Source organism: Podarcis tiliguerta (assembly GCF_965153285.1).
Source record: "Podarcis tiliguerta genome assembly, chromosome: 11".
Taxonomy (NCBI): domain Eukaryota; kingdom Metazoa; phylum Chordata; class Lepidosauria; order Squamata; family Lacertidae; genus Podarcis; species Podarcis tiliguerta.
This window is the reverse complement of record NC_139544.1, coordinates 6,305,797-6,377,885: the sequence shown is the minus strand read 5'-3', so window position 1 is coordinate 6,377,885 and position 72,089 is coordinate 6,305,797. Positions and strand designations below refer to the sequence as shown.

Here is a 72,089-nt window from a genome sequence, read left to right as displayed (position 1 = left end):
TGTGTCATCCCCCCCCCCTGAAGGTACAGCTTTAGCTTTGGAGAGAGATGGATATATTTCCTTTAACTCCTCTCCCCCCCCCCCCCGCCCGTGTGTGTGTGTGTGTTTTTTTAAAAAAAACTCCTGTCCATACAGAATGAAAAGTGAAAGAATTCAAGTAGAATACTGCCATCAAGTGTTTTCTAAGAGTTATTGCTGAGAGAAAATTTTATCAACGTACGCAGCTGATTCAAAATATGGCTGTGCAACTGCTTTCCATTCAGATCTTCCTCCAGTGTGCTCTGATTTTCAGAGATATTTCTAATTAATAGCTACATTTCAGTCTGTGTTTTGGGGTATGATTTGTCTTTTGGGGAGAAGGTGGCGGTTCTGAACACTGCCAGTTTTTATTTCGTGGAATTAGTATTGTGTGATGCCCACAATATTCCTTAGGCTTTCAGATGTGCTTTCAGTCCCCACAAAAATGTTGGGAACCCCTGCCTTAGAGCAAGTGTGCAGTAAATGAGCAGAAAGTAGTTTGGAAATTAAAAACAAATCCTATGTATCCACTTTAGCTGTTGTGGTACAGTTACTTGTTCTGGCACAGCTAAAAGCAGCGCCCTCTACCGAACAAGTGAGGCACAGTCAGAGGCTTCTGCAAAGCCAGATGACTTATTGACATTAATTTTCCTTTATCCATAAAGGCCAAGAGCTGATCAAATGAACTTTAATAGATGCAGCCAAAGCATTGTCAATACTTTGCGAATACTTCTGGTGAAACTGATGAGTAAGATTAATAATAAAGCAGAAAACATCTCCCAATGGTGTGGAGAGGGGTGAGCCTTTACCTCACTCCTTTCCAGTTTTTATTTTCTGTTTAATTATTTTGTTTGTTTTGCATGCATTGCCGCATGCACACCCATGTACAGTGGTACCTCGGGTTACAGACGCTTCAGGTTACAGACGCTTCGGGTTACAGACTCCGCTAACCCAGAAAAAGTACCTCGGGTTAAGAACTTTGCTTCAGGATGAGAACAGAAATCACGCGGTGGCAGCGGGAGGCCCCATTAGCTAAAGTGGTACCTCAGGTTAAGAACAGTTTCAGGTTAAGAACGGACCTCCAGAATGAATTAAGTTCTTAACCCGAGGTACCACTGTACTGAGTCATGAGAAGGCCAGGAATTTAAGGGCTTAAAAACTCAAAACAGCCACCCACTGCAGCCCCCGCTCCTGAGCTTTCCCCACTGCAAGTGGGTGGTGAGCAGGGGCCTGGTAGGCAGCTGTCTGTTTTGGGTCATCGCAGGCAGAGAAGGAGGGATGGGCAGCAATGCCGGCAAGGAGGAACCCACTGGCTTGGCTAGCTGAGGTTCACGCTACAGATTGGCATTACCAGCAGCCAACTAGTGAGGACCCAGTAGGGCCCAGGTCAACCGGCAATGGAGAAGAGGTGAGGAGCATGTGACAGCAGTTGGCCAGTGGGACAGAGTCCAATGAGCGTGTGTGTTCATTTCTCTCTCCTATCTATGTCTGTCTGAAGAAGAGAGAAATATGAAATGGTTGGATGCTTTGTAGATGGATTATTAATAATACCTTTACCTCAGGGGTAGGGAATCTTTTCATTCTGAGAGCCGCATTCCCTTCTGGACAACCTTCTGGGAGCCATAGACCAGTGGTGGTTGGGGCCAGAGGTGAAAGTGTGAAGAGCAATAAATATGACTTTTACTTTTGTGCAGAAGGTAAAGGGACCCCTGACCATTAGGTCCAGTCGTGACCGACTCTGGGGTTGTGGTGCTCATCTTTATTGGCCGAGGGAGCCAATGTACAGCTACTTGCACTTTGATGTGCTTTCGAACTGCTATGTTGGCAGGAACAGGGACCGAGCAATGGGAGCTCACCCCGTCACGGGGATTCGAACCACCGATCTTCTGATCAGCAAGACCTAGGCTCTATGTTTTAACCCACAGCACCACCCGCGTCCCAAACATGCAGAAGGCTAGTGGTTTCTAAACATACTCTTTCATCCCTCTTTATCCTCCATCCAGGTGAGCAAGAGGCGTGAGCAGCGTTCAAGAGCACATTCCAGCCAGGCAAAGCACTCCAGCCGGGGGCAAAGCAGAACCAGCCAAGGATGTGACTGGGGAGGGAGTATGGCTTGGGGACAGTGCCAAGAACCAGGCGGAGAGGCCAGGAGAGCCACACTTGGCTCCACAGGGAGGAGGTTCTCCATTTCTGATTTACCATATGTTGTGTCCTGTGAAACGATGGGCACATTTTGAATTCTGTGACATGCGACTAGCCTTGGTGTCAGTGTTAAAGGTAAAGGGACCCCTGACCATTAGGTCCAGTCGTGACCGACTCTGGGGTTGTGGCGCTCATCTCGCTTTATTGGCTGAGGGAGCCGGCGTACAGCTTCCGGGTCATGTGGCCAGCATGACTGAGCCGCTTCTGGAGAACAAGAGCAGCGCACGGAAACGCCGTTTACCTTCCCGCCGGAGCGGTACCTATTTATCTACTTGCACTTTGACGTGCTTTCGAACTGCTAGGTGGGCAGGAGCAGGGACCGAGCAACGGGAGCTTACCCTGTCGCGGGGATTCGAACCACCGACCTTCTGATCATCAGCAAGTCCTAGGCTCTGTGGTTTAACCCACAGCGCCACCCGCGTCCCCGGTGTCAGTGTTATTCATCTGTAAAATGTGAAAATATGTTTTGAGTTCTATGTCATGGATTGCAATGAGGCCAAAGTAGATGAAAATCGTGAAATAAACACTTGGGTTTGAATTCAGCATTGCGCTGCATCAAATGTTCTGTCCGTGTGCCTCACAGACATCCATTTTTATTGTTTGTCTTGTTATCACAAGCAAATATTCTTTGATGCCTGAGCCAGACACCCAAACTCTGAAGTCTGTGAAGTTGGATGTAATGGAAATGAAAGCACATGTGCAAGAGTTGCTAGGAATAATGAAACAACACAGGTAAGCTTGTGAAGAGACCTTTAGCACAATAACAGAGAATGCGGAGAAGTGGATGTAGGACTTAAAGCATCTAGACCAGAGCTTTCCAAACTGTGTGTCACAACACATTAGTGTGTCGGCTGCAGTGTGTAGGTGTGTTGCACTCCCTGTGCTCCTCCTGGGGCTGGAAAGGGGTTAGTTTATCCTCCGATTTGCTAGTAAAACTGAATTAGGGTAAAGGTAAAGGTACCCCTGCCCGTCCGGGCCAGTCTTGCCAGGCTCTAGGGCTGTGCGCTCATCTCACTCTATAGGCCGGGAGCCAGCGCTGTCCGCAGACACTTCCGGGTCACGTGGCCAGTGTGACAAGCTGCATCTGGCGAGCCAGCACAGCACACAGAACGCCGTTTACCTTCCCGCTGGTAAGCGGCACCTATTTATCTACTTGCACCCGGAGGTGCTTTCGAACTGCTAGGTTGGCAGGCGCTGGGACCGAACGACGGGAGCACACCCCGCCGCAGGGATTCGAACCGCCGACCATGCGATCGGCAAGTCCTAGGCGCTGAGGCTTTAACCCACTGCGCCACCCGCGTCCCTAAAACTGAGTTACTATGTCGCAAAATGGTGCATGCCTAAAAAGTGTGTCACCAACTTGAAAAATTAGGAAAGCTCTGACCTAGGCAAACCAACCAACTTTGGGAACACCCACTCCATACAATAAAAGCACATTCAACACACATTTAAAACACATTAGTTCCCTCAAAGAATCTTAGGAACTGTAGTTTGTAAATCTATGAGGGGGAAACTGCATTCCCAAGAATTCTTTAGGGGAAGTCATGTGCTTAAATGCACTATATAGTGTGGCTCTTCCAGGAAAGCATCATTCCAGCCAATCCACAGAAGGGGTCTACTGGTGGTCCATCTACATGCCCAACTTGGATTTGTTTATTACATCATCTCGAGGACCCGTTTCTATGATGAAAACCAGCCTGTATACAGTTTGTTGGTGTCCCACACTGAAGAAAAAGACTTTCAAGCCCGTGCTAATTCTATTCATTCTGAAAATTTTGGGGATTAATCTGTTACTCGAATTTTTCAGTGCTGTTCTCTGTGCAAACACTAGGTTAAAGTGTGCATAAAATGCACACCAGTGGAAATTATATAGAAAAATGCATTATGTTGTACAGGCAAACCCCAATTTGTGCGGGGGTTGCGTTCTGCGTCATCGTATGCGTCAGCAGAGTTCACATAGGCCCACCCTGCTTTGTTCTGCACCTGCCCCTCCCCCTTCCCACCCTCTTCCAGGTCCAAAAACGGAGCATGCATGCATGGTCTTGTATGCTTTGAACGTGTGCAAAGTATGAAGTATGTTAGGTTTTCTTAATATTAATGTGGTCAATGGTGCTACTCAGAGAGGAGTGTGTGTTTATAATCTTAGCCTGCATGGCAACACACCTGTGAGCTATCGACAATTCAGCATACCTGTGGTGTGTTAGCAATAGCAGGGGGAGTTTAGCTGCTGCACTGAATGCAACGATGTGATAGGATAATTGATTATTTCGAATACTGTATTTAAGTTGACCAAATGCTTTGTATCATATCTTGCTATCTTACTCTCTTATTTTATACTCTCTGTTTGACCAGGGTAGTGTTAAAGAATTTGGAGGAGGGTGTAGTGGTGAGAAGGGGTGTTTTGCAGCTGTTTGATTATTACTTAAAATAAAGCCAAGCAAAGATATTGCGGGCAATTTTTTATGCCATCGTCCCAGCCGCTGCGCAAACTTGGTTGGCAAAGAAAGCCCAGCAGTATGCACAATATGGCATGCAGTTTACTGTATAAAGGTAAGAGTCACATCCATTACTCTGCCTGCTTTTCCCTATGGCCCCACCCACCACAGACATGTGGCCCCTGGAAGGTTGCCCATGAGGGATTGTGGCCCTCAGTCTCCCACCCTTAAAGTGTAAAATAGTAAAAAATATTACTATGATAACTGGCTGCTCCTGCATAAACTGGTGTCTTTTTCTAGACTGCCACAGAGATTGCAAAGCTGCAGTCTGTTACTCTGAAATAAGCTGAAATTACATTCAGATCTCTGCTAGTATAAATATAGAGTGTTCAGCATAATCAGTGAAATTGCCTCACATTTGCACCAGTTTAGGGTAGATGAGACTTTCCTCAAATGACTTTGGGACCATAATCTCATCTCCTCTAAGCCATATAATACTTGCAGTTAGAGTGTAAGGGCGGGGAGCCAAATTCAACCCATAATTCCCTATCAGTCACTATTATGGCCGTAATACGATTCTCATCCATTATAGTTTGATGCTGACAATTAATCTTTTCTGTAGCTGCTTTAGGCAGCTTTGGAAGGTAATTTTCTTTCAGCTTCCATTTGGAATTGTGAAATATATTTTAAGGTACTTAAGTGTAAAGCTGAATAAAATTGATAATCAATCACAAATAATGAGAGCTGCCCCTAAAGGCGTCAGTAAGTCAGAAACAAATAAGCCTTGCTCATTTCTCTAACTTCTTACACTTGCTTAGAACAGGATAAAGAAACCTAAAGTCGTGGTGAAGAACCTCAGGTCCGGGAACAAGACATCTCTAGCTGGCCCTCAAGATTTTTCAATTTTTTTTCTAGTATAACCTATCATGTGATTTCAGGTGGCATAGCATTCAGTATGTGTATTCATTTTTTATGTTGTCATTTATTTTAATATGTCTAGACTGCTTTTCTGGCTATAAACCTTCATAGTAGTTTACAGATAAAAATGGTTACAGGAACTACAAATACATATTGAATCAGCAAGTGTAAAATACTTCGTGCAACACAAAGGATGGTCAAAAATATTTCAACAAACTGCAAAGTTTTAAACCTGACAAGCCTCCTATGAGGGAATTCCACAACAGTAGTGCCAACACTGAAAAGACCCTGCTTCAAGTGCCCATCAATTAACCTCTGTCAAAAACACCAGATAGAACAAGACCTTGTAAATTATCTTGACAGCAAAAAGAAGGGGTGGTTCATATGGAGAAGGCATTGCCAAGAACCTGTGCTTCTACAAAAGATGTTAGACTTCAACTACCATCAACCACAGGCACCATAGCCAGAGATGACAGGACCACTTTCCCTAACCCTTGTCTAAAAACACATTTAAGCAAAACTCAAGTAAGTATTTATTAGGGAATGGAGGAACACCAGAGTTTTTGCAGAAGCCCAGAAACTCCAGGGGAACTGAAGGAAAACCTCTCAAACAACCCAATGAAGATTGAACATGCTCAATAGCCACAGAAGGCTGAGTCCGTGTTGATGGAGGGAAATGGAAAACTGGGGGGGAGGCGGGGAGCAGAAATGACATTCCACACTGCAACATTAACTTGCACTCCCACTTGTAAATAAATGAAGAGACCGCAGTTGCTTGTCGGGAACCAGAGACAAAGGGTCACCAAAAGGGGTGAAAGAAGTGGTTTGGACCATCAAACAAGAATCCCCTGTGCAAGTCCACAAATGCAAGAGCCACAAGCTCAAATTCTTACCTGAATAACAACAGCTTGTAGATACTGTGTATTCCAAGGGAATACATTTTTTTGCATACCTCCAGCTGTACATGGATATACATGTCATGTTCAATGCTATATAAGTCCCTTACATTTATACTCATATTGTACTACTTTGTCTATGTGTTTAATAAAATATTGAATTCTTGCATTGTGAAAAACAAAGATTATGGTGAAAAGTGAAAAACATTAATTGCAAAAAAAACAACAACTAGAGCTTACAGAACAAAACCAACTTCAGATATGAAATCAGCACGTCGAAATTAGGTGAGAACAACTGCAGGTATCAATGCAACAAAAAATTTGTTTCCCAGTGTAATCTTTCCCTTAACCACATTTGTTCTGCTCCATGTGACTCCCTCAATGGATTTTCACAGGCAGAGTTCCAGATCTTTTTGCACCCAACTCACAATCCTAGTGAAGCAGATATCCCACCGCTACCAACAATTGAAGCGGATCCCACTGCTGTGTATATAGGCTATCTTGTGGTTTTACACAAGGTACAGCTTTGACACTTGGAAACTCGGGAAGAAGCTGAACAAATAAAGATTTGTTTTAAAGGACAAAGCTGGTAAAACAGCTGATTTGACAGGAGACAAAGTTTAGGAAACAGTTAACTTATTTACAATTATAATAAATTTAGTGGATGCTACAGCCTTTTAAATGAGTCAACGCACAGCTTCTTTTAAACTTCAGTTGCTTATATTCAGTGAGTACTCTTCAGTTAGATGCTACAGGTTTCCAGACTAGATTGTACATGTTCAGCTTATTTCGAGTTTGGTTACTTCAGTCTCATAAAACTTACTTGTGAAGGTGTCACAGGTTAATATGTTGGTTCTTAAACAAGGTGGTATTTTCTCTGTCAGTTTCCCAACCTTCTTTCAATCACACTCTAGCAGCATAACAGACCCAGGGGATCCCCAAATTCTTCTTAACTGGTTTGGGAGTCTTCTCTATCTAGAAGATCTCTCCCCTCCTGACAGAAATGAGACCCAAGGAGGCTGTCTCCTCACAGCTTCTACTTCTGTTCAGATTCTGCCTTCCTGTTAACTGCTGTTTAAATACTCCCACAAGACCCTAACACTGTCATTCTATCTAAGTTCAGAGACCCTTTTCTCTAGCTGCAGATATTTTCCTCAGAGCGAATGGACCAGAACCAACACCTTCTCTCCCTCTTAAACTATCTGAACCTTCTCTCAGAAACGGCTCCTTTTATTTTCCCTCCCAAAGTGCTGGCTCCACCCCGCTCTGACTTGATAACCAATCAGAGACAGGCTCCAGCCCTTGGGTGGAATTCTGAGGCACTGCACCACCTGTCCATCTGTCTGGCTCAGTTGTCCACACACCAGATGTCATGGAGGACATGGAGGACCACCAGAGGGCAAAGAACGCATGTGGGTGGATGGGAGACCAACGAGCAGGGAGGACTTGACTTCTTCTCCAGCTCACATCAACTTCTAACTTTCCAGGATGAAATGCTTGCCTCACATAGGAGCCAACTCCTAGGGGCCAAGATCCCTTGCCCCCCCAAAAATATTTAAGGAGCCCCCTGCCCAGTTTATGGGCATTGCCATTCAAATGGTGTGCAAATCTTGTGATTGATTATGTGGGGCAGGGTTTACCTTGCCCACCTAATCTTTGATTCAAGTTGGCACCCTGGTTACCTCATAATTGAGGATAATATTACAGGCCACTAATAATATTTCCAAGCCAGAAAATGCAAAAATAGGAAGTGTCACGAATTAAAAGTTCAAAATTCACAATAAGCAAATTTGGAAAATCCTGTTTAATTAAACAGATTGTTTCTTCTTACTGGTTTTTGGATAAGGGAGCATGCTACTATTTTGCTAAAACAAATTCTAGACAGGCAAAGCTTTCCTAGAATCATGGAATTGTAGAGTTGGAAGGTACCCTGAAGGCCATTAAGGCCAACCCCCCCTGCAATGCAGGAATTACAAAATTTACAAAATTTCACACCCAGCTCTTCCTAGAAGGCTCAGGACTCGAACTTCCTGATGGAAGGGAACCATTGCAGCAACTTTCTACAATTAATCATGAACTTTCAACATCTCCTCCACACCCTTTGTGAAGCAGAAGGCTAGGGCTGTGGCTTCTGAAGGTCATTTGACAATTTCTATAAAAACAGAGGCGATAGTGAGCTATGGAGTGAGCTAAGATTGCTTCTGGCTTTATAACTCAAGTGGCCTGTGTACATGCTAGCAAACTGAGCTTTGTTTAGTCTTGTGCCTCCTACATTTAAAAAAGCAAAATGTGCACTTCTGTCTACCCTCTTAATAATTAAAATATTGTTGTTTTTTTCAGGGCAAACATCCTACAGCATTTGAGGACAGATTCTTCATGACATCAACACTAACCAATCCGTGCCATGCACAACCAGTTTTGGTGGGAAACTAAGAGAAATTATCTGTTCAGGCCTGCCTCTGGTGAGAAAAGACAGTGCTGAATTGGAAACAATGGAGGGTGCTTCTTTTGTGATCAAACTGCCCTAAAAATGTGGTATCTCTATCCTAGGTGCCATCTCTGTTGAGCTGAGGCCACCTCAGCTCCCTCAATATTTGTAGGCAGGGGGCCAAGCCCCAATGTTGAGGCCTCCTCCCAATGATGCATGCCTCCGTGGCCTCCTGACGATGTGCGCCTTGCATGCCACCAATGCCACTCCTTGCCTATAAAAGCAGCCAAGAATGCCTCAGACCACCAGAACCATCCATTCACTGTCCACCACCTTGCCTTCACCATTTCTCTGCCACTGTGAGAGCGACTAGGACAAAGCTTCTGCCTCTGCCACAAGGCCTCCATTGAGGCCTCAGCCACAGACATACTTCCAGAGCACAGAGCACAGCATTGTGTGAGCATGATGTCACATCACACATGCAACACTGCCCCCCCCCCAATCTGGGGTGCAAGGTCAGCACCTCTGGTTTCCATTCCTTATTGCTGAGAAACATCCCAGAATCACACAGTGACAATGTGTGATCTAGATCAAGGGAAGTAATAGTGCCACTGTATTCTGCTCTGGTCAGACCTCACCTGGAGTACTGTGTCCAGTTCTGGGCACCACAGTTCAAGAAGGACACTGACAAACTGGAACGTGTCCAGAGGAGGGCAACCAAAATGGTCAAAGGCCTGGAAACAATACCTTATGAGGAACGGCTAAGGGAGCTGGGCATGTTTAGCCTGGAGAAGAGGAGGTTAAGGGGTGATATGATAGCCATGTTCAAAAATATAAAAGGATGTCACATAGAGGAGGGAGAAAGGTTGTTTTCTGCTGCTCCAGAGAAGCGGACACGGAGCAATGGATCCAAACTACAAGAAAGAAGATTCCACCTAAACATTGGGAAGAACTTCCTGACAGTAAGAGCTGTTCGACAGTGGAATTTGCTGCCAAGGAGTGTGGTGGAGTCTCCTTCTTTGGAGGTCTTTAAGCAGAGGCTTGACAACCATATGTCAGGAGTGCTCTGATGGTGTTTCCTGCTTGGCAGGGGGTTGGACTCGATGGCCCTTGTGGTCTCTTCCAACTCTATATGATCTATAGAGGCTTTGACATGGTCTCTTGAAGTTAACTTGTGTTGGAGGATGTGGCAGTTTCTTAAGATGGCTCCTTTTCATCAAGTCTCTCATTGGCTCAAGTTAGAAATAATGACAGCAGGTCCATGACTGGGTCTCCCATGCTTTTTCTTCCAAAAGTGAATTGAGTTGCAGGGTGTGCAAATCAGATTTGGGCCATGGTGCTGCAGGAGAAGCGATTAACTCTTTCCACTTCTCCCATTTAAGTTGGCCCCTTCCCAGTTAGCATTTGCCTCATGGTGAAAAACACAGTTACCTGTATGTTGTCTTCAGTGAGGCAAATGACAGCTGAGGGGCAATTTAAATTGGGGAAATGGTATTTGGGGTGGAGGTTTAGCTCCCCTGTTCCCACGCCCAATTCCTCCTGCAACTACATTTATCTTTAAAAAAAATAAAAATAGTGGTAGATTTGATCAAAGTTTTCATGGTTCTCGTGTGTAATTTAGCTAGTAATCAGCATTTCCAGGCATAGGTACCAATTCTATAGGACTGGTGTGTCTTTTCACACACACACACACACACACACACACACACACACCTGTTGGGATGGGGCTGAGCCCCTCCCCCCCCCATCTTGAGGGCCCGGGCCTTGCAGCGGTGGGGGCAGCCTTCAGCGGGCTTAGTGCTGGTGGTGATGCTCATAGCAAGGAATTAAACATACCCAAGTGTTATGCAAAAGGACCAAATTGCCCCCGTAGCTCTCAAGTAGTCACTGATGCTTATAGAACAAGGTGAGGACAGGACTTAATAAAACTTAGTTTATACAGACTGAGAATTGTCCCATTAATGCCACTCTGGGCTCAAACACGAAAAAGGGTGGGATATAAATCCAATGAATAAAAATAATGTAAGCTACAAAAACTCTTTGGTTTGGTTATGTCCTACACTGAATAAGAGGCAGTGACCACATTTGCACCAAAGATTTAGTCAAAAGTGGAACCTTTGAGGCGGAAGGCTTTCCTTTATCTCATTTGTAAACAGAGGATAGTAGACCACCCAGCTGACATGATTCCTTTTGAAAAAGCCCTTTGATGTAATCAAATACCTTGTGTTTTCTCAGGTTAACTCCCCAATGTCACTATTTCAGTTAGAGTGTATTAAATCACTGGTTAAACAGAACTGCTTTTTTTAAATAAGGGATTTCAGAGGTATGGAAAGTTATGGGGAATTGCACTAAAAAGTGTGAGGCAAATGACAGCAAACGCTCAATAAAGAGCAGGCATCGTATAATCGCCCTGCAAGCAAATCAGGGTGAAAGCTGAACAAGAAGTTTGGAAGGAAATAGAGCAATTTGGACAATTGGTGGGTTTCCGCCTAAATAAAAAAAAGACAAAAATGATGTGCAGAAATATGGACTTAAAAGCAATTGAGGAAGTTCAGCAACAGTTAGAAATAGAAGTGGTCAAGAAAGTTAAATACCTTGGAGTTTGGTTAACCCCAAGAGGTATAGATCTACACCAAAACAATTATATTCCAACATGGAGTAAGATCAAAAAAGACTTAGAGGTGTGGGGAAGAATGAAATTTTCATTTTGGGGTAGAATCGCAATAATTAAAATGAATGTGCTACCAAAGATGTTATCTCTGTTTCAAACCATCCCAGTAATCAGGGGGGCAGTGATTTTTAAAAATTGGCAAAGAGAAATTTCAAGGTTCATATGGCAGGGTAAGAAGCCGAGAATAAAGTTTAAGATACTGACTGACGCGAAAGAAAGAGGAGGCTTCGCCCTGCCGGACCTGAAATTATATTATGAAGCATCCTGCCTCTGCTGGTTAAAGGAATGGATAAAATTAGAAAATACTGATTTGTTGGATTTGGAAGGATTTGACAATAGATTTGGGTGGCATGCGTATCTATGGTATGATAAAAAGCGAGTACATAGAGGGTTTGGAAACCACACCATAAGAGGCTCATTGATAGAAGTCCGGGAAAGATATAAAAATCTGTTGGAGGCAAAAACACCATGGTGGTTGTCACCATTGGAGGTATTATGTGTGAAAAAGACGAATATGAGTGGGGAATGGGTAACATATAGAGAACTAGTAAGGAAAATAGACGGCAAATGGACGTTGAAGCCATATGAAGAAGTGAAAAGATATGTGAATGATTGGCTGCACTATTACCAAATTAATGAAATGTTTAGAAAAGAGCTTAAACTAAATGGTTTTGCGGAGAAAGAGTCGAAATTCCAGAAAGAAATAATAAACAGTGACTATAAAATTATGGCTAAAATGTACAAAATATTGTTAGAATGGCACACAAAAGATGAAGAGATAAAATCAGTTATGATTGACTGGGCGAAAGACTTTGGATCTAACATACATATGGAGGATTGGGAGAAATTGTGGAGAGAAGGCTTAAGATTTACTGCTTGTACAACTATAAAAGAAAATGTGATGAAAATGATGTATCGATGGTACTTAACACCAGTGAAATTAGCTAAGATGTATAAGGGATGCAACAAATGTTGGAAATGTAAAGATAAAGAAGGTACATTTTATCATATGTGGAGGGAATGTAAGAAAATTAAAAATTATTGGGAAATGATATATAATGAATTGAAGAAAATGTTTAAATATACATTTGTTAAGAAGCCAGAAGCATTCCTGCTAGGTATTGTGAGAAATGAGATAAACAAGAAAGATAGGAAATTATTTTTGTACGCAGTAACAGCAGCGAGAATATTGTTAGCCCAGAAATGGAAACAAGAACTACCAACACTGGAAGAATGGAGAATGAAAATGATGGACTTTGCAGAACTGGATAGAATGTCAGGAAGAATTAGGAATCGACGAGATCAGAGATTTATTGAAGAATGGGAAAAATTCTCAGAATATATGCATAATTTAAGTGAAAAACAAATAACGCTTGTAACGTTCAGAGAAGCTTTGTAAAAATGAAAGTTAAAATTATGGATTGAAAGCAGATTTAATTTAAGAAGTAGATATGAACCAAGAAATGTGTGGAAAATTGAGAAGGGAAGGAGTACCAGCCAAGTTGAGGGAAGTCAAAAAATGAGAGAATGGTTTTATAAATTGTTTGAATTGTATTAATTTGTCTTATTTGTAAACTGAATAAAAATTATATTTAAAAAAAAAAGAAAGCTGAACAAGAAGACTTTTTGAAAAACCCCAAAGTAATCAAAGGTTGGAAGAAAGCTGTTGTATTTTTCTAATCTCAACCATCACATGTATGTCTTGTACATGCTGCAAAACAGACTCCCCGCTTGTAGCCTTTTGGTTTAATGGTTAAAATACATTGATCTATTTAAAAAAAACATACGGAGGAAAGAATATTAGAACTCCATGTAATATGTGCTTTGATTCCCTCTGAGCCTAAATTTAAGACAAAGTTATCTTTCCTCGTTTTTAGCATGCTGCCCATTCATTACAAACACTGTTAAGTCAAGCTGCCACCTTTAATTTACTGAAAAGGACACCTGCACAGCGGTTCATGTTCCATGTCCTTCATCTAGTCACTTTGCGGCATATTCTGTAAGAGTCTGAGCATTAGCAAGACACAGATTCATAACAGCTTAGTGTACATAGTGTGCATTCTGCACCGCTCCTTGCTGCTGTGGGTTGCCATTTCTATATATAAAAGGTAAAGGTAAAGGTACCCCTGCCCGTATGGGCCAGTCTTGACAGACTCTAGGGTTGTGCGCTCATCTCACTCTAGAGGCCGGGAGCCAGCGCTGTCCGCAGACACTTCCGGGTCACGTGGCCGGTGTGACAAGCTGCATCTGGCGAGCCAGTGCAGCACACGGAACGCCGTTTACCTTCCCGCTAGTAAGCGGTGCCTGTTTATCTACTTGCACCCGAGGGTGCTTTCGAACTGCTAGGTTGGCAGGCGCTGGGACCGAACAACGGGAGCGCAGCCCGCCGTGGGGATTCGAACCGTCGACCTTTCGATCGGCAAGTCCTAGATGCTGAGGCTTTAACCCACAGCGCCACCCGCGTCCCTATTTCTATATATATATATATTTAAAAAGCATCTATGCCCTGGGTCTTGATCTGGTTGCCTTTTGCTTCTTGATGGTATCGAAGACACACAGTTACAACTTCAGATGAAAGTTGTGACCTTAGCATGACTCATTCTGGAATAGTTACATAATAGCGCACAAAGCGTTCATTTGCAAGAATCACACCTATTACTATACACCAGGAAATGACTGCGTGGCCACAAGCCAGCAGCCGTAAAGGAGCACACAACTATTGTAACTGTTCACGAGGACTTGTAAGTGTTTCATGACATCAACAGAATTTCCTTACCATTACAGTGTTTCACTGGTATTGCTTCTTTTAGTATGTGAATAGTAGTATTGAACTCGATGGAAGGATAGCCAGCTCAAAGCCACAAAGCCTCCCTCACAAACATGGACACATTAGACGTAAGAATAAGGCTTTGCAAGGCAGAGCAGGTCTTTCTGGCCGTCACCCTGGAGCCCTAGGAAATGCTCTCTAGCAAGGTCTCTCTAAATTCCTTGTAATAAACAAAAATCTGCCCTTATTCTCTTATGGGGAACACAAGAGCCCTTACAGAGCCCTTTGTAGGTTCTCCATTGGTCGGAGAAAATAACAGAGGCCAACCAGAGAATATTGAGAAGCAAAGCAGCTCGTAAGCCTGATCTTTATTGAACTGTTGCAACAGGGTGCTCCCCCCACACGCAGGAAAGGAGGAGGACCCAGAACAAACGTGTGCCTGCCCTTATATAGACATTTTAAATTGAGAGCCAGTGTGGTGTAGTGGTTAAGAGCGGTAGTCTCGTAATCTGGGGAACCGGGTTCGAGTCTCCGCTCCTCCACATGCAGCTGCTGGGTGACCTTGGGCCAGTCACACTTCCTTGAAGTCTCTCAGCCCCACTCACCTCACAGAGTGTTTGTTGTGGGGGAGGAAGGGAAAGGAGAATGTTAGCCGCTTTGAGACTCCTTAAAGGGAGTGAAAGGTGGGATATCAAATCCAAACTCCTCCTCCTCCTCTTCTTCTTCTTCTTCTTCTTCTTCTTCTTCTTCTTCTTCTTCCTCCTTCCCTGGAGCTGCAGGCCACCCCTCCATATATCATACATACATCACAGAAGGGGTGTAACTCAAGACCACCCCCCACAAACATCATACCTACATCACAGAAAAGGCAGTCTACAACAGAAATCTGAGTGCGTTGTTTATCTCCTGTCTGGCAGGTTACCTGTTAATGGTCACTTGACTGGATACCCTGGGGAGCTTGGCCAGTCTTTTGTAATGACAGATACTTAGTTCCTGAGCCAGGTCACAGGCTCACCCTATTCATACACAGACATACCCTTAAGACAGGATTTGTGAACGAAAAGACAATGGGGAGGCTTTTCCATTTTCCTTGACCTTGCAGAGAAATATTTGAGGTCAATTTGGGAGGGACAAAATGGTTTCAGCACTTTTTCTGTGGGGTTTCAGACATGTGGTTTATATATGCAGTTATGAACATATATATATACATACATCACAGAAGGGGTGTAACTCAAGACCACCCCCCACAAACATCATACCTACATCACAGAAAAGGCTCTGTTCCAGTAACAAGAAGCCGAAAGCACCAGCCTGAAGATGACGAGTGAGACCTCGTCGAAACGTCGCCTAGACACCCCAACTTTTACACGGGAAGACACCCGAGGACACCAAAACCTGCATATATATATATATATATATATATATCCTTATTTTTTTTATTTCACCTTCATAACAGAATATAAGGCTTTCTGTTTGTTTCCAATGGTCTTCCATAGAGAAGCAGAGTTTCTGTTACTGGAACTTGGCTGTTGTTTTGATAGCGAAATGTTGCTCAAGTGTGTTATGGTGTGTGCCTTCGCAACTGCAGTTTCCCCTTGAAGTTTATTTGCTCCACCTTATTTGCCACCTTAAGGTTAGTGACAGTATGTCTTGGGAGGTTGAAATGTTCCCTTAATCCTTTTTTCAATATTGCCACAAGCCAAGACAATGACATTTGCCCTCTCACACACCTTAGGCGGCAGGCCTGTACTTGCTTATAGGCAACCTCCCAACCCAAAACAGTTACTCACTGGTAACAAAAAGGCACATAAGGGCACAGGTACCAGCGCCTGTGGCAGATATAGATGTCAATGCTACCCCCATTTCTACTCTGGAAACACTAATTATATCATCCACAACATAAGGGGATCATTCAGCTGCTCATTTTCCAGTGCAATATATGCAATATGTAATTTGGCATGGTTCACAGGGAAAATAGGCTAGCCTCTATGCAAAGGAATAAATGGGTGCAAATCCGGGATCTGACTATTTCAGCCTCATAGGGCACCCTATAACTCATTGTATAAAAAAAAACTTCAAAGGGAAACTGCAGCATGAAACTGCTGAATTAAAATTTGTTAGAAATTGTAATTTTCCCTCTTGTGGATTGAATCACCACAATGGATTTTTTTTCACACCACATGTTAGTTGTTTGTTTGTGTTAATTATTACAGCTGGTTCTCCGTGTATGTACAAATGGCCAGTGTTAATAATTGCTTTAAAAGTCACTGTGTGTACTTTTCTCCATTTTTTCCCCTTCTTGGTTTACGATCTTCCTCCCAGCCCTGTGTATATAAACCTGCAACTCATAATAGTATTTCATGCATCTGATGAACTGAACCCCCATCTGCAAAACCTAAAAATGTGTTAGCCTTTAAGATGCCACAAGACACTCTGTTGTTAATTCAAATAGTAAAGGATCCATGTCAAGTTTGACAAGTTTTAGTATGTTGTACACATTTATTGTTCTTAGCACTGAATTTTTAGAGGTAACAAAGAATATTGTAAATATTAAACATTTTTATACTCCATTGGTGACAATCCTATGTATGTTTCCCACTGTTTATGCTGATTGATAGAAGTACACAACATATGGTGCAATAAACGCACAAATAGAAGCTTAAGTGTGCTTCCCCCAACATCTGCTTTGTAATCAGCTGCGGAGCCACAGTTTGTGGGTCTTCTACACGCACAGGGTACCTCTGCATTTGTGCACTGGGCAGATGCCAACACTGAAGCATATAGAGAAACCTCTGCTTGTATGAAACTCCAAGAAAGTGCATATCAGAGCCTCACATGTGCCTACAGACTTTGTTTAGTGTTCAGGTAGGTATAGGGGTTCCTCTTGGTAGTTCCACCACCTTCAAGAGGTTCTGGAGATGGCAGCCTGGGAGTGGGCATTCTCTGTGGCAGCCCATCCCACAGAGGTGTGTCTGGCACCTTCATTATTTGGGTTTTTGTCATACAGTGGTGCCCTGCAAGACGAAATTAATTCGTTCTGCGAGTTTTTTCGTCTTGCGAAGCACCAATGTGTATTGACGGTTTCCCATAGGAATGCATTGGCGGTTAAAAAAAAAAAAGGCGCAAGGCGTTTCGTCTTGTGAATTAAGCCCATAGGGAAATCCGTCTTGCGAAGCAACTCGGAAAACGGAAAACTCTTTCGTCTTGCGAGTTTTTCGTCTTCCGAGGCATTCGTCTTGCGGGGCACCACTGTATGCTGAAAATGTACCTCATTAGCCTGCCTTTGACACTGGAGATATATTTTAGAACACACCCTATTTTCTTGACTGTAATTTGGTTTAACTTATTTTAATTTGTTTTTCTAAAATGTTTTTTTATTATTATTATTATTATTATTATTATTATTATTATTATTATTATTTATACCCTGCCCTTTCCGGCCAAAACCAGGCTCAGAGCGGCTAACATCAAATGTAGAACACATTAACATAAAATCAGGCAATCAATTAAAATACATCCTAAAATCAGATCAGGGTCAGAATAAAATCCAATCAGATGGCAACCCACAGATTAGGGCTGGAACATGCTATTGAACCTGGTAGTGAAGGGTGGGTAGGAAATATATTGTTGTTGTTGTTGTTGTTGTTGTTGTCATTGTCATCATCGTCGTTGTCGTTGTCGTCGTCATCATCATCCACCCCAATTCAGTGACTCTAGCTTAGCATATATCCACCATAAACCCTCTCACTGGGAACTCCTAAGCAAAATCCCAAGTATTCAGTTTATTTTGGAGCTCATAGTGGAATGTTTCCTGGGGATCTACAACCCTGGCTATAGAGGGGTAATGATTTAACAATCATATGAAACTCTTTTGGGTTCAAAGCCATGCGTTAATCATCATCTCAAAAGTTTCACAAGCTTGGGTTTTCACACTGGTTTGTGTGAGCGAGTGACTCCTCAGAGACACAGGAAGGTGGAGCAATGAATTCAGCATAAGAACCCTGGGAGTGGCTACAGTCAGGTAAACTTCTAGTAGTAAGATGAACACACAGCTTAACTTGATATTGTTGGTGGCTGCATAGGACCACAGCCACAGCTTGGAGAAGTGTCTTTTTTTAAAAGCAACAACAGCCTTGCTCTACCTGAAGAAACAAATGGCTATACGGGAAGAAAATGGGAGTTTTGCCAATAGCTACAGGAACCCTGCATTTGAGGTAAGAGGAAAAGGTTTTCATTCTGTGGAAGGCTAAAATGGCACAGTAAGGTTTTAGGGAGCTTATCTGATCAACAAGGACAAAGGATTTTGCAATCCCTGGTACACCTGCCAAATTGTATCCTACCTGTGCTCTTGACTAAAAGGCTGAATACAATTGGGGCATTGTGAACAGAAGCTTCGGTCACTGCTTTCTTTGTCACTTACTGTATCACTATAGCAGACAGAACAATTATTGGCATGTTTGTTTTTTTGTTTTAACTTTGGAGCCTTGTTAGTTTTGCTTACAGATTCTAAACATTCTCCTGCCTCCTGCTACCTTTCACTGGCTGAAATTGTGCTCAGCAAATTATCATGGTCATTTTGGCTCTATGTCTGCTTTGGTAGTGCGGTAAAGTGGTTAGAGTGCCAGACTAGGGTCCATGGAGTTCTGTGGGTGACCACAAACAAGGCAGTCATCACCCCTCAGCCTAACCTATCCCTCATGGGGTGGTGATGAAGATGAGGTGTGGAGAGGGAGGAAAGTGTTTACATTATCCTATGAAGGTAGAGATAGGGTACACCCATTTCTCCCCCAGGTAGAGATGCTCCCCAGTCAAGGGAAAGAGCCATAGCCTGGACCGTAGAGTTCAGTAACAATGCAACTGCTTTGCACCCCGTAAGTCCAGGTTCAATTCCTGGCATCTCTGAGTGGAACAGCAAAGGCCTTGTCTGAAACTGTAAACAGCTGCAGCCCATCAGTGTAAACCAGGGGTGACTGGCAGATAGGAAGACATAAGCAGGAAGGATGTGGTTTTCCTTCCCCTTTTATCCAGCTATACTAGAATCTGCATGGTCAGAGAATGAGGCAGGTTGAGCTCTAGGAGGAAAGAGAAGCCAGGAACAATTGCCTATCTGCTGTGCTGATTTAGAAAACAGGCTTTATGATTAAGCACTATGCAAATTTTGTTAAATAAATAAACCAAATGGGTACAACTCTTCATAACAGTGAGAAGAAATACAAACGTTTGTAAAGTATTTTGGGATTTAACATTCCAAGATGCAAGGATCGGAACCTGCTTTTTAAATAAACCCATCATTTCTTACCCCCCCCCCCCATTTCCTCAAAAGTATGCTATCTTTGATGTAGCAGCAATATGCCATTTAAAAAAACCCCAATGTAAAATGGATTGTTTTCTAATAGTTTGTAGTACATATCATGACATAGTCCTCTCTAGGTTTACTGGGTCAGGAGCATCCCATACCTTGATATTTCAGAGCCCCAACCTGAGACCCATAGCTGTCAACTTTTCCCTTTTCTTGCGAGGAATCCTATTTGGAGTAAGGGAATTTCCCTTTAAATATGGGAAACATTGACAGCTATGCTGAGAACTAGGGGAGTGCTGCACATGGGGCAAGCCCAGTGAGGTAATTAAGCATGACACATTAATCACAGTCTCTGAGAGCATATCATTCAACGGAAGAACCGGAAATCTAACAAATGAGAAAGTTTGTCGCTGGTTGATAGAAACCTTAGCTCAAAGGGCTGTTCCCGGGTCCAGTTGAAGTAAGGGGAGTATTCCTTCTCGTGTGCTTAGGGAACCTGGGTAGTGAACACCGAATTTAGACTACAGTGGTACTTCAGGTTACATACGCTTCAGGTTACAGACTCCGCTATCCCAGAAATAGTGCTTCAGGTTAAGAAGTTTGCTTCAGGATGAGAACAGAAATCGGGCTCCGGTGGCATGGCAGCAGTAGGAGGCCCCATTAGCTAAAGTGGTGCTTCTGGTTAAGAACAGTTTCAGGTTAAGAATGGACCTCCTGAACGAATTAAGTACTTAACCCGAGGTACCACTGTACTTGTTTCTGGCCAACAGGGTTTAAGTGCCCTCAGGCCAGGCAGCTCACGTGAAGGCTATTGCAGGAAGAGAGGAGCCTAGTATGAGGATTTTAGATGGGGACAATGTCGGGATACTGCCAGGGAGACAAAGTCCATCATGACTCCATGTCGTCTCCGGACGTCCATTGATCTCCCGTAGACACGCAGTATCAGCAATTAGCGACACGAGCTCCAGAAATAGCTTGCCACATTCCAGAGCCGATGCACGCTCTATCAGCAGATAATGCACAGCGAAAGATGCACGCAGGAGAGCATATTTACAAGTTTATTCAGCGTTGGTCAGAACAAAGAAAAACATGACTGCCTGCTTCAGTGTTCTGGCACAGAGAGAGAAACGAAAGCAAAGACACAACAGAAACATCCTGTGAACAGGAAATACGCAGGCTGTGACACAAACATCCTGCTCCCATTTAAGGTGGAGCGGAAATATCCTAATCACTGTTGTGAACAGTTAATGATGCAATTCTCATTCAGTACTATATGCATTCAGTTACCTTTTGACATCACCACCCACAGCTTATGCCATTAGACAAGACATTATTGTTTGTTCAGAAGCACCACCACTCCAAGAAAATACATGTAAGAATTTATACATAACATTAACATCAACCTTCTAGATCACCTGACTGGCATATAAAGCAATCTGGCAGAAGTGTGAAGTCAGGACAAAACAACTTCCCCAGCCTCAGCTTTGAACAGAAACACACATACACACTTTATTTTACAAGCTCTGTGTGTTTAAGACACAGGATGTAATGGGAGTTGTAGTCCACCAGTGTAAGAATTGCAAAGATCTTCTTTTTCACACAAAGAACAGAAATTTCCAAACTTCTGCTTGGCACAGAGATAAAAAACAAATATTTTCCAAGCTCTGTGTTCAAGACTCCTGGGGAGCTGTCAGAAGACAGTAAAAAAATAAAGTAGAAAAATAATGCAGAGCAAATTTTGTCAAGTATATAAAATCATGGTAAATAACCACTCCCCCCCCCCACCAAAAAACAATTACACATCACTAAACAAAATATAAAGGGACGCGGGTGGCGCTGTGGGTAAAACCTCAGTGCCTAGGACTTGCTGATCGCAAGGTCGGCGGTTCGAATCCCCGCAGTGGGGTGAGCTCCCGTCGTTCGGTCCCAGCTCCTGCCTACCTAGCAGTTTGAAAGCACGTCAAAGTGCAAGTAGATAAATAGGTACCGCTTTATAGCGGGAAGGTAAACGGCGTTTCCGTGTGCGGCACTGGTGCTGGCTCACCAGAGCAGCTTTGTCACGCTGGCCACGTGACCCAGAAGTGTCTTCGGACGGCGCCGACTCCCGGCCTCTTGAGCGAGATGAGCGCGCAACCCTAGAGTCTGTCACGACTGGCCCCTACGGGCAGGGGTACCTTTACCTTTTTAAACAAAATATCACTAGATGCAGTGATAATAATACAGTGGTACCTCGGGTCACATATGCTTCAGGTTACATACACTTCAGGTTACACACTCCGCTAACCCAGAAATAGTGCTTCAGGTTAAGAACTTTGCTTCAGGATGAGAACAGAAATCGTGCTCCGGCAGCGCGGCAGCAGCAGGAAACCCCATTAGCTAAAGTGGTGCTTCAGGTTAAGAACAGTTTCAGGTTAAGTACGGACCTCCGGCACGAATTAAGTACTTAACCCAAAGTACCACTGTACTGATCTGAAGGACTAACTGGAACAGACATACTTTAGAATTACTTTTTAAAAAACTGAAGCAGACATGAGAGGCTCTGACTTTGACTGAAGTGGTAGCACTGCTCAAGTCTTCCCGAAAAATGTTATTCCAGTCTTACTCATACTTCTACCCCAGAGCTATTAGCTCCACTCAGCACTGGCAGGTGTCCATTTTAGCTCGTAGGGTAGAAGACATGAAGACCAACAGAGCCAGTGAGGCAGAGGCAACTATAATAAAATAAAATAAAATAAATTATTTATATTCTGCCCTCCCCAGCTGAAGCCGGGCTCAGAGCGGCTAACAACAGTAAAAAGTACCGTAACACAGTTTACATAAAATCACGATCAATTAATTGAAATACATTCTAAAATCAATTCGTTCTAAAATCAATTCAGAATCAAATTAATGGCAACCATTGGGCTAGAGTTCTATGAGGATTACCAAAGGATTTTCCAAAACTAATCATGGTTTTGTCCAGTGCTTTTTTTCTGGGGGTACGCAGGGGTACGCATACCCCTAAACATTTTGCGAATCTAAGTTTGGCCTCCTTGAGGGGCAGTGTTTCAATATGAGTAGGAAAATGAGAGTACCCCTAAGCCTAAACATTCTTTTTTTTGGGGGGGGGGGAGCACTGGTTCAACACAGGCAACAATGAGAAGAGGCCTGACACCCAGGGTCACCCTGGCAGCCAGTTGTGAGTAAGAAGGCATGGAGGTAAGGGGCTGGCTGGAGGCAAGCTGTTGGTGATGGGGCACTGCCACATTTGCCCTAATGAACCAGCATCTACTGAACCCATCCCTGGAAAGGAGATTAATCAGGAACCTATTGCACCTGCATATTTTCTATTGCAGGTTGTGAGATGGATAGTGGCTCCTTATGTTAAATAATGGGACGTGGGTGGCGCTGTGGGTTAAACCACAGAGCCTAGGACTTGCCGATCAGTAGGTCGGCGGTTCGAATCCCCATGACGGGGTGAGCTCCCGTTGCTCGGTCCCTGCTCCTGCCCACCTAGCAGTTCGAAAGCACATCAAAGTGCAAGTAGATAAATAGGTACTGCTCTGGCAGGAAGGTAAACAGCATTTCCGTGCACTGCTCTGGTTTGCCAGAAGCGGCTTTGTCATGCTGGCCACATGACCCGGAAGCTGTACGCCGGCTCCCACGGCCAGTAAAGCGAGATGAGCGCCGCAACCCAGAGTCGATCACGACTGGACCTAATGGTCAGGGGTCCCTTTACCTTTACCCCATCTCCCAGTGCCAGTGATCAAAACTGGGGTGCCTTGTGGCTACTTTAACTTTTAAAAAAATATGGAGTTAGCCAATCACAGACTTCCTGTATCCTGCTGTGTTTAGACCCAAGCTTCACACCTTAGGGATGCACTAAGCGTTTAATCATTAAGCTTAAACAAAGAGCATCATTCATTCATTCATTCATTGTAGAGAGTAAATAAGTGAATAATCAGCTTATATCAACTGCTTACTGTACATACAGCTATCTACTTCCTAATGGTCAAAAGGTCATAATAGGAATGCTTTCTAGGCTACTAATGGGAGTGGCCTTTCAGTGACAGTCTTCGTTCCCTCCCTGCCTCCCTCTGTGTTTGGAAAGGTCTTTTCTAAGACCATCAGCAATTAACAAGTGGTTAATTGCTTTAGCTCCAAGCCAGGAAAAGCTTCACACACTCATTTCTGCACAGCAAACAGTTCTTAAACGCAGATACACATGGCAGGCTATTTATGTTAATTCTAGCCAGTTGGCTATCATGAGTAATTTGAGGCAGCATAGGTTGGCTTCCCTACCACATACAGAGAGAGAGAGAGAGAGAGAGAGAGAGAGAGAGAGAGAGAGTTGCTGAAAGTTGACAGGACAGTGGTACCTCGGGTTACATACGCTTCAGGTTACAGACTCCACTAACCCAGAAATAGTACCTTGGGTCAAGAACTTTGCTTCAGGATGAGAACAGAAATTATGCTCCGGCGGTGCTGCGGCAATAGGAGGCCCCATTAGCTAAAGTGGTGCTTCAGGTTGAGAACAGTTTCAGGTTCAGAACGGACCTCCGGAACGAATTAAGTACTTAACCTGAGGTACCACTGTAGTGGGACGCGGGTGGCGCTGTGGGTAAAAGCCTCAGCGCCTAGGGCTTGCCGATCGAAAGGTCGGCGGTTCGAATCCCCGCGGCGGGGTGCGCTCCCATTGCTCGGTCCCAGCGCCTGCCAACTTAGCAGTTCGAAAGCACCTCCGGGTGCAAGTAGATAAATAGGGACCGCTTACTGGCGGGAAGGTAAACGGCGTTTCCGTGTGCTGCGCTGGCTCGCCAGAGCAGCGATGTCACGCTGGCCACGTGACCCGGAAGTGTCTCCGGACAGCGCTGGCCCCTGGCCTCTTGAGTGAGATGGGCGCACAACCCTAGAGTCTGTCAAGACTGGCCCGTACGGGCAGGGGTACCTTTACCTTTACTTACCACTGTAGTAGGAAAGGCTCTTGCATCTGAATTCTCCCCCTCTGCTCTGAAACAGTGAGAAGACCTACAGTCCTGGGGCAGAATAGGGAATGAGGAAGTTACAGCCACAGAAGATGGGAACAGCCATAATGCCTCAATGAGAATGGAGAATTTGGGCCGGGGGGTGGTTATCCACAGCAATTCTAGGTGTGAAATTCAATGCAGCTCTATGTAAGGGATGTACGCACAGAACACTCACGCAACAAGGTCCACTTTCCTCCCTTCTCCTCCCTTGTATCACATGCACACACCCTAAACCTGTTTCGGGAACCCTTCCAAGCACCCAGTACAGGTTTAGGGGGTGAGGTGCATTGGGGGGGGGGTGAGTCTCCTTGCATGAGCAGACCTTGTTCCATGCATGTAACAACTTAGTTGAATCCCACCCTGTGCGCCCAAGAAGACGAAAGCAGTCCTTTAAGTAAGCTACTTTGGAGATTTAATGGAAAGCTGGCATTCCCCTAAACCTGGTTATACCTTTCCTCTTGCGTATGTATCATACTGTTCTGGTTACTTAAGGATCAGCTCTCAGAGAATGTTCTCACCGCTAATATATATGATAAGTAATTTTTCCCAGGGTGTACCCACCTGTTCTGCATGTCCCCTAGCTCATCTCTCACAGAGCAGGTTTTGCATGCTTTTGAAGCATTACAGACACTGTTCATTCTATTATTCCTATGTCATTTCCAACACTCTGAAGGCATACAGACATGAAATATGGAGACTTTCCAGCATGACTTTCCCTTAGGGCATAGCAGATATTTGAACATTCCAGTAAGAGGTTTTCCATTCATTTCAAATGGGGCTTGTGAGGGATAATTTCTCGGTGGATTTTGCTCTTGTGATATAATAGTATTCATTGTTCTTTTTCTTTCTAAATAAATCTTTGCCGTGAGCTGCCTTGACTCACAAAAGTGACACAGAAAGACTGGAGTGGAATATTTAAGTAAAGAAATAACTATTTTTCAAATAGGGACTTGCCTAAGACCATGCAGGAAGCTCACACCAGAAGTGAAATTTCAAGTGGGGATTGTAGTGTTTTTTTTTACACTTCATACTTAGTCACTGCACTCTACTATGCGGAACTGTGGCTTCTTTCACAAACGTGCCTTTCCCGTCAGGAACTGGGCAATGCAAATCTCTTGAGGAAATACACGTTTCTCTGGTTTGAACTCTGGTGCCAAAACAGGACCGCCCATATAACAAATCCTGAACTAAAGTCAACCTCCTGAATAGTAAAGCCTTAAAATCCAGAGCACAGCATACAATTAAGCAAAAGAGTGGTTTCTGACTACATCAAAGATAAGAGTTGGGGGTTTTTTCACAGACAGAGAACTGGGCAATTTTCCTTGGGGTCAAATGCCAGTGATGGGTAGGAGCAGAGGCAAACATGGGCAGAACAATGAACCTGTATTTTACCTTTGAACAGCAGACTAGTTCCTATACACACTCATTCAACCCTCTATATCCTCTATCCAGACATACAGGCAGCATGATCAGCATTATCAGAGTGCACAGTTAAAATTTGGCAGGTGGGGGGGGCAGTCAATAAGGGAGCAAAGCAGGAGCAGTGCCAACACACCCACCTGCTGGCCAGGTCCAATTCCCCATCCCTGATCCAGAGTCAGAAACTTAGGCTGGGTTTAAAGGTAAAGGGACCCCCGACCATTAGGTCCAGTCATGGCCGACTCTGGGGTTGTGGCGCTCATCTCGCTTTACTGGCTGAGGGAGCCAGCGTACAGCTTCCGGGTCATGTGGCTAGCATGACTAAGCCGCTTCTGGAGAACCAGAGCAGCGCATGGAAACACCATTTACCTTCCCGCTGGAGCGGTGCCTATTTATCTACTTGCACTTTGACGTGCTTTCGAACTGCTAGGTTGGCAGGAGCAGGGACCGAGCAATGGGAGCTCACCCCACCGCAGGGATTCGAACCCCCGACCTTCTTATCGACAAGCCCTAGGCTCTGTGGTTTAACCCACAGCACCACCCGCGTCACAGTTTAGACTGGGTTTACACTGTACCTATAAAACATATTAAATGCACACACAAACAGCGGCGGAAGAAGCCGCTCGGGCGCTTGGGGCAAGTCACCCATAGGGGTGGGGTGCACTGTGGGACCTCTGGAGTCTTCCTGCCTCCTCCCACTCAGCCGCCCTACAGCTGTAGGGGGGAGGCAGGGGGTGGACCATTTGGGCAGCGCGGAGCCTTGGCGCACCCAAGCCACCGTGTCTCTCCCAGGAGAGACGCATGGCTCGGGCGAGCCGCAGGCCCCACCATGAGTGCCACCCTGCATTCTGTCACCCCCCCCTCAGTAGTGACACCCAGGGCAGCCCGCATCCACTGCACCCCCCTTCCTCCACCTCTGCACACAAACACACACAGATAAGGGTTGCTGGGAATTGTGACTCGGAGGGATAAACCACAGTGCTTAGAATTCTTTGAGGGAAAGAACATGCTTCAAACGTGCTTTCTTTTCAAATAAGTTGTATTAGTTTTCCGATATTCTCTCAATAATACCCAAATTATAGCAATATCAATTGTTATAATGTGCTTATGTTATAATGTCCAGATCAAATGTGCTTTAAATGTATAGCGCCTACACAGCCCGTGAATCACTCTGCCCATTTGGGCGGTATCTTCAATGCTCTTGTTTTGTATTGCTTTTACACATTTGTTGTACATTTAAGGCAGAGATGGTGAAGCCGTGACCCTCAAGATGTTGCTATACTCCCAACACCTATCCTCAGCCCCAGCCAGCATGGCCAATGGTTAGGGATGACAGCAACCTCTGGAGTATCAGGTTTCACCCCTCATTTAAACAATACAGCCTAAGAGGCTCCTCACACAAATGCAAGTGTGCAAGAGAAGGCTCTCTAGAGACTTTCTAACAAGTAGGTCAGAGGTGGAGATGCTTGCCCAAAGAACAGAATTCATTGAACCTGAATGTGCATCTCTAAAGGGCTCAGAATTGCTCTCCTGTATCCTACAGCTGAGGCAGGATGATGGCAAAATTCCTTGGGCTGAACTCTGAACCAGGAACCTCTTCAGTAAAAGCCAAGCTGTGTACACATTACTGTTTACCCTGGCTCCACTGTGCCCCCACTGCTATTGTTTGAAGCTGAGCAAGCAGCGCATTAGTCACAATCCATACCTATCCAGTAGTTTCTTGACAAATGCTGCTGTTTGGCATTTCCTCGCTCAAACAAGCTTCCATCTGCTTTGAAAATGTAAGCTGCAGTTTGTAAATTGGAAGTCTACTCAATAGTGATCCAGAGTAGATTCCAATGTATGGTTAGGAGAGTGAAAACTTAAACACGTTGCAGGGTCCCCCAAAATAGACCAGAGGCAATTTTATTCCATCCAGCAAAGCTTTACTGCTACTGAAGGCAAAAGAGCATAATGGTCACAAATCCAATACAATCGGGATTGGCACTGTCCATAAGAAATCCAGTTGCAGCAGACTTAACTTAAACTTACAAGTTACTTATAATAAGCATATAACATACTATGTACAAAACACCACACCAGAACAAAAGAGAGACAGAAAGAGAAAGTGTGAAAGCCAGGCTCCTTCTGGCCTCTTATTATAGTACCAAAGGTGTCATGGACTTTGAAGACTCGAATTCAGAACGCAAGGGAGAAATGTGCTAAGAGGAAGGCACGCTTGGCAAATCCACACCGTGGTCAACTCCCGCCCGGGAACCAATGTCCCCACTGTGGAAGGACGTGTGGGTGCAGAATTGGCCTCCACAGTCACTTACGGACTCATTGTTAAAACCGTGTTTATGGAAGACAATCTTACTCGGCTACGAGTGATCGCCAAAGAAGAAGAAGAAAGAAGACAGAAAGACAAAACAGAACCAGTGTAAAACAGCTGTACCCAGCTTCCCAGAAGGAATAACCCAAACATCAGGAAGCTTCTGCTTGCTTCTTTCACACAGAGAAGCTTCCAGAACCCTCTTGAATTAAGTAGAATAGGGGGAAGAAACTCTACACATCAGATCAATACTTTCTGCACTAAGAAATGCAAACTGACACAGTTAAGCTGAGGTGTGTACATTTGTGACATCTGTGGTAATGCACATCAGGTGAAGACATCCTTGTCCCCTCTGATGTGTACAACAAAATAATAATAATAATAATAATAATAATAATAATAATAATAATAATAATAAATTTATTATTTATACCCCGCCTATCTGGCTGGGTTTCCCCAGCCACTGTGGGCGGCTTCCACAGAGACCAAAAATACACTAAAATGTCACACATTAAAAACTTCTCTGAACAGGGCTGCCTTAAGATGTCTTCTGAATGTCAGGTAGTTGTTTATCACTTTGACATCTGATGGGAGGGCGTTCCACAGGGCGGGCATCACTACCGAGAAGGCCCTCTGCCTGGTTCCCTGTAGCTTTTCTTCTCACAATGAGGGAACCGCCAGAAGGTCCTCAGCACTGGACCTCAGCATCCGGGCAGAACGATGGGGGTGGAGACGCTCCTTCAGGTATACTGGGCCGAGGCCCTTTAAGGCTTTAAAGGTCAACACCAACACTTTGAATTGTGCTCAGAAACGTGCTGAGAGTCAACATAAAAATGTTACTTGAAACGCAGCACAGGGAAAGTACTACACCTTGCTGCATTTTAAGCCACCGGTGTGTACATAGGCCAAGTTCCCAAAAAAACCTCTCAGATATTCATATCCGTGAACCTTAGGTGATCCCTTCCCTTTTTGTTTCTATATCATTTTTGCATACCTGCCTACATGACTAGTGGCATGCAATTAAGCAGTTTCTTTAACCTGGGCAGGATCTGTTTTCATTAAGAACTTTACATTTTCATTTCCTGAAGGCCATGTCAGAGCAGATGATTCAGAAGCCACTCCTGCCCTCGGGATAGAAAGAAAAAGTATTTGCATATGGCATAGCAGTGAAGTCAGACCTATAATCATGCTGCCATTATGACAATGGCAGATTGGGTCCAAGGAAGCAGTGCTTCTTTTCATGACCTTGATCCAGAACAGAGAACTGACTCATTTCAGTCACAAAGAGAGATTCTAAAGAAGCACCAAGGAATCCAAGCATTGCCTGGTTATGTCTAGGAGTCATCTGTGCTGAGAAGTGTGATCAAACACAAAGGAGGGCAGGGCTTCTATACCTTGACCAGTTGTGTCGTGTTGGACATTTCGGCAGGCACAACTCATCGTGCAGATGCGATAAACAGCAGCATCTGTTGAAATTGCTCTATATGATGAAATGGAAGAAGAACATCACCTTCCTTTGTTCTTTTCTGGTCACCCGATTGCAGCTTTCACGAACTTGGTGCCCTCCAGACTACAACTCCCATTAGCCAGGGAAGAAGGCGTCCTGTGTTGTAAATAAAAATATGCCCTTTTCCCTTATGGGGTATCCAAGAGCCCATATAGAGTCCTTACATAGGTTCCCTATTGGTAGGAGAAAATAACAGAGGCCAACCAGAGAATATTGAGAAGCAAAGCAGCTAGTAAGCTTGATCTTTATTGATCTGTTGCAACAGGGTACTCCCCTCACACGCAGGAGAGGAAGAGGACCCCCAGAATTGCTGTGCAAGGGCTTATAAAGACTTTTGAAATTCCCATTCTCTAGATCAGGACCACCCCCAGAAACATTATGCATACATCACAGAAGGGGTGTAACCTAAGACCACCCCTCAGATACATCCCACCTACATCAGAAATTTAAATGTTGTTTTTCTCCTTGTCACAGTTTATCTCCTGTCTGGCAAGTTACTTGATTGGATTGCCTGGGGTGCCTGGCAATTCTTTTGTAGTGCTAAAATACTTATTTCCTGGGCCAGGTCACAGGTTCACACCTTATTCAAACAGACATATCTTGTGAGGAAAGAGACAATGGGGAGGCTTTTCCAGTTTAACCTTGCAGAGGAAGAATTTGGTCAGTTTAGGAATCAAAATGGTTCCAGGTTGGTCTTCCTGTGTTGATCTATGTATGTGCAGTTATGAACATTGCCATATATGTAATACCATAAAATTCCTATCACACCTGGTTCCACAAAAACTCTAGGCAAAATTGCTAGTGTGATCTTTACGGTGAATTGGAGACCACAGGTTTTGAAAAAACATTGTAAACAAGGAGAAATCATAACCAAAGGGCAACATATAACAAAACCACATGATTGTTTAGACTACACAAGCCCACAATCTAAGACTAAATTTTAAACAGCTGTGGACACTATGTAGTTCAGGGTTTTAGTATCTAAGTTTACAAGTATAGCTTTACCCACTTGTGAAGAACTATGAGAAACGGGGGGAAATTGCATCAGTCAAAATTTATGTCAGTAAAATATTATATGCATATGAGTTCCAGCCTATTTGGAATCTGGTACAGCTGCCAACTTTCCAAGCAACCATGGGAGTTGTGCCTTTAACAGCAGTTATGTAGACATTCATAGACATTAACACAGGGATGGGAACTTGTGGCCTTCCAGATGTTGTTGGACTACAATTCTTATCATCCCTGACTATTAGCCATGCTGACTGGGACTCTTAAGAGTCCAACAACACAGGTTCCTTATCTCTCCCAAAGTTTAGTTCAGTATTTTTTGTGGACAGTCTAGACGCCTGTTGTGGGAAAACTAATAAATCTTTGAGATGGGTCATGGGGAAACTGAATTAGACTGGACCAGAATACTATGAAGTCAGTACTAAATACTAGGAATCCTTAATTCTGCAGCTCCCGCTTCATCCATTAGGTGCCTCCCATGGTTCCTATAATGCTATTTGAAACCTCCAGGTATAGGGCAGTATATAAATTGAAACAACAATTCACACCAATGTTGAAACAACAATGCTCACCAAAATTCACAATCACCCTTTTTAGAAGGTCAAGCTGTGTAGATGAGTAGCAGAGGGTCGACAATGTGCACTGTCTATTCTATGCCCTACAAGAGCTCACTTGAACGTTGTAATAACAGACAATACAACTGCAGGCTCTCATGTAGACAAGTATAGTATTTCACTGAGGATGAATGTCTGAAAGTGTCTATTGTCTCTTTAACTCTGCTATCTTCTTACTAAGGCATTGCAGTGGGGATGTCCTCACTGCTGTTGTCCAATGTGCTGATAAAGGTTTGTTACTAACTTCCAACTGGAACAAATCCTCTGTTTTCAATTGTTGTGCCTTTTAGGAGGAAATCGAAAGTGACGATACAAACAAAAAGAATGATACCGCAATGAGACACAGGAACATGGAAAAAGGCAACCCCCTCCATCCTAACCAGGTAAGAACTACTTATTTCACCCACTTGCTACAAGCACTTCTGAATCTGAATACAGTGGTACCCCGCAAGACGAATGCCTCGCAAGACGGAAAACACGCTAGACGAAAGGGTTTTCCGTTTTTCGATGCGCTTCGCAGGACGAATTTCCCTATGGGCTTGCTTCGCAAGACGAAAATGTCTTGCGAGTCTTGAGATTTTTTTCCGCTCCCCACCCCCTTTTTCTAAGCCGCTAAACCGCTAATAGCCTTTTAGTAGCTAATCCGCTAATCCCTTAAGCCTTTAATAGCCGCTAATAGCCACTAATAGCTGCTAAACCGCTAATAGCGCTAATCCGCTAATAGGGTTGCTTCACAAGACGAAGAAACCGCTAGACGAAGAGACTCGCAGAACGAATTAATTTTGTCTTGCGAGGCACCACTGTACCAACCAAACTAAGGGCCAAGGTACACTTCATATTATAGCAGACTTCCTCAAAGTGGTCTCTTCCAGATGTTGTTGGACTCCAACGTTCATCAGCCCTAGCCAGCATGGCCAACAGTCAGGGTTTAGTCCAGCAGTGGCAGACTTTGGGCTTTCAGATTTCAGTGGTGCCCTGTGCAACACCAAAATTTGATGTTCCCCCTCCTCTCACACCTCATTCTCAGTTATTGTTGCAGTGTCCCCTGCGACAGCCTCATGGCTTGGCCCCCAGTGCAGGTGAACCAGTTCCACACACACCCCAAATCTGCCTCCGAGTTCAGCAACATCTGGAAGACACCAGGCTGGGGAAAGCTGTGTTTAAAAATCTGGATTTTAAAAAAATGGGTGGGGCCAGGAGTTTACCCATTTCCACCTGCCCCACAGTCCTGACAACACTCACACACAACTTCCATCTTGCAATTGCTGTTGGGGGGGGGGATTTTCATTTGGACCATGGTACAAGGGGAACCTCTTCCTGTGATCGTGATTCTGATCCCCTGCTGCTTTCTCTTCCTTTTTAAAATAACACTTAAAGGTGATGGTGTTTTAAATATAACAGCCCTAAACCCACAATCCTATGCAGTGTTAGGCTAGCTTAAGGTCATATATGTCAGCAGAGGTAGATGCCTGGGACTGGGCTGCAGGAAAGAATGGAAGAGAATTTCATTTGTTTGCGTGTTCAGACCCAGAAACCTCCCCCCTAAATAAATTCACACATGACTCAAAATTTTGGTTTGGTTTTGGGCAGAATTTAGGCCACAACCTTATTGTTTACATCAAGTGACTGGTTGAATAGAATCATAGAATCATGGAGTTGGAAGAGACCACAAGGACCATCGAGTCCAACCCCCTGCCAAGCAGGAAACACCATCAGAGCACTCCTGACATAGGCTCTGGTTCGACTAGCTCCCTGCCATGCAGGTAGCGCTGACCCAGGGTTCCAGCATAGGTCAGCCAAGCGTGAACACCTGGATAAGCGGAAAGTCGGGAACAGGCTAACTCTGCCACCCAAATGTCCCCCTGGACTCAGGCACGGGCATAACCCCCTCTCAGGGGTTGACCAAACCATTGAGTCCCTGGATTCCTTTAACGGAACGCCCTTCACATAGTGATGGCGAGAGCGTTCTCCCATCCCTATCACCTGAACCAGAGCCTATCCGCAACCTTACAAGTTGTGACGATTTGCTACGCGGCAGGCAAAACCCAAATGGCAACAGCCAATCAGCCAAGTGGGGGAAATTCCTGCCGTGCCCCTGTCCCAAGGACAGACGACACACGACGGCATAGCAAGGTCAAGTGCAACAAGCTCTAAAAGTAGGGAGAGGTGGGCAGGTGTTGCGAATGCACAAGCCGAAAGAGGAAGCTCTGGGTCACATGCATGGGTATATATAGGTCCCTTGAACCATTTGGACTGCGTCCCATTGGCCAGATTGTACCCAGCTTCGAGGGACCTACCAGTCAGGTGTTGTGGCTTACCAAATGTTCCCACCCACAACACAGGGTGTCGGTTGTCCAGGTCTCACCACAGTACGTGCCCTCTTTAAGGGAGGACCCGATTTTCCATCTGTAAGCAGATAAATCTGATTTTCACCTCTTGGATATGGATTGGATGGTAATTATCCTCCAGATTGTGCACTCAATTTTGCAAGAAACAGTAGCTGAGGATGACATGTTCAGGATTCTTCTCTGCTTCTTCCCACCTCCCCCAACCCATCCAGCTTGATGCAGACATCAGTATTGAAGGTGACCAGGAAGTGGACAAACAGGACTCAGGAGAAAACAAGGACTCTGGGTGCAAAGGGTAAAAAAATCATTCCGAATTTCCCGCTACCACTTTCCTCTTCAAGTGAAATGTCACCACATAGATGTGCCAAATCAACATTCAACACCATAATTCCAAAGGTGTCACTGATGTGCAGAAGCCTATTCCAGAGATCATCACTTGACCTTGAACTTAAGCCAAAACTGTTATTGTTTCTTTCCTCTAAGTAACGCAGAGGGATGTATACAGGGCTGCCCCATTTTATTCTAACAAAATCTTGGGAGGAAGAGACTTGGAGAGATAACGACTTTCCCAAAGCCAGAACTTCCAGCATTTAAGGCCCCATATTTTATACAGAATGTCAGAGATCAGGGGGTGGGGAAACTCAGGACCAAATGCAGCCCTCCAGGACTTACTTTCTAGTCCTTGGGACTCGCTCCAATCTCCAGACCACAAAACCTCACTGCGGGCTGGAGTATGTCCTTGAACTGTAATAAGGCTTCCTGCCTGTCTGGATAAAAGGCTGAGAATCAGTATGCCAATACGTTTTTGAGTGACTCTACTCTGAAGACAGCACCTTACAAATCTGAGAAATGGGTCCGGAGCTTTGGGTCCAGTCTGCTTCCTTTTGGGCTGCTTCAGGGAAGTCCCGCTTCAGCTTGGAGAAGTAGCCTGCTTCAGTTCGGTATTCCTATTCCTCTGTTTGTCTTCGATTTTGTTTGCTTTCATCCACCCTCTTTTGTCGTTCTAGGTGTTTTGAAAAGAAATACGATTCAGCCTTACACTTTTTCAGGAAACATAAAACCAGAATTCGATATGTTATTTATGGAACACTAATAGCAGGTATTTACTGGACATCACAGAAAATGACAATCTCTTAGTTTTATAGAGAGTTTGGATGTGTGTGTGTCTCTTTGAAGTCCGAAATTAATTACACAAAATGGAATAACATAATAATAATAATAATAATAATAATAATAATAATAATAATAATAATTTATTTGTACCCCGCCCATCTGTCTGGGTTTCCCCAGCCACTCTGGGCGGCTTCCAACAAAGATGAAAAATACACTAAAATGTCACATATTAAAAACTTCCCTGAACAGGGCTGCCTTCAGATGTCTTCTGAATGTCAGGTAGTTGTTTATCGTTTTGACATCTGATGGGAGGGCGTTCCACAGGGCGGGCGCCACTACCGAGAAGGCCCTCTGCCTGGTTCCCTGTAACTTGGCCTCTCGCAGTGAGGGAACCGCCAGAAGGCCCTCGGCGCTGGACCTCAGTGTCCGGGCAGAACGATGGGGGTGGAGACGCTCCTTCAGATATACTGGACCGAGGCCTTATTAGACAGCAAATGAAACTTATTTGGCGATTGCATACCATGTGGAATAGTAGTGCTACTTATTATTAGGATCTACAGAGGGAAAGATATGATGTACACTTACACCATCATCATCATCATCATTATTACATTTATACCCTACCATTCTTCCAAGGGACGCGGGTGGCGCTGTGGGTAAAACCTCAGCGCCTAGGACTTGCCGATCGCATGGTCGGTGGTTCGAATCCCCGTGGCGGGGTGCGCTCCCGTTGTTCGGTCCCAGCGCCTGCCAACCTAGTAGTTCGAAAGCACTCTCGGGTGCAAGTAGATAAATAGGGACCGCTTACTAGCGGGAAGGTAAACGGCGTTCCGTGTGCTGCGCTGGCTCGCCAGAGCAGCGATGTCACGCTGGCCACGTGACCCGGAAGTGTCTCCAGACAGCGCTGGCTCCCGGCCTCTAGAGTGAGATGAGCGCACAACCCTAGAGTCTGTCAAGACTGGCCCGTACGGGCAGGGGTACCTTTACCTTTTTTATTCTTCCAAGGAGATCAAGGTGGCATACATGGTCCCCCACCCCCCCTCAACAACCCTGTGAGGTAGGCTGGGCTAAGGGACTGCAGCTGGCCCAAGGTCACCCAGTGAGTTTCATCACTGAATGAGGATTGGAACCCTGGTCTCCCAGATCCTAGTCCAGAGAGAGACCTAGTCCAGAGTCCCATGAGTTCCAGCCAGCGTGGTCAAAGATCAGGAATGAAGAGAGTTGGACTTCAACAACATCTGGAGAGCCACAGGTTCCCCATCTCTGTCCTAGTCCAACACTCTAACCACTGCACCAAATTGGCTTGATGTGATATACCGTATTTTTCGCCCTATAGGAAGCACTTTTCCCCCTCCAAAAATGAAGGGGAAATCTGGGTGCGTCCTATGGGGCAAATGCAGGCTTTCGCTGAAGCTTGGAGAGCGAGAGGGGTCAGTGCGCACCGACCCCTCTCGTTCTCCAGGCTTTGGGAACACATCCACAGCCTAGGCAACCCTGCGGGAGTTCCCGCAGGGCCGTCTAGGTTGCGGATAGCAGCCTGCTGCCCAGCGCGAGGGGTGCCCTGAAGCAGAGCGTCCCTCACGCTGGGCAGACATCCGCAGCATGGGGAGCCCTGCAGGAGTTCCCCGCAGGGCTCCCCACGCTGCGGATAGCAGCCTGCCGCCCGGCGCACAGGGCACCCTGAAGCAGAGCACCCCACGCGCTGGGCAGACATCGGCCAGCCCCACGAGCTCGGGGGACAGCAGGGAGGTGCAGCGCCGCCATCCCGCTGTTCCTCGACCTGGTTCGGTTTCCCCAACCTGGTTTTGAGGGGGAATTAAAGGGGGGGAAATTTCCTTTATTCCGCCCCCCCAAAAAAACAACAACTAGGTGCGTCCTATAGGACAGAGTGTCCTATGGGACGAAAAATACGGTACATCTTTTCAGTATAGCTCAGTTGGTAGAGCATGAGAATCTTAATCTCAGGATCATGGGTTTGAGCCCCACATTGGGCAAAATATTCCGGCATTGCAGGGGGTTGAACTTCTTGATGATCCTTGTGGTCCCTTCCAACTGTACAAATACTTTGATTCTTTGAAATCTCTTTGTAAGATTTCAAGAGACTGCCACCCACTTCTAAACCTACTACAGTGTGACCGTACACATATCTATTCAGAAGTCCTGTTGATGGGATTTGCTCCCAAGTGTGTACAGGATTTCAACCTAAATTATCTAAATTGCCCCAAAAGCTCACTGGAAAAACTTGTTGGCTCCCTGAACCTCCCACATTTTGAGAATCATTGTTAGGGCACCTGCTTTGCGTGCAGAACATTCCAGGTTCTCTAGTAGGGCTGGGAATGTCTGCTGTCTAAGACGCTGAGACCCATTGCCAGTCTGAGTAGACAATATTGAGCTACAATGACCAATGGGTCTGACTCAGCAGAGGTCAACCCCCAAATGTTCATGCGTTCAGAAGCACAGTTGGTTTGTAATGATTTTAGCTCAACATGAAGCCATACTGGCATTGATATCATGATAGGTAAATGAACTTACCAAAAATGAAGGGGAAATGTGTGTGCGTCCTATGGAGCGAATGCAGGTTTTCGCTGAAGCCTGGAGAGTGAGAGGGGTCAGTGCGCACTGACCCCTCTCGCTCTCCAGGCTTCAGGAAGCTATCCGCAAGCCTTTGGAGCCCGGGGGAGTTCCCGCTGGGCTCCGAAGGCTTGCGGATAGCAGCTTGCAGCCCGAAGCTCTTCTAGCTTCGGGGTGGCTGAGCAAAGCCTCCGCAGGGTAGCGGGGTGCTGCGCAGCCCTCCGTCTCGCTGTTCTAGCTTCAGGATGGCTGCGCAAAGCCTCCGCAGGGCAGCGGGGTGCCTTCACCCCGCTGCCCTGCGGAGGCTACAAAGGATGTCCCTGAAGCCTCAAGCCTTTGGAGTGTAGCTACACTCCAAAAGCTTCAGGGATCTTTGAGGCTGGCAGTGGAGGGAAGCAGCGCTTCCCCCCACCGCCAGCCCCATAAGCTTGGGGGGCAGCGGCAAGGCTGCACTCAGCCTTTGCACTGTTCCCCGACCTGCTCTTGAATGCACCTTGTTTTAGAGGGGCAGAACAGGAAAAAAAAAAAATTCTTATTCTCCCCCTCCTATGGTCCGGTGCATCCAATAGAGCGAAAAATACGGTATGTTTCAGCAATACTGTTTTGTAAACCCCTTTTTGTAATAATTCTCCTGGAGCAAATACATGTTCACACTGTAAGTTGTAAAATGAAGTTATCAAAGCTGGCTGTTCATTCTTACCTTTTGCACTTCGATCAGTAAGGTGGCTCCTCCCACCTTAATCTTTAATGAAAACACAACGAAGAGAGGATTGCAGAAACGCCATGCATTAATCTCACATTACCCCACATGTAGGCACTTGCCTCACAGTGCAAAACAAAGCACACTTTACTTATTTTTATTTTTTTACCATGGGAGCTAATATTTAAGGATTCAGTTTCCATGTCTCTAGCTATTTGCATAACACAGGCTCGGGGGCAAATAGTGAGAAATATATGTGAAAAGGCCTCTCTAAATAATTGGTTCCTTTTCATAAGCACTTCTGCTGTTGTCTGAGGGACTTGGGCACTTGTGTGCAAAGGAGAAACACAGACCTTATTTTACTGGTGATCGCAGAGACTTCCTCATTTAAATATACCATGGGAGGAAATGAGCCAATAATGTATCCATTTTACCAAATCATGAAAGTCCCTCAATGGGAGCCAATTGTGTCTTAAATGATCACATTATATTACAGAATAAAGACTGGCTTTGCTAAGTCATGGCTTTTCTTTCATTAGAGCCTCTGGTTCTTCCAAAGCTCTTCCATAAACCTCAGAATAGCTTCCATTCAAATGACTGAACCTACCCTGGACCTACCTGGGACATGGGTGGCACTGTGGGTTAAACTACAGAGCCTAGGACTTGCTGATCAGAAGGTTGACGGTTCAAATCCCCGTGACGGGGTGAGCTCCCGTTGCTCGGTCCCTGCTCCTGCCAACCTAGCAGTTCGAAAGCACATCAAAGTGCAAGTAGATAAATAGGTACCACTCTGGCGGGAAGGTAAACGGCGTTTCCGTGCGCTGCTCTGGTTCGCCAGAAGCGGCTTAGTCATGCTGGCCACATGACCCGGAAGCTGTACGCCGGCTCCCTCGGCCAATAAAGCGAGATGAGTGCCGCAACCCCAGAGTCGGCCACAACTGGACCTAATGGTCAGGCATCCCTTTACCTTTACCTTTACCCTGGACCAGAATACAGATTGTGGTCTAACGGGTAGCTGGGCCTGCCCTAGACTGGCCAGGTCTCCTTGAAATACTTCCTGATAGTCTGATAGTCTACATTTCTTGCATTATCCTCTCCCTTTCACAAGAACAGAGACTGAAGCACTATGAGTGGAATTCAACTAAGTTTTATTCAGAGTAAATGTGGTGTTGTTTTTACTTACTGTATTTTTCGCTCTATAACACACACCTGACCATAACATGCACATAGTTTTTAGAGGAGGAAAACAAGGGAAAAAAATATTCTAAACGAAACAGTGGATGTATGATTTTTGTGGTTCATGCTGTGGTCACAGACATGTGATTTGACGGTGAGTTTGGGGTAGCCCAATGCAAAAATCCTGAGGATTCATGTGGATCCATGCTTTGTAACCACGTTTTTGCACCACTGCGGCCCCAGGCAACAGTGGGTGCGTGATTTTTTTGGTGCAAGCTGTAGCCATGCACATGCTATGTGATCCGATGGTGAATCTGGGGTGATCCAGTGCAAAAATCCTGAGGATCCATGTGGATCCGTGCTTTGTAACCACGTTTTAAGTGGCTTTCTTTAAGGAGCCAACCGGACAGGAGCCGCTTACACTCGTGTAAGAGGCTCCTCTCCTCTCCCGCTTTGCTCCTTTAAAGCAATCAGGCTCTCTGTCTCTCTCTCCTCCTCACTCAGCGGCTCTTCTCCCGCTTTGCTGTTTCAAAGCGAGCCACGGAGGAGGGAAGGAAGGGGAACCATGGATCCTCTGCTCACGACTGCAGCAGATCCCCCCGCCATCCGTAGGCATTCGCTCCATAACACGCACAGACATTTCCCCTTACTTTCTAGGAGGAAAAAAGTGAGTGTTATGGTGCAAAAAATACGGTAAATTATAGTAATTATTTCCAAATGTGCATCTAAATTAGCATGTGAGAATCTTTTGTCCTTTTTAAAATGTACCTTTTGTGTGATATGAAGGTATGTGGTGATGGGAAAATGTTGCACTTGGGGTGGAGCTCTCAACTCTTCTCTGATCAGCAACAGAGAATTTCAAATAGATACACACATATCAACAAGTGTAATGTGAGCAAGTCTTCTTCTAATTTTCTTTGTCAATGAAGCATGGAAATTTGGCTTAGTTAAACATTAGATGTGATAGTGTGAGGGGTCCTTTCTGCTTTGATGGGTAAGGATGCTTCCACCATCCTCCCTCCTCAATAATAATAATAATAATAATAATAATAATAATTTATTTAAACCCTGCCCCTCTGGATGGGTTTCCCCAGCCACCTGGGGCAGCTTCCAACAGATTATTAAAAACACAACAAAACATCAAACATAAAAAGCTTCCCTGAACAGGGCTGCCTTCAGATGTCTTCTAAAAGTCAGATACAGTAGCATCTCGGCTTACACGTAAACTTCAGGTTGCAAAAGTGGCAAACCCGGAAGTGTTTCACCTCGTGCACATGCACAGAAGCGCTCTACCATGCTACGCACATGCGCAGAAGTGGTCTGCCCCCACACACGCACATGCGCAGAAGCGGCCCCTCAGGTTGCGGAAACCTAGTGATCCAACTGGAGCTCCAGAAAGGATCCCTTCTGCAACCGGAGGTACCACTGTAGTTGTTTATTTCCTTGACATCTGATGGGAGGGCGTTCCACAGGGAGGGTGCCACTACCGAGAAGGCCCTCTGCCTGGTTCCCTGCAACCTCGCTTCTCGCAGTGAGGGAACCACCAGAAGGCCCTTGGAGCTGGACCTCACTCTTCCCCGGCATTCCAGCATAGGAAGCTGCCTTAAACCAAGCCAGATGAATTGGGTCCATCTAGCAGCCAGATTCTAGATCAATGCTGCCTACAGTGATTGGCAGGTTCCTCCAGGATTCTTTCCCCAGCCTCAACTAGAGATGTTAGGGATTGAACCTAGACCCTTTTGTGTGCAAAGCAGTTGCTCTTCCGCTGAATGCTTCCCCAAGCATTTGCTTATCTCAAATGGAAAGGAAAATTGTGTCAATAAGTGCACTGGCTTATGCAAGTAGCACTGTTTGAAGTGCTGTTTTCCAAACAAAGGCTTGGATAATTATAGCAAAGATGTTTGAGGATTTTATTGGGAGATGAAACAAGGGAGGACAGCTATTGTATGCAATGGGCATGCCTCATATATGGCATATCTGATTTATGACTATGCTTGTTTCCATGACAGCTTATCTGGCCATGGTAATTGCGGCCTGTATCTTGAATTTTCGCAGAGCTTTGGCCCTCTTTGTACTCACCATCCTGGGCATTTTCTTCATCTGCTGGGACTTTTTGATGGCCAGATATGAGGACAGAATCGCAGAATCGCTTTCCCCCTGTGGAAAGTTTCTGGATACTCAGTGGTTTTGGCTGAAATGGTAAATATGGTGGTTTCCTTTCTTTGCAGATGAGTTAGTTGCTCTAGCTCATAACCATCACATAATGTATTCATTGAAATCACACTTTGAAACCATGATTTATTAATTTTTAAAGAGGCAGGGAATATAAATGCAGCTTTATGAACACTGAGGATGGACCTTTAGGTGTTAGTTCTTAGTAAATGTTAGTGCCTTCTTAACCCTGCAGAAGTCAAATTCGGTATATATAGCCATAAGACAGGTAGGCAAGAGCTGGCAACATTTGAAGCCACCTCTGCAGTTGTCTTTTTTCACAGCAGTTTGATGTGCGGCACTTAGCAGATTTCAATGTTTAGCTCATTGGTATTGAAAGGTTATCAAAGTCCCCCTATGAAGGAACCTCTCCTATTCACTCCCACAAGGAGTAGTGATGGCCACCAACTTGAATAGCTTTGAAAGACACATTCATGGACCGTATAGTTAAAGCTATGGTTTTCCCAGTAGTGATGTATGGAAGTGAGAGCTGGACCATCAAGAAGGCTGATCGCCGAAGAATTGATGCTTTTGAATTATGGAGCTGGAGGAGACTCTTGAGAGTCCCATGGACCTCAAGAAGATCAAAACTATCCATTCTGAAGGAAATCAGCCCTGAGTGCTCACTGGAAGGACAGATCCTGAAGCTGAGGCTCCAATACTTTGGCCACCTCATGAGAAGAGAAAACTCCCTGGAAAAGACCCTGATGTTGGGAAAGATGGAGGGCACAAGGAGAAGGGGATGACGGAGGACAAGATGGTTGGATAGTGTTCTCGAAGCTACAAACATGAGTCTGACCAAACTGCGGGAGGCAGTGGAAGACAGGAGTGCCTGGCATGCTCTGGTCCATGGGGTCACGAAGAGTCGGACACGACTAAACAACTAAACAACAACAAGAAGAAGACTACCAATGGCTATTAGCAAGGATGATGCTGCCGCCCTCCACTGTCGAAGGCAGTATGCCTCTGAATGACAGCTGCTGGGAATCACAAGTTGGCTGTTGTGCTGAGGTGCTGCTTTGGGGCATCCCATAGACACCTGGTTGGCCACTGTGAGAACAGGATGCTGGGCTAGATGGGCTTTTGGCCTGATCCTGCAGCCTGTTCTCATGTTCCTGCGTTCTTAGCAAGAGTAAGACAGACTAGTTTTTCCTTGCTTTTTGGCAGCTGTAAATATATGCCTTGTCTTGTTTGTAGGTAAACAGGGAGAAAATATAGGGGGTTTTTGTGTGTTGATGATTTATATCTGTTTATTTGTTTTAAGGTAATTATAAAGTATTTAAAAAACATTTATGTGGGATGAAACATAACCCGAGAGGTTGGCATGCCTCTCAAAGGTCATGTACCACTGAAAGATGAATGCCTATATTCACGCAAACCCGCAGGTGGCCTTAACATTCTGCTCTTATGCATGCTTACTTGGGAGCAGGTCCCACTGAGTTTAGCAGACCTTAACCCTAAGAACATATTGTTACAAACGCTCCAACTGATGAGCAGTAGGAATTCACAGGAGTCCCAGCCTTGGGTTGGGTTTTGTTGGAAAGGAGGTCACTGGAGCCTTATGACACTCTAATAGACCTTGTCCCAACATTAGGTTTTTAGGTGGAGCAACAATACCACAGCCTTGGATTCTCACAGACAGCAAATGAGGCCTTTGTGTGACACCTGCCTAGCCCCCTCATCTAAGCATCACCTGCTATGATAATGAAACTTTGGACCAAGTTTACATAACAAAGCCAATCTTTAACAGACCTAGATAGTGCCATTAATTTAACAAAGAAAGCAGTTTGACCATATCCCTCAACTGTCCTGACAAAACTGGGATGTCCCTTTTTTTAGCAAGAGCCCAGCGCCCACTTTGGGCACAGCCATCTCATGCCACTATCTCACCCTGAAAAAAGCACCTTTTCAGGGTCGCAATCTCATGCAGTGCCCAAAAATGGATGATTTGGGGCATTGTGCTCTTGTGCGTGGTCTCCTGAGACCATGATCTTACGCAGGTCACATGACTTGTGTGGGAGTGCAGCCCTAGAAGACACGCATCCCGGTTTTTCACCTGAAGGGCATGGTTTGACTATTTGATCAGTTTTTGGAGAAATTCTGTCTTAAAATCACAAGCTTGAAGAAGCCCCCCAAAATCCATTTAGTCTAACCCCAAACTTATTGCACTATGCATGGCATTATAGACTTAATCTGCATTGATTTCAATGGGATGTAAGCATCCTAAGCTATGCATAAAAATGCGTAGTAGTATTTTTGGTTGCAATTTATTGCTTTCTTAACCTTCCTGGAAATAACCTCAACTCAAACCTTCACTGGTTGGGAAAGAGCCAAACCAACCTCATGCAGGTTGAGCCAAACCCCATCCCATTCAAGTAAAAAGTGGGAAGCATACATTCCTGTCTCTCATGAGGATGGCACAACCTATGATGACCCAAAAAAACTGAGCAAGGTTCAACCAGTCATCTGTTGTGACTTGCATGACAACCCTTCTGCTGTCACACTCTAAGGCAAATAGCAGAAACAGGAGCGTTATTGAGCCTGTGGTGGGCAGCCGTTCACAGAGATGGCGGGCTGCATTTGGCTTAGCGTGTGTGCTTTGTGAGGAAGGGTGGTACCAGAATAGTGCTTCTGTTATAGGCATGTAACATTTTTTTATATAAATAAGTTGCCTAAAGCTGAAGGGAAAAGAAGGAACTTGTGGTGGACCTCAGGAGACAGAAGAGCAATGTCCAGCCACTTTTGATTGATGGGGTCTGTGTGGAGAGGGTAACAACGTTCAGATTTTTGGGCATTGAATTACAAGAGGATCTGTCCTGGAGTGTCAACACAAGGGGGCTTGTGAAGAAGGCGCAGCAGAGACTGTATTTTTTGAGAATACTAAGGAAAAACCATCTCCCGCAGAAACTGCTGCTTGCCTTCTATCACTGTGCCATTGAGAGCGTGCTCACTTATGGCTTATGTGTGTGGTACGGAAGCTGTAGTACCCAGGACAGGATGGGGTTGTGCAGGGTTGTTAAGGCAGCAGAGAGCATTGTTGGCTGCCCACTCTCCACCTTAGAGCAGATTTATGCCACAAGGTGCCATAGGAAGGCACTGGACATAGTAAAAGATCCATCGCATCCTGGTCACTGTCTCTTCGAGCTCTTGCCGTCGGGACGGAGATACAGGACTATGAAGACAAGAACGAGCCGTCTCAAGAACAGCTTCTTCTCCAGAGCAATCTCGGCCCTGAATGGGAAGCCCAGACTTTGAAAGTCATCTAATCTCCCTTGCTGTATTATATTGTATTGTTTAATTAGTGTTTTTATGGAGCAGTCAAGTAATTTTGTTGTCCCCGAAGGGGGCAATGACAATAAAGATATTATTATTATTATTATTATTATTATTATTATTATTATTATTAAAAGAAATTTCAACCAAGATGACGGTTGTAAATCTTTTTACCTAGGGCAGTGTGGATATCACTAGCAGCTGCCATCGTGTGCTGGCTTGTCTTTGACACTGCCAGACAAGGAACCAACCAACTCATTTCCTTTGGCGGCCTTATAATGTATGTCTTCTTGATGCTGATCTTTTCCAAGTACCCAACGAAGGTGAGTCCTACATGTGCTTTGTCTGTGGCTTATTGTACTAACACTATAGACTTGGACCCCTGGTGAATGAGCTTACTTGCAGCAAGATTCCTAAATAATTATGTATCTGTTGCCAACAAATACCCAGTTTGGGAGTCAAAGGCTTGATGTGAGTACTTTTGATACAATTTATTAAAAAACACTCTAAAGGTAAAGGGTAAAGGTACCCCTGCCCGTACGGGCCAGTCTTGACAGACTCTAGGGTTGTGCGCCCATCTCACTCAAGAGGCCGGGGCCAGCGCTGTCCGGAGACACTTCCGGGTCACGTGGCCAGCGTGACATCGCTGCTCTGGCGAGCCAGAGCCGCACACGGAAACGCCGTTTACCTTCCCGGTAGTAAGCGGCCCCTATTTATCTACTTGCACCCGAGGGTGCTTTCGAACTGCTAGGTTGGCAGGCGCTGGGACCGAACGACGGGAGCGCACCCCGCCGCGGGGATTCGAACCGCCGACCTTTCAATCGGCAAGCCCTAGGCGCTGAGGCTTTTACCCACAGCGCCACCCGCGTCCCGCCAAAAAAAAAAAAACACTCTAGGCAGATGCTTTTATCTCCTATGGTCACAACTGGGCCAGGTCACTCAGAAGGAAAAGATTGGGTTGCACCAGAATCTTGAAGATGCAGCCTAAGTTTAAGAGGGCTGAAAATACCCTAAACCTAGTCAGGGCTCCAGAAACGTATAGAAACAGACCACAGAATATGCGGAGTTAGCCTAGCTTTCTGAAAGAATTAGAGATAAACCTAGGCAAAAGTTCATTTTAGAATGGGATTGTTTCAAGAGATACTTTTAAAATAGTTGCTGCAATCTGAATACGGTAATAGCTTTTGAGTAAACTCTGTAAATAATATATATTAAGGAAAAAGATAAGGTAAAGGTAAAGGAACCCCTGACCATTAGGTCCAGTCGTGACCGACTCTGGGGTTGCGGCGCTCATCTCGCTTTATTAGCCGAGGGAGCCGGTGTACAGCTTCCGGGTCATGTGGCCAGCAAGACTAAGCTGCTTCTGGCGAAACAGAGCAGCGCACAGAAATGCCGTTTACCTTCCCGCCGGAGCAGTACCTATTTATCTACTTGCACTTTGACGTGCTTTTGAACTGATAGGTTGGCAGGAGCTAGGACCGAGCAACGGGAGCTCACCCCGTCGCGGGGATTCGAACTGCCGACCTTCTGATCGGCAAGTCCTAGGCTCTGTGGTTTAACCCACAGCGCTACCCGCGTCCCTAAGGAAAAAGATATGAAACACTAAATAGTGTGTTACGAAACAACTAAACAAAATCATGCAATATTAAAAGAAAGAAATATGGAAGGGACTGGAAGTCAGATGTTCGTGAAGAAAATGTATTGCTGAAAAGGTATATACTTTTTGTGATGACTGATGTTTTTTGATGGATTGGTAATGATGATTATGAGTTTATGTTGTACAAATATAATTACGAACAATAAAGCATAAAATAAATAAATAAATAGAAACAAGCCACAATGAAGAACACAGAGGAAGGTTCATCAGCATACCCAGAAATGCCCAACTGCATCTTTAATAGAATCCAGTGTCCCCTTCACCTTGTTTTATGAATATCCCAGCTTTTGAGAGTTCTGGTTTGGGGGGGGGCGGAATACATCATCTGCTACAATCATCTCTGCTATGATGACAATAGAAGATTGTTCTTTGATCACCAAAGAAGATCAGCTAACTCTGATTTTCTTGCCAAGAACCAAGGCTTTCACCGGAATCATAACCTTAATCCACTGCCCTAGTTCACCACAAGTCACTGAGCTGTTTCCTAAGATTTTTAAGTCTCTTTGTATATGAGGAAATAAGCAACATAGAAGAGGAACTGCATACCGATACAAATTCTGATAGTTAAACCACTTTTCTGGAAAAATTAATGTCTTAATTGTAACCCATAATCCTCCACATAGCATTCCTAAAAACACCAAGGGATAATAAGCCAGTCATCTTGTGTTTTCCCATGAGTCTTATTGCCCCTAATGGGCCAGTTCTGTTACAATGAAATCCAAACCTGACCCCATTAGCTTTAAAATAGTCGAGATTTACAATCTGGGAGAAAACCGCAAAGCAGAGGATAGAACTGTTCATAGTGGGATACTTCATATTCTAAAATAAGTATGTTCTGGAAGATTAGATTGTAAAATTCTTCCAAGTGGTCAAGTATCAGAACCACAAAACACGAATACACACATGTGCCTTTAACAGGTTTTTTCCCTTATACAAGAAATTTTAAGCCGTAATATATAAGATATATATGGTATGGTGTTAGGAGTTCAATAAGTGCATTCTACTGCCCTCCCTTAATTTTCCTTTTTCAATTGTCAGTCAGCATTGCTACTGAGCATGCTCAATCCTCAAATAACTGTTTTAGGAAGGTGTTTTCTTCTGGTCTCCTTAGTTTTAAAATTATGGGTTTTCCCTGTATCTGTAGATTTTGCTTTCATATTTGTTAGTGGCCCTGTTTGGACTGTAACCTTGTTCATGCTCAACACCTGAGATTGCTATTAAATTGTTCAAATTTGCATTCTAAATCGAGCGCCTGTCATTCTTTTTGCTTTCTTTGTTTTGATGCATGGCTAGGTTGTATGGAGACCAGTAATTTGGGGGATAGGATTACAGTTTATTCTTGGACTAATAACTTTGAGGACAAAAGTAGGATTCGATGCATTCAACTGGCTTGGTGGTCAAGTGCAGGTAAGCCATTTTTTCTACCTATATGCATCAGCAAGAAGAGCTGCGTGGGTGAATCATAGAATCATAGAATCATAGAGTTGGAAGAGACCACAAGGGCCATCGAGTCCAACCCCCTGCCAAGCAGGAAACACCATCAGAGCACTCCTGACTTATGGTTGTCAAGCCTCTGCTTAAAGACCTCCAAAGAAGAAGACTCCACCACACTCCTTGGCAGCAAATTCCACTGTCGAACAGCTCTTACTGTCAGGAAGTTCTTCCTAATATTTAGGTGGAATCTTCTTTCTTGTAGTTTGGATCCATTGCTCCGTATCCGCTTCTCTGGAGCAGCAGAAAACAACCTTTCTCCCTCCTCTATGTGACATCCTTTTCTATATTTGAACATGGCTATCATATCACCCCTTAACCTCCTCTTCTCCAGGCTAAACATGCCCAGCTCCCTTAGCCGTTCCTCATAAGGCATCGTTTCCAGGCCTTTGACCATTTTGGTTGCCCTCCTCTGGACACGTTCCAGTTTGTCAGTGTCCTTCTTGAACTGTGGTGCCCAGAACTGGACACAGTACTCCAGGTGGTGTCTGACCAGAGCAGAATACAGTGGCACTATTACTTCCCTTGATCTAGATGCTATACTCCTATTGATGCAGCCGAGAATTGCATTGGCTTTTTTAGCTGTCGCATCACACTGTTGGCTCATGTCAAGTTTGTGGTTAACCAAGACTCCTAGATCCTTTTCACATGTACTGCTCTCAAGCCAGGTGTCACCCATCTTGTATTTGTGCCTCTCATATTTTTTTTTGCCCAAGTGCAATACTTTACATTTCTCCCTGTTAAAATTCATCTTGTTTGTTTTGGCCCAGTTCTCTAATCTGTCAAGGTCGTTTTGAAGTGTGATCCTGTCCTCTGGGGTGTTAGCCACCCCTCCCAGTTTGGTGTCATCTGCAAATTTGATCAGGATGCCCTTGAGTCCATCATCCAAGTCATTGATAAAGATGTTGAATAAGACCGGGCCCAAGACAGAACCCTGTGGCACCCCACTAGTCACTCTTCTCCAGGATGAAGAGGAACCGTTGATGAGCACCCTTTGGGTTCGGTCAGCAAGCCAGTTACAAATCCACTGAGTGGTAGCATAGTCAAGACCACATTTTACCAGCTTCTTTACAAGAATATCATGGGGCACCTTGTCAAATGCCTTGCTGAAATCAAGGTAGGCTGCGGGAGGGGAAAGAGAGCCCATGTGAGTGGCTCCATGAGGAGCTATTCCAAAGTAGGTTTATCTGCCATGTCCTGGAGGCTGAAGCATATTCTCCAACATGCTGCAGAGGAAAATCAGGATGTGCATCTTTTGGGGCTATGCAAGTCACATGACTCACATAAGAACACCCCCAACCCCCAAACACACGTCTTTTGGGGCTGTGACTTTTGGGTGATAGAGTGACTGCTGCTGGTCACGTTAAAGGGGGGCAGAGAAAGAGAGGGACCTAGATCTAAGAGATCCATTCCATGGTGGACAAGAAGGTGGGTGGTGGTGGTGGGGAAGAGATAATCTTGTTAGGATATTGATGTTCCGTTCCACCTTAAAAGGAACAGGCAAGACTGTTGTGTGTCACATGCCTGTTTACAGTCCAGCACAGCCTGCTGGGAACTTCCGTTGTGGATAGCTTTTGATTTTGTGCTTCCTGCTCTTGGACACGAGAGTGCTTCCTGCTTGTATATGCCTCTGTCCACCACTTCCATTATGAAGAGTTATTCACACTGCTGATTACAGCGTGCTCAAGTTTCTGAAGGTTTCTGAAGTTATGAGTCACTGATTGATGCTGTTCCAAGGGAGACCGGAGTTCGCCCGGCTGCCAGCCAGTGGGCTGGAGCCAGCTGGGGGCCTGCGAGTTGCCCCTGTTCCCTGGACGCATCCCAACAACACTCATTAGCTCAGTGGGGCAACCCCAACGTCAGCGAAGGTTGACTGAGGGAACCCAGAAGTAAGCTTAGAACAAGCAGCGGCACTGCGGTGGGAGCTCACCACCTGATGTCACACTGCCGCTCCAGGAGCCAGGTGACATGTGCAAGCCCAAAAAAGGTGTGTCTTTTGGGGGCATACTCTCACGGGAGCCAAATCTGGGATCCAATCTGAAGCCAGGATGTCTTCTATAATTCCAAGATGTCCTGCTTAAAGTGGGACAGTGGAGGGGTTTTCTGAAGGGAAGAAGCAAAGTACCGTATTTTTCGCCCTATAGGACGCACCGTCCCATAAGGCGCACCTAGTTTTTTGGGGGGGAAATAAAGGGGGGGAATTATTCCCCCCCCCCAGGTGCGGGGCTGGGGCGGGGGAAGCCCGAGCTTCCCCCGACCCCAGCCCCCAAACAGGCAGCTCTCTGCAAACCGTGGGAGCCCAGCGCTGGCTCCCGCTGCTTGCTGAGAGGTCCGCGAAGCCTGCATTCGCCCCATAGGACGCACACACATTTCCCCTTCATTTTTGGAGGGGGAAAAGTGTGTCCTATAGGGCAAAAAATACGGTAGATCACTCATAGAGTGGTTACTTTTGATACGGCCTGATCTATGTGTGTGACTCCCAGCCAAGATGAGACTGTCCCCTTTTCCACCAGGGCTCTTGCATCTTCCTATCATGGAGGATAATATTGTCAGTTTCTTGCCATGATGGCTGCTGCTCTGCCTCCACAGTCAGAGGCAGCAATGCTTATGAATACCAGCTGCTGGAAACGGCAGGAGGACAGAGCACACTTGCGCTTGAGTCCTGCTTCAGTGGCATCTGGGTGGCCACTGTGAGAACAGGATGTGGGGCTCAATGAGTCGTTGCCAAAGCAGGTTCCATTTTAGAAAAGGCCTTCTGTGTGGGAAATGTAGGGATGCCTCTGCTAAGATAGTACTTGTCAGGTTTAACCAGTTAAAATTGAAGCATTAGTGCAAAGGTCTACACTGTGGGGATCTGCATTACGACCGAGCTGATAAAGCTTATTTTCCTCTGGCCGAGCCTTTGGAATCGCCTCCCGACGTGATTAACGACCTGAGCCTTTTATGAGGCCTCAGGCACATTCCCACCCAGCAGAGAATCAAAGCAGCACGCAGAAGTGATGAGATTTATGGCTACATAGCTAAAGAGTTTATTTCTAAGCTACGCAGACAAAAAACACATCCTGTCTCTATGAAAGCAAAGAGCAACTGAACAACAAAGGAACAAAGGAACAGGAAACCACTAACGTCACATCCATCTCCCATGAGACTTCCAACAACCTGGAAGGTCTCTGGAATGTAAACAGAGACCTGTGACTCCAAGCAGCTGCACAGTGGCAAAACAGAAACTAACATACACTAGGAGTGAGGAACCTTTGGCCCTCCAATTGCAGTTGTACCTCAGGTTAAGAACTTAATTCGTTCCGGAGGTCCGTTCTTAACCTGAAACTGTTCTTAACCTGAGGTACCACTTTAGCTAATGGGGCCTCCTGCTGCCGCCGCGTGATTTCTGTTCTCATCCTGAAGCAAAATTCTTTTTATAAAGATTACCCGCTGTGGGATCCCACAGCTAATTCTCCCCTGGTCTCCTCGCTAGCCCAAATAGGACTAATTTAGCCAGCTAGCCCTGGTGATCGTCTAATGCTTATTGGATGGATTTTCCCCCTAAATTGATTTTTGATTTTATTGTTATTCATGATTTATACCGTATTTTATGCTGTTTTTTTGTAGCATCAATTAAGTGTTTTAAATTTGTTGTTAGCCGCCCTGAGCCTGGGTATAAATAAAAAAAAAGTATTATTATTATTAACCCGAAGTACTATTTCTGGGTTAGCGGAGTCTGTAACCTGAAGCGTCTGTAACCCGAGGTACCATTGTATGTTGGACTACAACTCCCATCATCTGAGTTTGGCAGAAATTTTAAAAATTCATCTAGAGAAGTATTGTAAAATTAATGACTGTTAGGGAAATCTTGGAATGAAACTATTAGGCTTTGGTAGAAATGTTATAAGGAGTTATGTATAAATAAGTTCTAGGGTTTTTTCTTTTTATGGTAAGATAAGGCCAAAATAAATTAAGACAATTAAAGGACAGAATATAGTGAAAGATGGAAAGGATTTGCTGAGATAATTAATAATTAGAATACAAAAGAGGGAGGTGTGAGGAGGTCGAGGAAATAAGTTAATGAAGATAAGGATATGGAAATATTGGATTTGTTTTTAAATTTATTCTTTTGTTCTTGTTTTTGATTTTGGTGTATTGTATGTTCGGTATTTTTTTTATTCTCTTTTTATTGATTTGTATTGTTAATTCTGTTTTTTCGCTTTTCTTGTTTTTCTTTCTTCTCTTTTTCTTGTAACTTTAAATCTCCAATAAATATTATTTTTTTAAAAAAATACAACTCCCATCATCTGCAACCACTGACCTTGCTGCCCAGCCCGCATGACCAATGACTGGGGATGATGGGAGCTTGAGTCCAACAGTGTCTTGAGGCCCCCAGATTCCCTGGTCTGGATTCACACCTGTAACTATTTGGATAAATTAAACATACAGAAATATTTTCTCTCGTGCCAGGAAAAAAGTCAGGTGAAGAAGTAAGTGCAGAACAGATTGTTTTTAGGAAACAAGGAAATGTACTGGACACGAACCTGTGTAAATAGATACAGTACCTGAAGGAGTTGTTTATGGTGAATGATGTTCATTTATTTCAAACTCCTAGACCTATAACAATGCAGCTCTACCGCTTTTGAACATTTTCCATTTGCTGTCCAGAACAAGTACATTCTGTTACATTTCTAAAAGCAGTAAGCTAACCACACTGACATTTCACTGGCGGCCTCACAATGCTTCCATTAGTTTAAAACCATCAGTCCTCTACCTTTTATACTAGCAGCTGCTTTTGTGGGAAGGGAATGGAAAGCATTGCAAACACACCTGAACTTACAGCAACACTCTGGAAGATCCAGGTCCAAACACTGAGGCTGCACAATGACCATACATTTAAAGCACCGTTGTTTGGATCAGGAAAAGCTCAGGCCAACGTAACACAAAATAGGAATGACGATGGCCACTGTTGGGATACTGCCAGGGAGACAAAGTCCATCATGACTCCACGTCGTCTCCGGACGTCCATCGATCTCCCGTAGACACGCAGTATCAGCAATTAGCGACACGAGCTCCAGAAATAGCTTGCCACATTCCAGAGCCGTGCACGCTCTATCAGCAGATAAAGCACACAGCGAAAGATGCAGTCAGGAGAGCATTATTTACAAGTTTATTTCTGCGTTGATCAGAAAAAAGGAAAACATGACTGCCTGCTTCAGAGTTCTGGCAGAGAGAGAGAGAAACGAAAGCAAAGACACAACAGAAACATCCTGTGAAACAGGAAAATACGCAGGCTGTGACACAAACATCCTGCTCCCTTTTAAGGTGGAACGGAAATATCCTAACAGCCACTTCTGTTTGTATTCTGATGTGATGGAAATGCTGTATAAGAGACTTGAGCATCATTTCCAACTGGCTGTGCATGTGCAGGGATGCAGAGCAGCAGCAGGATTAGGATTCTGCCTGCAGGTTTAGAAAGCTCCATTGAGCTCAATAGGATTTACTCCCAGGTAAGGTCCCATCCATGTTTGTCCTGTGATTTAAAGTCATGAGCCCAAGAGGCGTTTTTTTGTTCGTTTTGTCCTGCTACTTTCCCCAGGAAAACTCACTGTTTACTGCTAAATCGAAACAAATGCCAATCTGGCTTTCTGTGGATCAATATTTGTTCTGATTAAGCAGTAAATAGTGGGTTTTCCAGAGAAATGGGTGGGAGAAAACAACAACCCACCTCTCAGACTTGTGAGTGGAAATCACGAGACAAATGCAAGTATGGATAGGCGCACAGTAAATGTAGGATTGCATCCTTAGCCAGTCATCAGTTCACCCACATGTATAATCTCTGGCAACATCTCTGGCTCCACTAGGTAGTCTCACCGTTCTCAACAGATCCACCTACTGAGGAAGGCCAGATGGGACATGGGATGGGCGGGGGCAATTCGATTCAGTTCACATATCAGGTCAAACTTACCAAATTCACATTTTCCAAAACAATATATGAATTGAAACACACCTTCACAATTCTTCAAAATACACACTTATCCATTTTTTGCAATGCATTCCTCCCCCCAAGTGATGTGTACACTAATGCATATACTATGGCAAAGTGTGAAAGTAACATGCAAAACTGCACAATATCAGGGGAATGCAGCTAGACTGGTGACCGGGCATGGCCACTAGGACCATATAACACCGATCCTAAACAATCTTCACTGGCTCCCAGTACGTTTCCAAGCACAATTCAAATTGTTGGTGCTGACCTTTAAACCCCTAAATGGCCTCGGTCCTGTATACCTGAAGGAGCATCTCCACCCCTATCGTTCAGCCCGGTCATTAAGGTCCAGCTCTGAGGGCCTTCTGGTGGTTCCCTCAGTGCGAGAAGTGAGGTTATAGGGAACCAGGCAGAGGGCCTTTTCAGTAGTGGTGCCCGCCCTGTGGAACGCCCTCCCATCACATGTCAAGGAGATAAAGAACTACACAATTTTAGGAGACATCTGAAGGCAGCCCTGTATTGGGAAGTTTTTAATGTTTGACATTTTAATATATTTTTATATGTTCTGCAAGCTGCCCAGATGGGTGTGGTGGTATTATTATTATTATTATTACTATTGTTATTATTATTATACCAGTTTGCAAAAAATGTATATAGTAGGGGAAATTACATATAACATGTATAGTGGAAGAATTTTGCACTAAAATGCTGACAAATTTTCACACTTAGGTGTGTCAATCATCTGCAGCACATTGTTGTCTAGGAAAGATTTCTTGCCAGTGTTTTGCTTTGTTTTTAACAGTTTTTCTTCTTTTTCTTTTAAGACTTTCTTGGAATACACAGATGCTGGCTCTAAGTTTGTCTTTGGTGATAAATACACTGATCACTTCTTTGCCTTCAAGGTAAATAGTTATTCCTTATGTTTCTGGTATAGTGGCAACCGCACAAAGGCATGTAAATTTGGAAAATGTACAAGTAGTATCTGCAACAAAATGCTGCAGTGTGTTTCTCATTTTAGTACTGTATTGATGTTCAGGGCTTAGCCAGTCATTCCCTTCAAGCAAGCCCTCTGCTGGGGAATGGAATGGTGGCAATTCTATTCTGCTGAAACTGTGTGATACATTGATTGGAATGTTGGGTCTGGCGGAAAGAGGTCCCCACAAGATATATTTCTGTACTTAATCTAATTAATGACACACATGAATGCATGGATGAGATTCCCACTCTCTCTTCCTACTAACTGGTGAAACCACAGCCATGGGAATGGGATTTGGCACTGGTGCTTTAGTTGAGATCCCTGCATTGCATGGAGTTGGACTAAAAAACACCCGGGGTCTGTCCCAACTATACAATTATATGATTATCCTTGCTGAGAGGAGCAAACTTTGTTAATGATCTGCAACAGCACAGCCTCCAGCATAAATCTAGACTTTTTGCTTATATAACCCTTATATAACCCTATCACACATTCGTTTGATTTCCTTAATTAATGGTACAATTTTCTTAACGATAAGTTTCAAAAGAGGAATCTGAAACTATTGGGTGATTCTCAAGAGGCTGCTTTAAAAAGAAAAAGAAAAAAAGGTAATCTTCACCCTAAGTGTGCCCTCTAATTCACAAAAGGAATCAATAAAATCTCTCTCCAAGCTCCCCTCTCCTGTCTTAGACTCAGGAATGAGCCCAGCAATCCTTGACCTCTTTGGAAGGGGATGTTGCCCAGCAACCAATCTTTTTCCATTTCTTTGGTACTTGAGCAGATGAAAACAAGCAACAAGGTCTTATTCTCTCTTCCATTTCTCTCTCAGCTCTTTCTCCATTGGATTGAGGAGATAGGTCAGGCCGGAGAATTGGCCTTCTGGAAGACACTTATGTCCCCCTCATCTGTATTGTTTACAACCCTTCTGGAACTTTTCTCAAGAATTCTTCATTTTGAGAATGAAGTGTTCCCAGTCCCCCACTCATCCCCCAGCCCCCGTTCATTATTTCTGTTTGTGATTACTCTCTCTTTTCATCGGCTGGCAAATGTATTGAAATCTGCTGCTTTCGAGAGGTGCCCCTTTAAATGCCGTTCATTCCCCCAGTTTACCACCTGGGATTTCGTTTAGGATTCTTTCCAAAGGGGTGGATTCCTGTTTGTCTGTTGTTGTTTTTCCAAATGCATGTTCCATATGTGATTTAAGGGGGATGGAGAAGGGCCTGCCTGCTTACTCGCTGTTTTGATGGCCACAAACACGTTTCTCCACCTTATTTTCAACCAAGTTGCTTTTGACTCTGTCCCAGTAATATGCATGGAATGTATCAGACAGATTTTTATTTTCAAAGCACTCGGTGTTCGTGCGCACCCTTGCGCAGCCCAGGAATACATTGCTTTGGCGCACTAATCAAAGGCATTCTTGAGGAGAGCAGCTGGCCCTGAATGACAAAGGAACTAAGCATTGTTTATGTGGCTTATTAAAAGGCAAAAATATTAGATGGAGAGGTTCTGCTCAAGCGTCCTTGATGTGATTATTGTCAGCGAGACAAAATGGGCCAAGACCTGATAATACCAGCTTGCATATACATCTAGCAAATTTGTGCCAGGGTGTAGGGATCAGATGGGATTACCATGAGGAATTATAAAATATACAGTGGTGCCTTGCAAGGCGAAATTAATTCGTTCTGCGAGTTTTTTCGTTCTACGAGTTTTTTCGTCTTGCGAAGCACCAATGTGTATTGACGGTTTCCCATAGGAATGCATTGGCGGTTTTAAAAAAAAAGGCGCAAGACATTTCGACTTGTGAAGCAAGCCCATAGGGAAATCCGTCTTGCAAAGCAACTTGGAAAACGGAAAACTCTTTCATCTTGCGAGTTTTTCGTCTTCCGAGGCATTCGTCTTGCGGGGCACCACTGTACATCAAGCCATCGTGTCCACGATGAAGACATTGTGTTGACTGGGTTTGATATATTGATGATAGTTTCTGATTAAATCCCATAAGATTCTACATTCGTGTCCTTTTCATGCCCTTTTCCCATTTCTTTCTCTTGTCACGTACACAGCCCAGTTCAGCCCAGTTGCTTCGCCAGGCAGGCATCTTGGGTCATAAAGATAGTGAACAAGCTTCTTTGAAGCAGTTTCTTATATATTAATCTTAGGATGTTAATCTTAGGGCCAGGAAACAGATCTCACATTAAGGGGATAATGGTCACTGTCCTCCTGGCCATCCTTCTTATTATAGGTATATTGCTTGTTTATTACCTCCGGGGTTGCCAGATGCTCTTCTTTGTAGTTCTGTTCTTTGTTTACCCCAGAAATATTTGTGCTTAGTTAGTTTTAGTAGTTTAACTTGTCCCCACGTGGGTTTGTGGAAATGCTCAGAAGAAATCTGATTGGTTCTTACGAACACTCTGTAAAAAGTTCTTTTGTGAATAAAACGACCTGGGCCGGGGGCTGCGGAGACCTGACGGACAGGCACAGAGAGACACAATTTATACGCACCCTTCCCACAGTCTTGCTGGTTCAAGCCTCTGTGTCTATTCTTATTAATCCAAGTTCAATCCTTCCTTTACTTTGCAAGGGCAACACCAGGGAGCGTCTTCAATCATTAAACCATCATATTGGATGGATCTGCCATTCTATCCCCTTTCGATGCTCCATTCGGTGTTCATTCTCTCACCCCTTTACTAGTATGCAGATACACCTGCAGCCTAACGCGGCTTTCACTTTGGGCACCAGCTGTGGGCCTCCCTTCCTTAAATAATACAACTAAACAAAAAAGCACAATCCTTTTGCCACAATCACCCATGCTTGGGCAACTTCCAGTTAGGCTGCTGCATTGTGCTGCATATGGGTCTGCCCCTGGAGAGAATGCTGACATTTCAAATAGTACAAAATAAGGTACCGGATGATTGGCTGGTTCCTATAGAACTGACTGTATCTTGCCTGTAGTAAAGAGTTTCATTGGCTGCTTGCGCAATTCAAGGTACTGATTTTTACTTTGAAGTCCCATATGGTCTAGGCCCAGGTTATCTCAAGGACCACATCTTCAGCTGTCTGAACTTGCCTGTGTTTCAGAACAATAAGCAGAAGCCTTGTTGCAAGTGCTTCCCTTTCAGAAATGAGGTGAGTGACTACTGGGGACAGGGCTTCCTCTGTGGTGGCACCCAGACTGTGGAATGCCCTCGTCAGGCACATCTTTCTACCTAGTTTTCCCTGCCCAGGCTTCTGAGTTTTTTCAGCCAATGAATATTTTCTGGTCTGAATTTATGTTTGTTCTTGACGGACTTTTGTGGTTTTCAGCTTGTCTGAAGGCTGTAGCATAGGTATATCCTCATATTTCAGAAGTGCCTACCTATTGTTTCTCTCTGGGAGTTTAGAAAAAAGAAAGTTCTTGACCATGGTTTGATTTTTCTCTCCTAATTAGGTGCTGCCTATTGTCATTTTCTTCAGCATGGTGATGTCTATGCTTTACCACATTGGATTCATGCAGTGGCTTATTAAAAAGGTAACAAAGCCCCCAGGTACTTTCTCTCATACTTTTGGTGAATTGTAGTATACCCCTCTCTTCCACTCTGTCTCTCACGCAAAGAGGGCCCCACTCTGTGCCAACAGAGTCTGATTCTGTGGCTTTTGAACAACTTAATACTTTTCACCTCCACTATCCAACAAATCCAGGCCCTCACCTGAGTGATATGAATCGTTGCCCATAGAAAGGATCTCCCACTCCTTGTCCACAGTAGCAGCACAACATATCCACGTAGGGCTTGGAGATGCTCCTACCCAAAATCCTTTGTCAGTCAGTGCAGACCAGGTTTTCCCAAACTTGGGTCTCCAGCTGTTTTGGACTACAATTCCCATCATCCCTGACCACTGGTCCTCCTTGCTGGTGGGAGTTGTAGTCCAAAAACCCAAGTTTTGGAAACCCTGGTGTAGACAATACTGACCTAGACTGACCAGCGTTGTGATTCAGTATAAGAAGCTTCCTATATTCCTAACACTTCCATTTATTTTTTTAATTTACTCCATGTTTTTCCCACTCACCAGTGAGCTTCCCATTCAAATTTCTTTGTCTTCTCTTCTCTGAAATCCCACCAACCCAAATTGTACAGCTTTCAACCTGTAATGGTAAACACCTGCCTGGTTGGGCCCACCCATCAAATATGGGAACAGGATAGCACAAACTTTCTTTTCAAGCACTAACTTCTTGCATAGCTTGAAGAAAAAAGCGCCAGGCATAACTGTGATGGGCTAGCTTTAAGTTTGTAAAGTTGGGGTAGAATTCCTAGCCCGTTGTTTCTGGGGAGACCTACCCTAGCCTAGAGAATCTCTTACTATATTCATAAGCTGTAAGACACATTATCCAAGCTGTATCATCTGAATTCAGTAATGTGCCTTATGTGGCCCTGTGATATTACACAGATTTATTATTCAAACCTATGGTCTCTGGTAGAAGAGTCTAGGGGCCATCAGATATTCTTCTCCAAGAGCAGAGAGAAAGCTCTAGCCTTGGAAAGAGAGATCCAATGTCAGATGTCCACTGCCACAAACTTCGATAGATTTTGCCCTCCCCATGTCCTGCTGAAAGGAGTCCAGGGAGGTGCTGGATAAGGTAGCTAAACCACTTTCATTTCCCTACCACACCTTGGGATTTCAGCCTTATTTCTAGATTTGCTGTAACAGCACACTACAACTTGACAATTTCCAAAGGACTGCTTAGATTACTTAGATCTCCCTGGCAACTGTCTGCATCTCTGCCCCATGCATTGTGATTTCTTGCACTGCAGTAAAATTATGTTTACATGGAATGACAAAAGGACCTCTCCTTGTCTGACACCGAAGATGGAAAATAGTTACTTTGGGAAAGATGTGTAACCACCCTCTAGACATGGCGATGACTCTTCTAGAATTTCACAAATGTGGATTAGCTTGAGAACACCAGGAAATTGTTGTTCTGTGTTGCATCTTTCTTTTCTTAGGTTGGATGGGTAATGCAAATAACCCTTGGGACGAGTCCAGTTGAATCTCTGGTTGCAGCTGGCAACATATTTGTGGGACAGGTAAGCTGTGAAACAGGAAAAACAAACTAATAGCTTTAGGGCAGGGAGTGGGGCAAGGCAGATGAAAAACTTTACCCCTTTATGGTCCAGCAAAGCATGTCCACCATAGTCATGAATAGCAGTATCCTTTGTTCTTAGTGATCCCCATTAAGAACTGCTTGAATTAAACAGTCTGCAATTGGCAAGGACATTGGAGAACAGGCAAAACCCTGGAACCCTGGGGGCAGATTTTAGCCACCACTTCACTAGCGCTTCCCAATACATATTTTTTAACTTCCATGCAGCAGGTAATCAGTCTTATATGGCGCTGATTTGCATCAGTTTGGACAACTTGGGTGCAGGAAAGTCTGCTTCCATAAAGAGTGATTGAAGTGCACGCGAAACAAAAGGGAAAGAAACAAATGGCCAGATTCTAGATCTAGATGTATAGATGATGTGACAAGTTAATCCCATAGATTTAGCTATTATGTTATATTGTGTAATATATTCACATCTTCAACTGGCCAAATAGATTGACTGTGATCATTCCGTTAGAGCACAAATGAAAGCAAAATGATCATTTGCCTACTTTTAAGCTCTAATTGAATTGTCACTGACTGTTTTTGCATCCCATTGCCCCTTAACAGAAGCCTTTACACTTTCACCCTCCTACACTCCTGCAGATCCCCCTAAGTGCATTTGATGAAGGGGTCTCTAGTCTACAAAAGCTTATGCCGTAATGACATTTGTCGGTCTTGAAGGTCTTTTGCCATTGCCTTTAAGACTCTTGCTGTTTTTGCTGAAATAGACTGGTATGGCTACCACTTTGGAAATTGCGCCTATCCCAATATTTCTAGCTTACAGAAAGAAAAAGGAGATGGTTTTAAATGTACTCAAGTGTAATTTCACACTATGGATAAAATATAGCAATATGAGGCAACATCTAATAGGTGCTGGCTTGCTTTTTTGCTTCTTTTCCACCAGACAGAATCTCCTCTCTTGGTGAAGCCTTATTTGCCCTATATCACCAGGTCTGAACTCCATGCTGTCATGACGGCAGGATTCGCCACTATCGCTGGAAGTGTCTTAGGAGCATATATTTCATTTGGTGTAAGTATAGAAACATGCTAGCTCTTAATTACTGTTTTCCATCCCCACCCGACTAGTAACAAAGAGCGTGAAATGGAATTAGTTCTCTCTAACCACGCAGATTCCTAGAAGACAAATCTTTCCTTAACAGCACTTTCCTGGGAGAAGGTTCCATTGAGCTCCGTAGGCCTTGCTTCAGAGTAGACAGTTTTCCTGCTGCAAACCAATGTGACCATCCTGATTACGGTATATTTAAACCAGTTAGTGTTTTCAGCTAGACATGCATATATCTTGATTCAGGCAAAACATGAATCTTTTAAAAAAGATATCACTCATACCTTTTGACCTATTTATTTCGTCAGCAGGAGTGCCATCTAGGGAGGGCAAGAAGCTGAGCCCAATTTTCAAAGAGAGGGTTGGCCCCCCTCAATATTCCACAGCCTGCTGAGCTGTCAGGCCCTCCCACAGCTGGTGGAAGGCTGCCCCGGCCTCTGTGGTGTCAGGAGATGCCACAGGGACCAGCATGCCTGGCACGAGGTCACACTGGCCTGCACGGCTTTGGGAGGTGTGCATGACATCATACAATGCACATGTGACATCACGTGTGTTCTGGGCCCCTTCAATCTTGGGGGGCAGCCTGGTGCCTATGTTCAGCAGGGTTACCACAGGAATGATATTCAGCATCTTGTGCCCAATTAAATGTTGTCCTTCTTCACCTTTGACATTTCAGATTCCAGCCTCCCACTTATTGACAGCTTCCGTGATGTCAGCACCAGCAGCTTTGGCTATTGCCAAGCTCTTTTGGCCAGAGACCGAACGCCCCCAGATAACTGCACAGCAGAGTGCAAAAGTGGAAAAAGGGTAAGAAGATTTATACTTGCATGGTGCAAAGGCTCAGGCTGAATTGGGAAGAGTAGAGTAGCCTCTCTCTCATCACAAAAATAGAGGACGTCAATTTGCATAAAATGTGTATGCACTGATTTATAGGGGAAAGGCAAATTTCAAAAGTAGGAATATAACTCATCCTAGTGGAGTAGACTGTGATCAAGTGGCCTTTGTGGCAGCTTGGACTGCTGTCCAGGTGCTAATTGTGGATGGGTGACTAACAACCTTTTTTACGCTTCTTGTGGTTCTTTATCTTTGAGCTGGACTTGAACGGGACTCTCAGATAGAGGGCTGTCCTCTGCCACTCTAGGGAAAAGACAATATATAGAGTTGTTATACAGACATTCAAAAATACAATGGCAGTAAATTGCATAACAAGCCATTTCCTGCCCTTTCATGACACCTTAAATCAAATGCCTGGTCCTCAGATAACCGTCTCACTTTGCCTAACAATAGGGGCGGCTGTAGCTCAGGACATTCAGTCACTGGTTGCATCTTGTGCTGCTTGGCCCTGAGAAAGTGTGCACATGAAATGCTTCTAAGGCCCCAAAGGGCTCTGTAAATGCTAAATATTGTTAACAAGATTAAGTACATTTGTACCTCGGGTTACAGATGCTTCAGGTTACAGTCGCTTCAGGTTACAGACTCTGCTAACCCAGAAATAGTACCTCAGGTTAAGAACTTTGCTTCAGGATGAGAACAGAATTCGTGTGGCGGCAGCGGGAGGTCCCATTAGCTAAAGTGGTACCTCAGGTTAAGAACAGTTTCAGGTTAAGAATGGAGCTCCTGAATGAATTAAGTTCTTAACCTGAGGTACCACTGTACTGGTTCTGATCATTTTTCTGGTTGGTGGTTTTTTTAAAGGGTGGTTTCTGTTGTCATGGGGGGGCGGGGAGGTGACAGGGGTTCCTACACCTGCTCTTTTACACATCACATTAACCTGCACCTTTTGTTCTTGTTTTCTCGGTGAAGAGATTCCAAAAACCTCTTGGAAGCAGCCAGCCAAGGAGCTTCTGCCTCCATCCCTCTGGTGGCAAACATTGCTGCAAATCTGATTGCCTTCCTTGCCTTGCTTTCTTTCTGTAATGCAGTCCTGTCCTGGCTGGGAAATATGTTCAACTATTCACAGTTGAGCTTTGAGGTATTAAGTGCTATAAGCGTTGCTGTTGTTGTTGTTGTTGTTGTCACTATTCAGTACAGCCATGGTAGATGAAAAAGACAGTAAATTATAAAAAGGTTATTTGCTTGTACATAATACAGTGGTACCTCGCAAGACGAATGCCTCGCAAGACGAAAAACTCGCAAGACGAAAGAGTTTTTTGTTTTTTGAGTTGCTTCGCAAGATGAATTTCCCTATGGGCTTGCTTCGCAAGACAAAAACGTCTTGCGCCTTTTTCTTAAAACCGTCAATGCATTTCCTATGGGAAACCGTCAATGCATTTCCTATGGGAAACCGTGCTTCGCAAGACGAAAAATTCACAAGACGAAAAAACTCGCAGAACAAATTAATTTCGTCTTGCGAGGCACCACTGTATAAGAAACAAGGACAATATACTTAAGTTTTACTCATGTCCTATAAGCTTTTAGCTAAGGCATGACCTCTCTCTTTCACACACACCCCTGACATAAAATAAAATAATTATATTTTCACATGAATCCCATTTAGCCGATGCAAAGGGAGCCTGACTGGCCACTTCTCAAGGATGTTGTAATGCTGGACTTCCTACACAGCACTGAGTGAGGCTCAATGACCTTTGAGGTCTCTTCCAACTATAGTTCAGTGCTGCTGCTCATTAAACCAACCCTTCTATATGCAGTTATATCAATAATTTTTATTTATTCTTTTTTTTAAAGCACCATTCATTCAGCAAAGTCCTTTATTCAGTTCCTCAGTGGAGGGTGTTGCCCCCTTCCTCTGTCACTGGTGTCCTTGGACTGTATGAGACAGTGGAGATCCATAATCAGATTCCCCCTTTTCTGTCTTTAAATTTTATTAAAACACAACTGCAGAGAGCGGTCGGTGGGTGGCCGTGATTAGGGAAGGGGAGTTTAATGGACTGCCCAATTACCTGCTCTTACCTGCTCCTTTTTGTTTCTCATTGTTATGCGTGCTTTGCACTGGCGCCAATGGCTTCACATGACAAAAGGAGAGAAATGGCTTGCCTAATATTGACTTGCTTTCTAAAGCCATACTGATGCATTTGTGAGCCTGACCAGCTTGGTTACCACAGCAAAGCAATGGAACATAGGAGGCGGTGGTTGTTTTTATGTAAACAAAAAGCACTGAGAAATACCAAGATGTGGTTAATGTATTGATTGGCTTTTAGATCAACCCTCCCCCCCCCTCTCTCTTTAGGTCATTTGTGCTTATGTCTTTATGCCATTTTCATTCATGATGGGAGTTGACTGGGAAGACAGTTTCCTTGTTGGTAGACTTCTAGGCTATAAGACCTTCTTCAATGAATTCGTGGCTTATAAAGATCTTTCAGAACTGATCAAACTGAGGAAGGCAGGAGGGGAAAAGTACATTGGTGGAGAGAACCAATATTTGAGTGTGAGTATTCTTGTACAGTTCTTTGCTTTTATTTGGCCCAGCCTTCTCAGAGGTTCCAATAGTCACACCGAATAAAATTGATTTCTGATTAAAAAACCACTTTGGTTAAGCATGGGTTATTATAACAACCCAGAATATTTTTCTAATGCCCATTTAATTCTGTTACCTCACAGCACCCAATCTGAGCTAAGTAGCATAATCTCCCATTTAGCAACAGGGAGCAGGACACAAATGTGGAGGCAGGGGGATAAGATGACTAGGCTAATTCTTATCGCTGCCCCAATCTCCAGAAACCGTTTCAATAAGGGATGGTACAAAATACAGTTCCCTAGGGATCTGAAGACAGTGGCAGAATATTTTTCTTTACAGCTAGTACTTCTTCCTAGGAAGTACTTTGAGAGTTCTGAATCCAAGACTTTCTGCCTAAAAATGCCACATTTTCTTTCAGAGTGAACCATTTCAGACTGACAGTCCATTTTCATTGCCATTTTGGAGTATCAGGAATTGATTTCCAGTGGTCTAGGCTGCCATTCTGTTCATGGTGAAGTGGTCATTTCATTACTACACCCAGAGCAAGTTGAAAGCCTGTTCTGTCACTGCAACGAAGCACTTTGATTTATTTATTTAACTTTTGTGCCACTTCATATTTCAGCAGAAATCGTTGTGGTTAGGCTTGAACTTGTGGCTCCTGGCGCATCCTAAGTTTGATGCCAGGCATCATAAAGGGTTCTCTGCTTTGGTAATTCCAGAACTATTCAGCAAGAACATGATGGCATAGTGAAAAAGAGGTTTTAATTTTTCTCAGAGCCTTCTAATAAGTCTAGATACAGGTATATATCTCCAATAGAGTCTATTCTGCTACATGTCCACCCCCACAGCCTGCAACAATGAAGCTTCCCAGCTTTCAAACATTTCCAGGAAAAGGTTGGACAAAAGAGACCTTGAAATGTGTTTTTCTACATAGGCAAGAAGCGACCAGAAATATCTACAAATTGCTGCTTTAAAACATGAGGGGGCACTCATAAGCATATAATCAATTGAAATGCTTGTATAATTTTATTATAAACAGGGAACAGCGGGTGGGAAGAGTGAAGATATGCTCATAGTTGTATCTCTTGCAGTTGGAAAACAATGTGTATATACAGTATATGCCCAATAGAATCATCAGGGGCCTCTTACCCATAGAGGCTGCAGGGCGCCAGGCGCCAAGTTCTGGAGGATGCCAGGGAAGAGGCGGAGGCTGGACGCGGAGCCTCCTGGCATCAACTCACTGCCCTCGCCCGCCTCCGAAGCAGCACTGTGCCTGGAGCCTCCACCTGCTGTGGCCACCACGGCATGAAGCGGCCACTTGAGCCGGGAGCCGCCGCGTCCAGCCTCCGCCTCTTCCGTGCCAGAGGAGCTGCCGTCCAGCCGCTGCCTGCCTCCTCCAGCCTCACAAAGCTGGGCGCGTTGCTGGCAGCGCCATCCTCCCTAAAAAAGGTCTGGGAAATGGGGAGGTAGCGCCAGAGGGATCTTTGCACCACGGTGCCAGATATGCTTAAGACGACCTTGAGAATCATTTAAAGAAAGGCAGTCATTTCCACAGGCACACAGCAGAGAAGCTGCTTAAATCATATTTTGGTAGATTTTGCCATTTCAAAGGGTAAGATGATGTAACCTAGCAAGATGTTTTCCTTTCTTCAAATTTTAGATTCGATCAGAAACCATTGCCACTTATGCTCTCTGTGGATTTGCAAACTTTGGCTCTTTGGGACTCGTAATTGGAGGACTCAGTAAGAAAACGTTTACTTCTTGTTTGGGGCATAAAAGGTAAAGGTAAAGGTACCCCTGCCCGTAAGGGCCAGTCTTGACAGACTCTATGACTGTGCGCCCATCTCACTCAAGAGGCCGGGGGCCAGCGCTGTCCGGAGACACTTCCGGGTCACGTGGCCAGCGTGACATTGCTGCTCTGGCGAGCCAGAGCCACACACGGAAACGCCGTTTACCTTCCCGCTAGTAAGCGGTCCCTATTTATCTACTTGCACTTAGGGGTGCTTTCGAACTGCTAGGTTGGCAGGCGCTGGGACCGAACAACGGGAGCGCACCCCGCCGCGGGGATTCGAACCACCGACCTTTTGATCGGCAAGCCCTAGGCGCTGAGGCTTTTACCCACAGCGCCACCCGCGTCCCTGTTTGGGGCATAGTATTGAACAAAAATAACCCAAACCCAAACACTCCTGCTTCTGCAATAAATGCAGCTGCAGATGGCTTTGCAGGACTGCACTGCTGACCTGACATCTGTCTGGCTGAGTCACTGCAGAGAGGGGGAGGGGTGTGATGGCAGCAAGGGTGTGCAGTGGCAGCAAGAGCACTGGATTGGCTCTGCTGATGTGTTTGAACCACACAGGCCTCACCACCAGTGTGTCTTCCCCCTCTCCATCCCAATAACGTCTGATATTGTGCTGTACTGTGGAGGTCCTGCAAGCATCTCTCTAGCTCATTGTGATGTCAGAGACACTCTGCACCTCTCTTCTGAGGTGCAAAAATTTCAAGGTCATGAAAATCACCAATTCTGGCTATCTACAAAGAGTAGCCAGAACTTATGGGCTCCAGATGATACATGAGAATGCATCAACCTGGTACTAATGCCTAAGGAAGCCATTGTCATACCAAAAAGGCAAAGGTATCGCTGTGGGTTAAACCACAGAGCCTAGGACTTGTCGATCAGAAGGTCAGCGGTTCGAATCCCCGCAACGGGGTGAGCTCCCGTTGCTCGGTCCCAGCTCCTGCCAACCTAGCAGTTCGAAAGCACGTCAAAGCACGTTCAGGAAAACCTTGACTGGAACTGCTTCACATTCCAGAATGCAAGAACTGATAGTGGATGTTGTTTTCCTCAAATCTCTTCCTCAGCATCCATGGCTCCTTCCCGGAAGAGAGACATTGCCGGCGGGGCCTTGAGAGCCATGATTGCTGGCACGGTGGCCTGCTTCATGACAGCTTGCATTGCAGGTACCATATTTTTTTCTACCACAGGATGGCAGTGTTTGGGTTTGTGTTCTCCAGCAGGCCCTGCTGGCTCCAGGACATTTTGGTGTTGTGCTAAACCTCATTGCAAGGATGTACCGTATTTTTCGCTCTATAAGACGCACCAGACCACAAGACGCACCTAGTTTTTGGAGGAGGAAAACAAGAAAAAATTATTCTGAATCTCAGAAGCCAGAACAGCAAGAGGGATCGCTGCGCAGTGAAAGCAGCAATCCCTCTTGCTGTTCTGGCTTCTGGGATAGCTGCGCAGCCTGCATTCGCTCCATAAGACGCACACACATTTCCCCTTACTTTTTAGAAGGGAAAAGGTGAGTCTTATAGAGCAAAAAATACGGTATTCTGTGCTCATCTCATTATTGTTATTTTAAGGTTAATTTTTCTCCCTTTATCTCTTACCAGTAATTTTAAAGATCTATATTAGCAGGCATGCAAATTGATGGCAGTGCATCTAATTTGAAAGGGGTAAAGGAAAAGGAAAATAATATTTCCAGCGCTGCGCTTCCACCATGCATTCTCAAATTGGAAAGAAGAGGAAAGTTTTGTACTAATGAACCTACAATCCAGCTCAAGCTCTTCTGTATTGCTGTATTGGGTGGCTGGAATTTCCACTAAAATCAGTGAAACTTTGACTTCTGGTTAAGATGGTGACAGGGCAGACAGCTGCCTCTGAAGCTCCACAGGTCACACAATTTTAATTGGTTTTAACGTGTTTTAGATCAGTTATCTTATCTTGAAAATCAGAGGACAGAAGAATGTGGAGCTGTGATTCCAATAGCAATTAACAGGCCTGGAGCTTATTTGTCTTGTCAGCTTTCTTGTTACTGAGTGGTGATGTGGGAGGCAGCTGAAACCAGTGCTCTGTAATTAAGGAGATTTTTAACTTGGTTTTAATACAGCTTTTAATTGGACTTAACTTGTTTTATCAACCGCTTTTCATTTTGGAGACCTGAACGCTGCTTGTTCCTTGACAGCTAAAACTGCGGACTTTATCTGTAGAAACTTCAAATCGATACACTCTGGACTGGATGTTTTAAACAGAGATTTGATTTATTTTTGTGCCCAATTAAAGGGCAGCAAATTGTCCTCACAGCCTCTGGCAAGCCTGCAGGCAGCCCACCTGCCGATCCAACTGTGAGCATCCTGCAAAGGTATACAAGGCCAGATAAGCCCCTTTTCTATCAGGATGAACAAAGGACAAATGTTCTATCAACTGTCCTGGCAAATATGCAAGATCTGCCTGACCATTTGTAAATTCAATGGTAGCCCCCCCTGTTGGAAGTCTGTCTCATTGGCTAAAAATCAGATAAAAAGCTTGTTTGGGGATCAAATTGGCTTTGTTGATTTAAAATCAGTGTATGCATTAAATCACCCTTTACAAAGACAAAAGGTTCTGTTAACATTTGGCAGCCCATATATTCTAGTTCAGTGGTGCTTTTGGAAGCATCACATTAAGTACAAATAGACTTTAAATTTCTGAATCAAGCTCTGAAAAGCGGGGAGGTTTGTAATGTTTCTGACTGTGATATCACCAAGTTTAAGGATGAACATATAAATGAGTAAATGTGCTTGTGGCACTTTTTAAAACACATGAGGAAAGAGGCAAAACTGATACAGAATTTGTCTCCCATTGTAAACTGGAAAAATGGCAGAAATTGGGTTCACACTGTAGATGGAGCCGTACAAGTCATTTTCAATAGTACTGGAACTGCAACCAAGAAATATGGTTATTACTTAATAAAGAAGGGTTTCTGCTTTATTTTCAGGAATACTATCTGTTGCAGGAGATCCATGCACTGCTTTATTTGAAAACTTCAGTATGACTAGCAATAGCACAGAAATAGTTAGCTGCTGCTTAAACCTCTTTAACAGGTAATTATAGAATGGCAGAATCTCACTTCAGAGAATCACATCTGAAGTTCAATTATTTCTCTTACAGAATACAGGAATACTATATGCAATACTGCAAAAAGATAATACAAAGATAATGAAATTGTAGCTCAAAGGTTAATGCTTCAGACTTCATGAACATTGTCGAGCTATCATTTTATAACTATTAATCTTAGAATTTGAGGTTGGTTTCTATGCACGTCACCTCTCACCAGCTACACACAAACAAAGGCCAGATTCATAAATAGCACTCCCATGAAGTATCATTTAGTAAGCGATGTTGGAACCCTAGAATGCCCACTTCACATCTCCCTTCACAACAGGGCTCACATAGCATGACATCCAAATGCATTATTTAAGGCTCCCCCCCCCATGATAAACCATGAGCACAGCAAGAAACCATGGTTTCAGCTTTTGGGGCTGTCACAGGGACCAGCCAATCAGCCCTGTGCACAGCCAACTTCTTCTGGAAACAGAAAGAACTTGTTGGCCCTAAGCTTGATTCTGTAAGGAAGTGTGTAAAAGGTAAAGGTAAAGGACCCCTGACAGTTAAGTCCAGTCACGAACGACTCTGGAGTTGTGATGGTCATTTCGTTTTACTGGCCAAGGGAGCCGACATTTGTCCAAAGACAGTTTTTCTGGGTCATGTGGCCAGCATGACTAAGCCACTTCTGGCAAAACCAGAGCAGCACACAGAAACGCCATTTACCTTCCTGCCACAGTGGTACCTATTTATCTACTTGCACTGGTGTGCTTTCGAACTGCTAGGTTGGCAGGAGCTGGGACCAAGCAATGGAAGCTCACTCCATCGCGGGGATTCGAACTGCCAACCTTCCAATTGACAAGCCCTAGGCTCAGTGGTTTAGACCACAGCGCCACCCGCGTCCCTAAGGAAGTGTGTACATCTGGCCAAAAGCAGAGAGTAGCAGATCCACATTGGGCTCACCACTCAATCTCTGTGCATTGATACACAGCCTAAGCCAAACCGGAGACTGATTTATTTATTTTAAGGAACCTGCTAGGTCTTTGGCTTCAGATGTTTTGTTACCCCCTCTCATTGCTCATCCCAGAGCAGAGCACATAACCATTTTAGAATATAACACCTAAAATAAAAGTAGAATAAAACACAAAACATACTCTCAGCAACAAGTACAACAGTAAATCACAACAGCCTCCTGCATTAAGTGCATCTAGTGATGAATAGGCACCCTGAAGTCCAACAGATATTTGAGATGTGCCCAATAGCCTCGGGTATACTGATGGGAGAAATCAACAATAAAAGCTCATGGATGCTTTTAGAATACTTTTAGAATACTTTTAAAACTGACAGTCTTCAACACAGGGAATATGGTGGTGTGGCTCAGGTTAGGGAACCCATAGAATTTATGCATAAGCATTTAAATTACTATTACAATAGTATTAAAACTTATTTTCCCTTCTCCACCAGTGCGAACAGTTCCACAGAGACTTTTTTAAAAGCAAACAACACCTTGAGATCCTTGAATGGATGCTGCAAACTTCTGAACCCGTCTACGTTTAACTGCTCCTGGACGACTCCAGAATTTTAAACTGGGCACTTTATGTAAAGAGACAAGCAGAGGGATTTACTTCGCTGATGGACTGGTAGGAAGACAAAAGGACAGAGGAGTTGTCTGGTGGTTGTTGCAGACAAGACAAATCATGTTTCCCAGCTTAAGTAGATTGGCAGCTGTGTAAATGCTGCAGTTGCATTGGGGCTACTAGGTAAGAATCTGCTCCGTATCTCTGATGAGCTCCTAAGTCCTGACATAAGCACCTGGTCATGATGAAGGGCATGTTTAAACTTTTTAAATGCTATTTCAAATATTTATGTAAAACTGTTCCAAATGCCATATTTGCCTACACCTCCCGACTCTCTTTAAGATCAGGTAGAGACATTTCAATCAAAGATCTTTCTCACACTGAACATAGAAAACTGCCTTATATATCAAGTCAGGCCGTTGATCTTTCTGCCCAACAGTGGCGTAGCGTGGGGGTGTAGGGGGTGCTGGCCGCACCGGGCGCAACATCTGGGGGCGCGCGCTCTTACTCGCAGCTCTCTGCTCCTACCTGGCTCACTCACTCTCTCTCACTGCAGTGCTGGCTGTGCGAATCCGATCCGAGCCGCCGGGTCGCCGCCCACTGTGGACGGGAGGGTGCCAGGCGTGCGGTGCGGTGCGGTGCGGAGAGAGAGCGAGGGACTATCTGGGAGAGGGACAGTGCAGCGGGGGGGGGGTGCAAATTACTTGCCTTGCCCCGGGTGCTGACAACCCACGCTACGCCACTGCTGCCCAATATTGTCTACACTGACAATATTATCTACACTTACAGGGATTCAGACAGTGTACTTTCCCAGTCCTACCTGGTGGTGCTGGGGACTGAAACCAGGACCTTCTATATACAAGGCAGATGCTTCCCCCCCCCCCATGACCTTTCTCCTCAGTTACAGCCCCTTCTGTGGTCTTGCTCTATTAATGCAAAATTACCTAAGTGTCATCTTAAGTATATATCTCAATAGGACTTTCTCCAACTAAATCTGCTAATATTTGCCATCTGTCTTACACTTAGATTTCCATTGATATAATTGTGGTTATAGGGATTAAGAGATCT

The 72,089-nt window shown here is 44.6% G+C and overlaps 1 protein-coding gene across 2 annotated transcripts; it reads left to right on the top strand.

Moving 5' to 3' along the window:
• Positions 1-18,385: 18,385 nt before the first annotated feature.
• Positions 18,386-71,456, top strand: SLC28A3 (solute carrier family 28 member 3). Of its 2 annotated transcripts, XM_083403442.1 has the most exons (18): positions 18,386-18,549; positions 31,790-31,882; positions 34,060-34,142; positions 34,855-34,946; positions 41,417-41,606; positions 45,070-45,214; positions 47,842-47,955; positions 54,835-54,912; positions 58,411-58,491; positions 59,963-60,043; positions 61,007-61,132; positions 61,842-61,972; positions 62,969-63,137; positions 64,353-64,550; positions 66,241-66,322; positions 67,440-67,538; positions 69,338-69,443; positions 70,909-71,456. In XM_083403442.1, the coding sequence occupies exons 1-18, from the start codon at positions 18,490-18,492 to the stop codon at positions 71,027-71,029; spliced, it is 2,049 nt and encodes a 682-aa protein (XP_083259568.1). In that variant the 5' UTR covers positions 18,386-18,489; the 3' UTR covers positions 71,030-71,456. The 2 variants fall into 2 exon arrangements, with proteins under 2 accessions (XP_083259568.1, XP_083259569.1); XM_083403443.1 differs by lacking the exon at positions 47,842-47,955.
• The last annotated feature ends 633 nt before the right edge of the window (positions 71,457-72,089 follow it).

Bases quoted from the DNA above. Each gene is read 5' to 3' on its own strand.
- SLC28A3 (XM_083403442.1), top strand. From the start codon at position 18,490: ATGGCTATACGGGAAGAAAATGGGAGTTTTGCCAATAGCTACAGGAAC. The intron at 61,973-62,968 runs GTAAGAAGATTT...TTCTCGGTGAAG, and splicing joins AGTGCAAAAGTGGAAAAAGG to AGATTCCAAAAACCTCTTGG. The intron at 64,551-66,240 runs GTGAGTATTCTT...TTCAAATTTTAG, and splicing joins GAGAGAACCAATATTTGAGT to ATTCGATCAGAAACCATTGC.